The sequence below is a fragment of the Meriones unguiculatus genome, chromosome 3 (genome assembly GCF_030254825.1).
Source record: "Meriones unguiculatus strain TT.TT164.6M chromosome 3, Bangor_MerUng_6.1, whole genome shotgun sequence".
Classification (NCBI taxonomy): Eukaryota; Metazoa; Chordata; class Mammalia; order Rodentia; family Muridae; genus Meriones; species Meriones unguiculatus.
Window position 1 is genome coordinate 185123461 of NC_083351.1, and position 72089 is coordinate 185195549.

The 72089-nt window shown below is 39.8% G+C and overlaps 1 protein-coding gene across 1 annotated transcript; it reads left to right on the forward strand.

Moving 5' to 3' along the window:
• The first annotated feature begins 19215 nt into the window (after nucleotides 1-19215).
• On the forward strand, nucleotides 19216-38459 carry Tlr4 (toll like receptor 4). Its single transcript, XM_021662989.2, has 3 exons — nucleotides 19216-19596; nucleotides 23783-23949; nucleotides 35619-38459. The coding sequence occupies exons 1-3, from the start codon at nucleotides 19507-19509 to the stop codon at nucleotides 37876-37878; spliced, it is 2517 nt and encodes an 838-aa protein (XP_021518664.2). The 5' UTR covers nucleotides 19216-19506; the 3' UTR covers nucleotides 37879-38459.
• The last annotated feature ends 33630 nt before the right edge of the window (nucleotides 38460-72089 follow it).

Consider the following 72089-nt stretch of genomic DNA (forward strand, 5'->3'; position numbering starts at 1 on the left):
AACCTCCCTTCAGTAAAACAAAAAGCAACCAAGCACACAACCTGATGACCACAGCCAATATCAAAATCAAGGGATCTAACAGCCACTGGTCATTAATCTCTCTCAACACCAATGGACTCAACTCTCCAATAAAAAGACACAGATTAACAGAATGGATATGTAAACTAAACTCAGCAATCTGTTGCATACAAGAAACACACCTAAGACACAAAGATAGACATTACCTGAGGGTAAAGGGTTGGAAGATGACTTTCCAAGCAAACGGACCCAAGAAGCAAGCAGGAGTAGCCATTCTAATATCTGATGAAATAGACTTTCAACCAAAATTAATCAAAAGAGATGGGGAAGGACACTTCATACTCATCAAGGGAAAATTCCACCAGGAAGACATCACAATCCTGAACATGTATGCCCCAAATACAAGGGCACCCACATTTGTGAAAGAAACATTGATAAAATTTAAAGCACATATAGATCCCCACACATTAATAGTGGGAGACTTCAACACCCTACTCTCAACAAAGGACAGGTCAACAAAACAGAAATTAAACAAAGAAACAATGTCTCTGACAGAGGTCATGAATCAAATGGACCTAACAGACATTTACAGAACTTTACACCCAAACACAAAAGAATTTACCTTCTTCTCAGCACCTCATGGAACCTTCTCCAAAATAGAACATATAGTGGGTCACAAAGCAAGCCTCAACAGATACAAGAAGATTGAAATAATCCCTTGTATCCTGTCTGATCACCATGGAATAAAGCTGGACCTCAACAATAACAGAAATAGCAAAAAGCCTACACACACGGAAACTGAACAACTTCTTACTAAATGACAGCTGGGTCAGGGAAGAAATAAAGAAAGAAATTAAAGTCTTTCTAGAAATCAATGAAAATGAAGACACAACATACCCAAACTTGTGGGACACAATGAAAGCAGTGCTAAGAGGAAAGTTCATAGCACTAAATGCCTTCAAGAAGAAATTCGAGACAGTTCATTCAAGCACCTTAATGGCTCACTTAAAAACCCTAGAAAAACAAGAAGCAGACACACCAAGAAGGAGTAGACGGCTGGAAATAATCAAACTCAGGGCTGAAATCAATCAACTAGAAACAAATAAAACAATTCAAAGAATAAATGAAACCAAGAGCTGGTTCTTAGAGAAAATCAACAAGATTGACAAACCCTTAGCCAAGCTAACTAAAAGGCAGAGAGACACCACCCAAATCAACAAAATCAGAAATGAAAAGGGGGATATAACTACAGACACTGAGGAAATCCAAACAATCATTAGGACTTACTTCAAAAGTCCATATGCCACAAAATTTGAAAATCTAAATGAAATGGACAATTTTCTTGATAGATTTGACTTACCAAAGCTGAATCAGGACCAGGTAAATCAACTAAATAGTCCTATATACCCCAAAGAAATAGAAGTGGTCATCAAAAGTCTCCCATCCAAAAAAAGCCCAGGACCAGATGGCTTCAGCGCAGAATTCTACCAGACCTTCAAAGAAGAGCTAACACCAATTCTCTTCAAACTATTCCACAAAATAGAAACAGAAGGAACATTACCAAACTCATTCTATGAAGCCACAGTCACCTTGGTACCTAAACCTCACAAAGACTCAACAAAGAAAGAGAATTTCAGGCCAATCTCCCTTATGAACATTGATGCAAAAATACTTAATAAAATACTTGCAAACCGAATCCAAGAACACATCAAAGATATTATCCACTATGACCAAGTAGGCTTCATCCCAGGTATGCAGGGATAGTTCAATATACGGAAATCCATCAATGTGATCCACCATATTAACAAACTGAAAGAAAAAAAACCACATGATAATCTCCCTAGATGCTGAAAAAGCCTTTGACAAAATCCAACATCCATTCATGTTTAAAGTATTGGAGAGATCAGGGATACAAGGCACATATCTAAATATAGTAAAGGAGATATACAGCAAGCCTATAGCCAACATCAAACTGAAGGGAGAGAAACTTAAAGCAATCCCACTAAAATCAGGGACAAGACAAGGCTGCCCACTCTCTCCATATCTCTTCAACATAGTGCTGGAAGTCCTTGCTAGAGCAATAAGATAGTTGAAGGAGATCAAGGGGATACAAATTGGAAAGGAAGAAGTCAAATTATCACTATTTGCAGATGATATGATTGTATACGTGAGTGACCCCAAAAACTCTACCAGGGAACTCCTACAGCTGATAAACACCTTCAGCAAAGTTAACAAATTAACTCAAAATTAACTCAAAAAAATCAGTAGCCCTCCTGTATACAAAAGACAAAAGGGCTGAGAAAGAAATTAGGGAAACAACACCCTTCACAATAGCCACAAATGACATAAGGTACCTCCGAGTAACCCTAACCAAGGAAGTCAAAGACTTCTATGAAAAAAAATTCAAATCTCTGAAGAAAAAATTAGAAGAAGATATGAGAAGATGGAAAGATCTCTCATGCTCATGGCTTTTGCAAGATTAACATAGTAAAAATGGCCATCTTATCAAAAGCAATCTACAGATTCAATGCAATGCCCATCAAATTACCAACACAATTATTTACAGACCTGGAAAGAAAAATTCTCAACTTCATGTGGAATAACAAGAAACCCAGAATTGCTAAAACAATCCTCTACAATAAAAGATCTTCTGGAGGTATCTCCATCCTTGATCTTAAGCTGTACTATAGAGCAACAGTTTTAAAAACTACATGGTACTGGCATAGAAACAAAATGGTGGATCAATGGAACCGAACAGAGGACCCAGAAATAAACCCACACACTTACGGACACCTGATCTTTGACAAAGACGCCAAACCATTCAATGGAAAAAAGATAGCATCTTCAACAAATGGTGCTGGTCCAACTGGATGTCTACATGTAGAAAAATGAAAATAGATCCATACTTATCACCCTGCACAAAACTGAAGTCCAAGTGGATCAAAGACCTCAACATAAAACCAGACACATTAAATTGGCTTGAAAAAAAAGTGGGAAATACCCTAGAACTCATTGGTACAGGAGAAAACTTCCTGAACAGATCACCAACAGCACAAGCGCTAAGAGCAACAGTCAATAAATGGGAACTCATGAAACTGAAGAGCTTCTGCAAAGCAAAGGACACCGTTATCAAAACAAAGTGACCGCCTACAGAATGGGAAAGAATCTTCACCAACCCTTTATCTAACAGTGGACTCATATCCAGTATATATAAAGAACTAAAGAAGCTGAAAAGCAGCAAACCAAGTAATCCACTTAAAAAATGGGGAACAGAGCTAAACAGAGAATTCTCGATAGAGGAATATCGAATGGCAGAGAAGCACTTAAAGAAATGCTCATCCTCACTAGCCATTAGGGAAATACAAATCAAAACAACCCTGAGATTTCACCTTACACCCATGAGAATAGCCAAGATCAAAAACTCAAGTGACAACACATGCTGGACAGGTTGTGGAGAAAGGGGAACCCTTCTCCACTGCTGGTGGGAATGTAAACTTGTACAACCACTCTGGAAATCAATCTGGTGCTTTCTCAGACACCTAAGAATAGTGCTTCCTCAAGATCCAGCCATACCACTCCTGGACATATATCCAAAAGAGGCTCAAGTACACAAAAAAGACATTTGCTCAACCATGTTTGTAGCAGCTTTATTTGTAATAGCCAGAAGCTGGAAACAACCCAGATGCCCCTCAACTGAAGAATGGATGCAGAAATTGTGGTAAATCTACACAATGGAATATTACTCAGCAATGAAAAATAAGGAAATCATGAAATTTGCAGGTAAATGGTGGGATCTGGAAAGGATCATCCTGAGTGAGTTGTCCCAGAAGCAAAAAGACACACATGGTATATACTCACTCATATAGACATACAACATAGGACAAACCCACTAAAACCTGTGTATCTAAAGAAACTAAGCAAGAGAGAGGACCCTAAATAAATGTCCAATCCCCATCTGGAAGGCAAAGAGGAGGGACATCAGAAGAAGAAGAAAACAGGAAACAACCTAGGAACCTACCACAGAGGGCCTCTGAAAGCCTCTGCCCTACAGACTATCAAAGCAGATGCTGAGCCTGATGGGCAACTGTTGGGCAGAGTGAATGGAATTTTATGTAAGACCTGGGAAATAGTAAGAGCTGGAGAGGACAGGGTCTCCACAAGGAGAGCAAGAACAAGAAAATTTGAACACAGGGAACTTCCCAGAGACTCATACTCTAACCAAGGACTATTCATAGAGATAACCCAGAACCCCTGCACAGATGTAGCCCAGGGCAGTTCAGAGTCCAATTGGGTTACATAGTAATGGGAAGAGGGACTGCCTCTGACATAATCTGATTGGCCTGCTCTTTGATCACCTCCCCCTGAGGGGGGAGCAGCCTTACCAGGCCATAGTAGAGGACAATGCAGCCACTTTTGATGTGAACTGATAGACTAATATCAGAAAGGAGAGGAGAACCTCCCCTATCAGTGGACTTGGGGAGTGGCATGCATGCAGAGGGAGGAGGGAGGGTGGGATTGGGAGGGGAGGAGAGAGGGCTTATGGGGGGATGCAGAATGAATAAAGTGTAATTGATGAAAAATTAAAAAAAAGAAACTGAGGACAAAAACAAAAACAAACAAACAAACAAAAAAAGAAGTGGGAAACAGAAAAAAAAAAAAAAAACATCAGGGATGGAGATATCTCCAAATCAATCTGGTGCTTTCTCCGACAAATAGGAATAACGCTTCGTCAAGATCCAGCCATGCCACTCTTAGGCATATAGCCAAAAGAGGCTCAAGTACACAATAAGGACATTTTCTCAACCATGTTTGTAGCAGCTTTATTTGTAATAGCTAGAAGCTGGAAACAACCCAGATGCCCCTCAGAAATTGAAGAATGGATACAGAAATTGTAGTACATCTACACAATGGAATATTATTCAGCAATAAAAAAAACAAGGAAATCATGAAATTTGCAGGTAAATGGTGGGACCTGGAAAGGATCATCCTGAATGAGCTATCCCAGAAGCTGAAAGACACACACAGTATATATTCACTCATATAGACATATAATATAGGGTAAACCTACTAAAATCTGTACCTCTAAAGGAACTAATCAAGAAGGAGGACTCTTAATAAAATGCTCAATCTCCACCCTGAAAGGCAAAGAGGATGAACATCAGAAGAAGAAGAAAACAAGAAACAACCTAGGAACCTGTCACAGAGGGCCTCTGAAAGGCTCTGCCCTGCAGACTATCAAAGCAGATGCTGAGACTTATGGCCAACTGTTGGGCAAAGTGCATGAAATCTTATGTAAAAAGTGGGAAATAGTAAGATCTGGAGAGGACGGGAACCCCACAAGGAGAGCAACAGAACCAGGAAATTTGAACACAGGGGTCTTTCCAGAGACTCATACTCCAACCAAGTACCATGCATGGAGATAACCTAGAACCCCTGCACAGATGTAGTCCATGACAGCATAGTATCCAAGTGGGTTACATAGTAATGGGAAGAGGGACTGCCTGTGACATGAACTGATTGGCCTACTCTTTGATCACCTCCCCCTGAGGGGGGAGCAACCTTACCAGGCCACAGAAGATGACAGTGCAGCCACTCCTGATGAGATCTGATAGACTAAGATCAGAAGGAAGGAGAGGGGGACCTCCCCTTTCAGTGGACTTGGGGAGAGGCATGTGTGAAGAAGAGGGAGGGAAGGTGGGATTAGGAGGGGAAGAGGGAGGGGTTTATGGAGGGATAGAAAGTGAATAAAGTACAATTAATTAAAAAAAAAGAAAAAATCGAACTCTTAAGGAAAAAAATAAAATAAAATATTTTGTAGCATGTGAAAAAAAGAAAAAAAAACTGAAAAAAAAAGCCCAATATTGTTTCTTTGACATCCGACTGGTAGGAAACGCTAGAGATGTGTCGGAGGCAAAGGCTCTCCATTCCGTACCTAGCCTCCATTTCAGGTGTTGCCTCATGTAACATCACTGAGATCATTGCTTCACTCAGACCCTGCATGTAACATCACTGAGATCATTGCTTCACTCAGACCCTGCATGTAACATCACTGAGATCATTGCTTCACTCAGACCCTGGGGGACCGTCATTTCCTGCAACAAGTTCCTTGTGTGTTCTCTTCTGATTCCACCTGTGGTAGGTCTACCAAAGTTGCCTCTGTGTCGTTCTCCTTTTAAAAGTTGAGAATGTTCTCATTTCATGTCAGTCAACTCCAAACCACGCACAGGAAATTCTTTGATTAACTGAAATCCTGGGCTTTAATACAACAGCTAAGAAACCCGGAAGTTCTGGATGGAGAGTGAGAGCGAATGGGTGACCAAGTATGTCAGTTGCCACTGTTTGTACATGATTCAAACGTGCGCCTCTTTGAGGACCTGCATGCTGAAATTTCATATTCACTATGTGGTATTAGAAGGCTGTAATTGTCGCTGACTATCGTGTTTGTGAGTGTAAGGCTTGGAGAGACGGTTGTTTTGGGTGGCTCCTCCACTGTCGCCCTAACTGGCTCTATAGAGGAGGAAGGAGGTTTGCTACAGGAAGTGCTGTGTTGCTGCTTCTTGACTTGCGATCTCCCGAAGTGAGAACTGCCATTAGCTAGTTTCAAAACCTCCCTTGCCTGTGGTATTGTGATACGGTCTTGGAGAATAGAAAACATTCTTTGAAGAAGAAGACTAACATTGTATCACTATCTCTAAAACAAAATTGAATACCTGGGGTGAATGAAGTAATTTAATTCCATTTGAAGGGTTCTTCTTACTTCTACGTAACTTATGCACCTATGTAGGAATAATTTTCTAGACATTTTCCAGTATTCTGTATATAGTTCTGAAATTTTAATATTTGTTTATCATTTTTCAGTCTGTTCACTTACAGATGCCCATATTTTTACATGTGAAAGGTGAGAAAAGAGGAAACTTATTCATTGACTTAAGCAGCATTTTGATGATACAAAATTACTAATGCCTTTACCAATTTCCTAGCAAAATCCATGTCATAACATCCTGAGTTTCACAGTTCTGTGCTGCTCACGAAGATGTGCAATACTGTGACCTCCAGGTCTAGTCAATTGTTGCATCAGAGACCAATTCAAAGTATTTGTCATTAGTCACCTTCTTGAAAAGGGGGTGATCACTTTAAATACATTCTTTCATATTCGAAGGTGCTAGCAACAGAACTATAATGGGCAGTATTCACAGCAAGAAAAAATTATAAAGAATACACTTCTTAATTTAATTCAAAGCACATTGAGTGAGCATTGAGGCTGGAATTAAGGATGTAGCAGACCAAAACTGCACTTGCTTGTATCTCACTGGACAATGTATAAGATTAGATATCAATCAATTACTATTATTTTTCAAATGCATTATCATAATCATTGATTCACATGATGTGTGAATCAATTCCTCCAAGGTATCAAACACTGTGATGGGCATAGCATCTACAGAGAAAAAACAGATTCAGCTACTGTCTTGGAAGGACTGAAAGCAAACTGGGCAAAGAACACTTTCTCTAGAACATGACAGATTTGTGGTATGCATATATTTTCTCTTCCTTCCTTCCTTCCTTCCTTCCTTCCTTCCTTCCTTCCTTCCTTCCTTCCTTCCTTCCTTCCTTCCTTTCTTTCTTTCTTTCTTTCTTTCTTTCTTTCTTTCTTTCTTTCTTTCGTGTAGCCTTGGCTGTCCTGGGGTCTCTTTGTAGACCAGCCTGGTCTCAAAATCAGCGATCCAGCTGGCTTGCTTTCCTGAATGCTGGGATTAAAGTCGTGTGCCACCACATCTGGCTTGTGGCATGAATCTTAAGGTGAGGTTGATGATAACTAACTGGAGAGGCTGGAGGAGTATTAATAATAATAATAGAAATAATGTATCACAGAACATTAATTGATAGGAGATTAAAAATTAGTGTCTGAGGATAAAACAGAATTTTATGCCTCAAAATAGTGGAAGAAACATGGAAGATTCTATGTACTTCAGCAGACTGAAATAAATATTACTGAGTAAATATTCTCAGTGGTTCTTAAGAAACAAATTTTTCCTTCTGTTTAGCCAGTGTTTTAATTTAATTAAAAAGAGCTGATTTCTCCCTTGTAGACAAATAATTCTTTACTGAATATAGTGCATACAGATTGTAAGACATAGTTTTTTCTCATTTATTTTATTCACTTTACTTTCTTGTAGCCCCTTGCCTCCTCTCCCAGTCCAACTGGCTCTCCCTCCACCTCCCCCTTTTCTCAGAAAAGGGGAGCTCCCTTTCCCACCTACACCAGCTCATCAAGGTGCACCAGGACTGAGTGTGTCCTCTTCCCCTGTGGCCTGGCAAGGCAGTCCTGCCAGGGGAAAGTGAGCTAAAAGCTAGTGAGTGAGTCCCTGTTGAATGCAGTCCCGACTTCCCTTAGTAGAGGACCCACTTGAAGCCTAAGCTGTCCATCAGCTACATCTTTGTAAGGGGCCTAGGTCCAGTTCATGCATGGTCCTCAGTTGATGCTTCATTCTCAGCAAACCCCTCTGGGCCCTAGTTAGTTGGCTCTGTTGTTTCTCTTGTGAAGCTCCTGTCACCTCCGGGTCCTTTTCTCTTTTCTCCCAATATTCCCCAAGACTCTCTATGCATTGCCTAATATTTAGCTCTGAGTCTCAGCATCTGTTTTGAGCTGCTGCTGGGTAGAACCTCTCAGAAGACAATTCTAACAGGCTCCTGTCTGCAAGCTTAGCTGAGTGTCATTCATAATATCAGGAGTTGGCACTCTCTGATAGGGTAGGTCTTTGGTTGAGCTCGGCATTCAATCTGTGCTCTATCTGCCCTATCTTTATCTCTGTACATCTTGTAGACAGTGTAAATTTTGGGTCAAAGTTTTTGTGGGTGGGTTGGTGTTCCCTGCCCTTTAGTAGAAGACTAGTCTAGTTTACAAATTTCCTCTTCAGTTTCTATGGTCTCTGCTGCTAGGAGTATCACTGTGAATCCCCTTCATATCCTTCCAGGAGCCTGTTGTGACTTTGGTCTCCAGCTTGTCACAGAGATGCCCCACCCTCGGTTTCTCTTTTCTCTACAGGCCTCTGTCCTCATGCCCTTGTCCTCCTCAGGTCTGATGTCATCCTTCCTCTTTGTGATCTCTCTCCTACCTTATTCCTTCTCCTCAGCCATTGCCTCTGTCTATTCTATCTCCCCTTTTGTGTGAGATTTATGCATCCTCACTTAGGCCCTCTTTATGATCTTCTTTGGATCTGTGCCTCACAGTATGCTTATCCTGTACTATATGGCTAATATCCACTTATAAGTGAGTATATACCATGTGTGTCTTTCTATTTCTGAGTTATTTCATTCAGGGTAATCTTCTCCAGTTCAATCCATTTGTCTGCAAATTACATGATTTCTTTGTTTTTAATCTCTGAGTAGTATTCCGTTGTGTAAATGTGCCACAGTTTCTTTATCCATTCTTCAGTGGAGGCACATCTAGGTTCTTTCCAGATTCTGGCTATAAAGAACATAGTTGAGCAAGTGTTCTTGTATGGTGGAGCATCTTTTTGGTATATGCCCAGGAGAGGTATAGCTGGGTAAGACATACTTTTCTTTACCACTAAGAAAAGTTAAAGCCTCTGTCAATGAAAACTGTAATGCATCATCAATCAGGAAGCCCACTGAGAGCAGAGAGATGTTATTAGATGAAAAATGTGAAACTCAGACATTTTAGGTAGTTGGCAGGAATCAGTTAAAGTTCTAATATATGACAAGAAAAAGAAAATTTACTTCTCTGTACCATATTATATGGTGATTATTTACTCTTCCATCCTTTTAATCACCATGAAAACTACATGCTTTAAGATTGTGTTTCATATATTTTGATGATGAAAGTAATTTCATATTACTCATTGCATCACTGCCATGTTTTACCAGATCATGCAGTCCATGATAAACTTTCTCTCTCTCTCTCGTGTGTGTGTGTGTGTGTGTGCGTGTGTGTGGTGTATGATTGCCTGCGGTGCCCATGCATGCATGTGCTTGAAGTGGGACTAGTTAAAGAGTTAGGAGTTAAAGAGTTAGGAGATTGGCATTTATAACTGGTAAAGTCTTAGGACTGGTTTTAGCCATAGAGTGAGAGAGTTGGTGATGCACAAAAGAGGTGACAGAGAGTAAATGTAGTTATGAATGTAGTATATTAATATTTATTATTGATTTTTCTTTTTGTTAAATGGTGGTTATTCCTAAAGCAGCTATATACTGAAATCACCACACAGAGACTGGGATTTGTTTAATTAACCTAGAGCACAATGCTGGGCAATAGTGATTCCATCCTAAACCTTCACGCCCTTATAGTTTTCTACCACTCAGATTTCACCCATTATACTTGCTGTTAGGTATATCTTAGGTCCAGTCCCATCTCCCCTGTGGTTCAAGGTCCTCTCCTGTGGATTCTCTCTCCTCCTGGACCAGGATGTTCCACCCTATCATCTCCATTGCTCAGCACTGGGGCTGGTTGTTTAATTGACAATATAGGGAACGAATTTGAGACAGGTGATGCTTAGAATAAGCATCACAATGCAGTGTCCAGATTGAAACCAGATAGTAGGGTAGAGAAATCAGCATTTGAATGAACAAGGGTGAATTGTATATATTCCATAAGAACATAATACCAACACTTCCCCCTTACATCTAAAAAAGTGTCCTTTTCTTTCAATACAATAATAATTATAAAATTATGAAAACTATTAGGTAAAATCTACATGTGTAATATCTAGTCCATGTGTATTTAGCAGCTTGGGAGAAAGTATCTGATTATCCTATCTATCTTGACAAGTTTAGAGTTCTATATCTAAATTAACTTTTATCCTTATTGGTATTACCTATATGAAAGAATTTTCTTAAATTCTAAACAACTTAAACTTAATTGTGAAATTGTAACTATTTGGTCTTCAACCCCATCAAAGACTAGAGAAAGAATAAAATTAGTTATTAGTGTAAATAGGAAGTGCTTGTTAGCAGCTTCCAAAAAAAAGAATGACAGAGACAGTTTGCTGCCTAAACAGTCACCTATAACTCTCTATACTGTTGGAGCATCACCTTCAGCCTTCTGGCTCAGAATATTTGACAGACTTAAATGTGAAGCAGAAACTATTTAGGACTTACCTTGTCATGGCAGAGTTGGGCAGTCAACTTGTCCTTCATGAAAACCTGCCAATTTTTGGCAGAATTTATCTGTCGTGAAGCGAGGATATTTTCTTTACTCAAGTGGCTCGTTTGCCGCATTTGAAGCCATCTCCATAAGGAGGTTCTTCGAGATCATCATCTTCTTTGATGAGGTGGGGGCTGCCAGAAGATGACCTGTCTCATTGTCAAAGAATCTTTAGAATAATAAAGACATTTTCAATGCCATATTCTATAGGTCTCTGAAGTTTTTGAAGACTACCTATCTTTATTTAGTCAGTTTATCTACAAAATCATATCTATCTGTTAAACCTAGGATGTATACTCCTGTGATTAGTGTCTGACATGACAATGAGTTGATTAACTAATGATTAACTATTACCTAATACTCTAAGCAGTTTGTAATAGCAGTTTAAAAGTACTGGAAGTAACCTTGAATTTGTACCAATATACTAAAATTTACCAATGCATTAAAAATAGACTTATTTTTGCATCAATATACAAAATCCTACAGCAGAGTTAAAAAATAACCTTATTTGAGAATAGCAAATAAAGCTTTAAGTTGAGTAGATTCAATAATCTATCTTTGGTCTTATAATTCCTGTAAGATATCTCTGTATTTCCTTTTTTTCTTTCTAACCCCTTTTTCTCTTTATTTAAGAAAGAAATTTAGAGAAAAGAAAAAGGGAAAGGGAGAAATCACTGAGTTCAACCTTGTTTTCACTCTGAATAAGACAATTAATAATTTATATCCATCTCCCAATGACAATAAACATTCAAAGCCACAGAAAATAATCAAAAACCTACCCAGCCCCCCTTAAAGGAAACTCCACTTCATTCTCATGAATTGCTTATAGCTGACTTTTGAACATGCAGAAATCCTGTTATGAGGCCCAAAGGAAGTGGGGAAACATGGTTAATTTAGCAAGCATAAACATTTGTGGTCCAGTCTTTGAATGTTGGGAAATTTCAGGCTTAATAGAAGTCCTGTTTGAAACAGTCTAAAATGCTGGACCAATTAAGATTAGTAGCTTTTTTCAAAGCTCTCTTGGGAGCAGGCTTTGATGAGAAAGAGCAATTGAAGCAGTTGAGGCAGCAACAGCAGAATGCTGGAACATGCAAGAAGCTGGAACAGATGTGTCAATGTCTCAGCATGCTGGAAGGATGAATTCTGTCAGGTTTGATCCAGCGTCTCTGGTGTCCAGTCTTTTGTTCTGCATACATATAACTTCTCACAAGCATTATATAGTTCTAAAATTATAAATGTATGAGGTGTTTAGAATGAAACTAAACTGTAAAACAATTTTATTTATGCCAATTAAAAGAATGGCATAATAAATTTTGAGGATATTAGAGCCAAGGATTTATTCGCCATATATTGTTGGAGTTCTGGCTAGAGACATTTTTTTTTATGTCTCAGTCAGTTTTAGAGGTGTTCTCATGTAAAGAGATTAGCAATATAAGTTACCATTATTATTGAACATATAATCATTATCATGTTGAAATCAAAACAGGTTGTATAGATCAAAATATCTTTTGGGGCTCTTGGGTGCCTGTTGTATTAGGCCAAGTTGCTATCTGTCTCCTGAAAGAAAGCCTCCCATTAGCGAGACAAGTTGGTTGTCTTAAGCAAAAGAAAAGGTGTTATTTAAGTAATTATATAAACTTTTAAATTTAGAGTTTAAGCATATCCTAGGCATCTTGTACATGTTTAGAAGTTTAGGCCTAGGTTTTTATATATGTTGTACATATTTTTGTGTTTTCTCCTTTTTTATACAGAATGGGAGGTTATGCCTTTGTAGCCAAACTATATACATTCCCTTTTACTTTTAGTATTTAAGCATATCTTAGGCTTCTTGTACCTAGGATTTTACAATTGTTTTGACTAGCTTTGGCTTGCACCCTTTTTGACATGGGATGGGCAGTTTTGAATTATAATTTTTGAGTTTTTAGGACTTAAATAGGCTGACACTTCCTTTGCCATCTCTAAGCCTCCTATGTCTTTTTTGCATCCGGCATGACCAACATTGGTCTCCCATGAAAATGTCTCACATTTGAAAGAATAAGCCGGCTTCCAGAGCAGTGTGACACCTTAATTTAGTCAGCATTTGAAAGTTGTTTTTTTTTTTTTAATGTGGGAGGCATGCAGTTTGCATGTTTGTCTCTAAGCCTAATTTTAATTCCTTACATTGACCAATAGAACATATTTCTTAAGTCTAAATACCCTTTTGTATCAGTTCTGTGGAAGTACCAGTTTTGGGGATTGGCTGGCCATTTTAGAGCAGTGTGACATATTTTTACACAATGGAATACTACTCAGCAATCAAAAATGAGGAAATCATGAAATTTGCAGGCAAATGGTGGGATCTAGAAAAGATTATTCTGAGTGAAGTGTCCCAGAAGGAGAAAGACACACATGGTATATACTCACTTATATAGACCTATAAGATATGATAAACATAATGAAAGTTACACACCTAAAGAAGATAAAGAAGAAAGAGGACCGGGGGTAAGATGATCAATCCTCACTTAGAAAGACAAATGAGATGTGCATTGGACATAGGAGAAAACAAGTAACAGGACAGGAGCCTACCACAGAGGGCCCCTGAAAGACTCTACCTAGCAGTGTATCAAAGCCGATACTAAGATTCATAACCAAACCTTTGGCAGAGTGCAGGGAATCATATGAAAGAAGGGGGAGTTAGTATGACGTGGAGAGAATAGGAGCTCCACAAGGACCAAATATATCCGGGCACAGGGTCTTTTCTGAGACTGACACTCCACCAAGGACCATGTATGAATATAACCTAGAACCTCTGCTCGGATGTAGCCCGTGGTAGCTCAGTAACCAATTGCTTTCCCATAGTAAGGGGAACAGGGACTATTTCTGACAGGAACTCAATGGCAGGCTCTTTGACCTCCCTACCCACCAAGGGAGGAGCAGTCCTGCTAGGCCACAGAGGAGGGCTTTGCAGCCAGTCCTGAAGATACCTGATAAAACAGGATCAGATGAAAGGGGAGGAGGTCCTCCCCAAACAGTGGACTTGGAAAGGGACAGGGAGGAGATGAGAGAGGGAGGGTGGGATTGGGAGGGAATGAGGGAGCGGGATATAGCTGAGATACAGAGTTAATAAAATATAACTAATAATAGAAATAAAAATAAAACAAAAAGCAAAAACAAACAAACAAAAACCTAAAATTGATGTGAATCAAACCTTTAAATCAGTAATGACATAACATCTATTATTAAGAAAAAGAACTTACATGGTAACCTTAAGGAAAATTTTGTCATTTTGAATCTTGGACTATCTCTGCAAGTGGCTAAACAGCAGGAGTTGCCATCATGGCTTTTATTACTTAAATTAGGCTTATTAGGAACTCAGAGATTTACCTTTTTCTTTTTACTTTGTGTGTATGTTCCTTCACCAACTTCTTCAAATACTTTTTTTTTTATTTCAAATCCATGTTATTGTAACTCAGAGCCTTTAAATGAAAATCAAATAAAGAGACAAGAAAATTTTATGTTTGGGGTCAGTTTTGTCAATTTAGGTTGTAACAAGCAAAGCCCAGTTGGTTATATTTTGGAATTTGGTTGTTGTTAGAGTGAATTGGTGGACCCTTACCAGAAAAAGCTGACAAGTATCTTGCAGCCAGAGAGCTTTGAACTTTAGCCATTAATAATCTAATTTTTTTGTTAGGAAGAGTGAGTGCTCTTTCTATTGGCTGTAACTTAGTATTCCATTCCTTGCCTTTTTCTCCACTTTCTCCTTGACCTTTCTTGGAGAAGGCATGGAGAAGAGCCATCACCATCAAACATTGCAGAAAACTCCCAGGCTATGTATCAAATGTAGCATCTCAATTAAATAAAAAGATTCTGGTCCATGAATTTCCATGCATTAATATTCTCATTGATCACTTCATAGACAAGAATTATATATAAGAAGTATCTAAGGTTGAAGAGATGGCTCAGAGGTTAAGAGCACTGTCTGTTCTTCCAGAGATCCTGAGTTCAATTCCCAGCAACCACATGGTGGCTTACAACCATCTATAATGAGATCTGGTGCCCTCTTCTGGCCTTCAGTGTACATGCAGACAGAACATTGCAAACATAATAAGCAAACGAATAAGTAAATAAATCTTTTTTAAAAAAAGAAGTGTCTATTATGTTATATACATATATAGATGTTATGTCATCATAGAAATTACACTAATATACCACTGGTCATGTGTGCTGTACTTTATTATTGAGTATTCAGTATCTGCCAGGTTTGAACACTCACTTTTCTCTGGCTGAGATGAGATTCCTCCATTGGCATAGTGATATAGATTGAACCTGCTACACAATAATGATGTAAGAAACTAAGTGGCTTCCTATGGGTGTGTTCTCCATTGTGATATAAATACTGAGCTCATGATGGTAACTAACCACAGCATATTACTCATCGCAAAACTGCATTGTTATGTCTATTTCGGTTAAACAAATAAAACTTGATTGTTTAAGGTTTCTTTGTTCTATTTTGTGCTTGGCCTGTTTTGTAGAAGAGGCTCACCAAACTGAAATACGCTGGTTAAAGTCAATACATGCTTGTGCATTATTCTCATTAGGTTTTTGTAAGAAAGAAGTATCTCTGCAAAGCACTCTCCGAATATTCCTGCCACAGTTAGAACAGCTCTCAATGAAGATATACACAACACATGTGTATCAGTCCCTCCTGAGGCATAGACTAGTACGGAGTCTCTGACTCTCTCCCGTAGGCTTCATTCTAACCACTCAGGGGCTTCCTATGAATGGAAGCAAGAAAGGATATTCACATCCTAGCAAGTGGATACACTCATTACTATGCGCTACTTAATTAACACACATTTGTTTGTGCTTCTTCGGTGAAGTGTTTGTGGTTCTGGGGCGTCAGTGAAGGCTTAGTCCAAGCACTGTAACTAACACAGTCAAGATATAGTCTACTTGTTTTACAGAGAAAACCGATAGGAACAAAAGAGATGGTAGAAAAGTTGAGACTTCAGAAAATGTGAGTCTGGATTCTTTACGAGTGATTTTACTGATGGTCTTCTTTTGGAGCTCCTGTCCCCTCCAGGTCTTTCTATCTCCCTCTTCTTTCATAAAATCCCATGAGTTCTGTCCAGAGTTTGGCTATTAGTCTCAGCCTCTGATTCGAGACCCCAGTCAGCAGTCTTTCAGAGAACCTCTGTGATGGACTCCTGTCCTGTTCTCTCTCTTCTCCTGTTTCCGATGTCTGTTTGCCCTTCTGAACTCAGTGGCAGGGTCTCTGATCACATCCCCCTAGGGGGGTACAGCCTTGCCAGGCCATAGAGGAAGAAAATGCAACCAATCCTGGTAATACTCGATGGGCTAGGGTCAGATAGAAGGAGAGGAAGACCTCCCCTATCATTGGAATAGAGGAGGCGCATAGGAGGAAAAAAGGAAGGGAGGGAGGGATTAGGGATTAGGGGGCCACAGCCAGGATACAAAATGAATCAGCTGTAATAAATAATAAATGAAAAAAAATATAAAAAGTGACTTACAATATACTGCACTAGCCTAGGCCAAGGAGCATATTCAGTGATGGATAACAATGAGCAATTATAATTTAGAATTATTTTGTGTTTGCAGCTTCTACAATTTGACAAATTTCTTATGTGTGTGGTGAGATTAATAGATCAGGAGAGGATTAACTTTGAAAAGATAGGCTTCAATTTTGTCCTTTAAACTGATAGGCTATGTATAGTATATGCCCACAGTGTGTGTATGTACATGCCTTTGTCTGCATATGGAGGACAAGAGAAGACTTGGATGTTCTACTTTGTACTTTATACCCAAGGAACATGCTCTTCTACTGAACTTGTAGGTAGACTGGTGTCCAACAATTTCCAGAGAGCCTCTGGAAAGGAATGTCTGAATAAATCTGTACCTGTGATCTGCTCTTTTACAGCTTGGCTGTAAACCGACTAGCTTTAAGGTACTTAAAGCATATCTTGGGTGTCAAATGGTCCAGTATTATTTAACCTATGTTTTTATAGTGGCCTTGTCTTTCCCCAAACATCGCTCTAAAAGCTTTTCAGCAAATCTTTGAGGAATTATGATTATGCCTATTTTACCCACATTTTTTATACTTGCCATAGCTATCTTTTATGGGATGTAATGAGAATCTATGCTATTGTTAGTTTAATTCAATCATGCAGGATAAATGCAATTATCTTCTATTTATTTGAGGATTTATTTACTTTCATATATGTATACGTGTTGACTTATATATTTGCGGGTATATCATGTGCAATATCCATGTGGGCCTGAAGAGGACAACAGATTCCTTGGAACTGGCCTTGCAGACAGTTGTGAGTCACCATACAGACGCTGGGAAGCAAATCCCAGTCCTTCAGAAGAGCAACAATCACTCTTGATTGCAGAGCTCTCTATACGTTCATTTTAAAAGAAGCAAATGAAGAGTTGGTAGCTTGTATAACTTGACTGCCATCATGTGTCTTTTCTTTTCCTCTGAAGCTGACTGACTTTGAATCCGAACAAGGAACACAGTCTCTCTGGGGGAGTGGACAGTATACACCATTTTGTAGAGGCCTTCGGTTTTTGGGAAAAGGGAATTTGGGAGAAAAGGTCCTTCTTCGGGCCAGCTCCCTGAAGTCTCAATTGTGGTTGTCATATTTAGCTGCTTATCAGAAGCTTCCCTGACACAGATGATCCAGGATGAACTGCATAGCTTTCCAAAACCAAGTGTTCTAAATATGAGCATTTAGATATGCAAAATAATGTTAAAATGTCTTTGGATTTACAGGGCAGAAAGTAAGACTTGGAAGTAAAGTCATTTGAGCAGTGTGGCCTGGTCATGTCATCTGACCTGGACTTGACTTCAGTAAATATGATTCTGAATCCTTTCTGCCCTCCTCATGGGGTTTCACTGGAACCTGGACTTCACTGGACTGAAGTGAGCTTCATACATAGGCATTTCTTCACCAGCAGTGCCCCATGTAGAAGAATGTACTATTCTTCAAAATTCCTAGACTCTGCCTCCTCCTGTGATTGCAATGTGAAAATTCATTTCCCAGAGCCTCATCCTGTGACTGCAATTTAATGAGATAATGAAAATAAAAGTGTCATGAGTCTTCCTTGATACAATATAACATTATTTTTAAAAGAGGTCAAGGACCAGAAAGACCATGTCATATGGGTCTGCCATAATATAATATAATATAATATAATATAATATAATATAATATAATATAATATAATGTATTATTTTTCAAAGAGGTTAGGACCAGGGAGACAGCTCAGTTGGTAAAATGCTTCAAATGCATGAAAACCGGAAGATCCCCAGCACCCCCATTTAAAAGAGAAAAACAAAAAACTAGAAGATGTTTCATGTGCCTGGAATCTGGGTGCTGGGAAGAGGGGGTAGAGATGGGTAAATTCCACGGATTTCCTGGCCAGTCACGCTAGCCAATGAACAAGCACCGGGTTCAGTTGGAGATCCTGGCTCCAAAAGGCTAGCGGAGCTTTCTGAGTTTTCCCTCACCTCACTAACCCACCGTATTTTTGGAAATGTTTTCCCTTTTGTTTGTAAACTGTCTTCTGTTCCTGTTTCTAATAGTAATTAGTAATTAATTAATAATAATAAAGGAAGATTGAGAACAACTGAAGACACTCAGTATTGAGCTCTGATTTTACACACACACACACACACACACACACACACACACACACACACATCCATCACTCCGCGAACAGACATATACACATACACAGGTAACAGAAAGACAGAAATCAGGACATAGACACACCTACTGACATCTTGATTCTGCCTGTTAGCTTTTGGCACTGTGAGAAAATACATTCCTGTAGTTTGAAACATCCAGTCTGTCGTAGTGCACTGGGGAAGATTTACAAGTCTGCTGGAGCAGTAAGTCTCCACTACTGAAAACAAAACAGGAATGCAGATGTTCCTCCCGGCCTGAGCACCGGCAGAGTATCTGGTTACTTCTTTCCATTCTCCGAACACAGAGGTCAGATGACTTCCTGGGATGAAAGCCAGCTTCCTCTTGCTGTTTCTCCAGCCACTGGTCAGCAAACGCCTCCTCCTTCCTGTTCTACTCTTCATCTTTTTACTTCCCTCCTGAGACAGGGCAGATAAATTCTAGAACAAAACGAGAATGCTAAGGTTGCCACTCTCACTTCCTCTCACCCTTTAGCCAAACGTCTTTGAATACAGAGCTTGCAGAGGGGCACCCATAGAGAGAGAAGAGGCAGGCGCCCCAGGGACTCTGCCCTGCCCGGTTACAGTTCGTCATGCTTTCTCACGGCCTCCACTGGTTGCAGAAAATGCCAGGATGATGCCTCCCTTGCTCCTGGCTGGGACTCTGATCATGGCGTTGTTCCTCTCCTGCCTGAGACCTGAAAGCTTCGATCCCTGCATAGAGGTATGTGTTAATCAGCGGCTCCTGTTCTGCTAGCCTACCTTGTTTCTCAAAACTGGCCCCAGCGCCAAGCTTCTTGCTATGTTCTGTTAAGTTTGTTTTTCACAAGAGTTATACTAACCAAAACTTGAAAAACTGTGGAAAGAAAAAGACTCGGTGTGAACAGGGCAGGAACAGGCACCCAGTGGTGTCTTGTTCTATTTAGGACTTCTGAGTCATGACTTAGAGACTTGAAAGAAGTAAAACTGGTTTAAAGTCATTGTTCTGTGACCCGGCCGAGTGACATCAAAGAAGTTACTGAACCTCTCTGAGGCCATTTTTTTCACATTATAAAAAAATCACAGTGTTTGTTAAAGGGATTTAAGAAGGCTGTTATTATCAGGCCTTCATGTGGATACTCTGGACACTCCGCTTTTCGCAGTCATTCCTTCCCTTTCAAACTCAGGTGAGGGTGGCTGTCATTTCTCTCTTTGAAGAAGCGTCTCTGATGAATAGAGCAGTGGCCCAGGGGAACAATCAGTTGCCGCTAAGCCTGATGACCTGTGTTCAATCCCCAGGCCCCATAAGGGTGAAGCAGAGAATCCCTCCTTTAAGAGGTCCTCTGAGCTCCAAGTGTCTGTCTAGGCAGGTGTGTGCATGCATGAGCACACACACAAATGAATGAATGTAACACTTTAAAAAAATAAAAGAATTTCTAAAACAAGGAAATGATTTTCTAGCTGGGATTTTGGAAATTTGCAGCTAATTCTAGAAGATAAAGATATTGGAGGGAGGGAAGGAAACAAGAGAGAGAGAGACATACAAAGCAGTGTAGAACATCAGCTAAACAATGACTCCCTTCTTGGTAAAATACTGACTAGTGAGTAATCCGATTTATGACTAATTCGTGTTTTTACCGCACAGAGCAGGCACTTATCTTAGAAGCTCACAATATAACTGAGCAAACAAGCAAGGATTTCAGGGTGAGGTGGGCTCAGAAGCTCAAGAGAGGTATGCTGAGTTAAGACTCATGATGTTGACAAAGGAGAAAATACTGTTACTTATTAAAAAGAGTAACTTCTTGCCATCTCAGTATCTTTGCTTTCTGATTCTTTAGCTAGGCTGATGGAAATCACGTTTCCAATCAGTGTCAAAGTGAGATAAAATTCCTCTGCCCGTGGCTTGTGCACTATATTCTGGCAACCCTCAAAGTTTGCCTCTTCTTTCCATAGTCCTAGGGCCTTACCTCCAGAGGGGATGACTAGTTCCCTAATTTACACTCATTTCTATAACCACATTTGTGCTCTATTTTGTTTGTTTTATCATTGGTCTAGAGGCTGGGATCTATCCAATTACTCCTTTACAACTGTTTAATAACTCTTCAGTGTCATGATAGTTACTTCATCCCACACGTGCTTTGACTGTTTGCCCTACTCAAGCTATCCCTTCCTTGGATCAGTGCTCACTTATGGTAAAATTATGGAATCTCCTTAAGTAACTTACACATTTCCTAGTGCTCAGATTGAAAACTTAAAAGAAAGGGTAAAGTTAGCTTTAGTAATATTTTTATGCACCCAAATACAGTTCAACTATTTTTTCCTCTCTCTTTTTTTGTTTTGTTTTTGTTTTTTCGAGACAGGGTTTTTCAGTGTGGTCCTGGCTGTCCAAGACTCACTTTGAAGCCCAGGCTGGCTGAACTCACAGAGATCTGTCTGCCTCAGTGCTGGGATTACAGGAATCCTGTGCTACACTCCCGGCTATAGTTCAACTATTAAAAAGATACTTTATGTTCCAATTTGGTACACATACTAGATATTAAAGAGTATTCTTTGCTTATCATACACTTTTACTTATTTTATGTTTATTAATTTCATGTTTCATTGTTCTGTGTGGGTTATAGCTAAGCCTGGAATGTAGAGATTTGATTTCAGGATTTATTTTTCCTCTTTGTGACGATCTCTGTGTCTCATCTATGTGTCTCATCCTCAGAGTGGTTTTTCTTGATTGTCTCATGTAGATCTCTGCCTTTGATCTCTCAGTATGCTTTTTCATTGATCATATAATTTTGTACTTTCATCTTTTTTTCTTTCTTTATTTTTCCCTTTGTGTAGAATCCACAAGAAGGTTGGGTTACTGTTGGGTTTATCACTATGCCAGGAATAACTCTCAGTGGTTCTCAGCCTTCCTAATGCTGTGACCCACTCATACAGTTCGTTGGGTTGTACTGACCCTCAACCATAAAATTATTTTCATAGCTACTTCATAACTATAATTTTGCTACTGTTTTGAATCGTAACTATCGGATATGCAGGATAAATGATATGCGACTCCTGTGAAAAGATTGTTTGACCTCCAAATGGGTTCCAGTCCCCAGGCTGAGAACCAATGGCCTAAATCATAATAGCTCTTCATTTTGTAAGTGTGAAGCTAGTGGAAGAATGGCTGCTGGACTACTTCTGATGCCCTCATGTTCTGGCTGTGGCTTCGCCAGGAATTAATAATCTCAGCTCTTGCCTATTGCTAGCCAGTTTGTCTGAATTTCTTCCCACCCCTTATTTGCTTATGTACTTTTCTCATTATGATATAGCTTTTCTTTTTTATTTTTCCACACATGCATCTCTTGCTCAATTTTTACATTCTGGATTTAGAACTTAGATCAAGCTTTGCAGCTCTTGTAGGTATTATTTGTTTTGCTTTTCTGTTAGCTGAGTCTTTGAGTTCAAAGTCATCTGGAATCCTATAGCATGTATTTTTGTACTGCCCATAGTCCTTAGCAGAAAAAAGAAAAGCTACCATTTGGCTTCTGTGGACTTCTGTTCTATCAGTTACACACTGTTTATCGTTCACTCCTCTACCATATTTCTAGTGAACATAGGTAACCATGAACCCTTCTGAGCCTTGGAGACAAAATAGCAAACAAAATCATCAGAGCATCAAAACTCATGGTCCAAGTCATCAAGTGAACAACACTTGGGAAATAACTATGTAGGCAACACATAGCTCCTGATGATCAACTTGTGAAGGGTGTCTAAGAGGATGAGAGAAGACTTCCTGCCCCGCCCCTGACTCTGTTAAACACATGGTCCTCGAGGATTCTATACTTAGTCCCATTTAAGCAGGCACATGAAAGGGCCCATGCAAATCTTCTAACTATATGTGTATTACCCAATCTCTATTATTTCCTTCATCTTTAAAAGATTTTTTGAGGTTTAGTATAAACTATGTAAGATGTAAGTTTAGCAAGAAATCAATGATAGCCAATGATAATTAACATTAATATGTGTTGCTTTAATTCTAGCAAGCATTGAGATAAGCTCTGATCTCATCTAGTTTTTGGGGAATTCTATTGCTTTTTAATAAAAGAAAACAAAACTCACTGGGTTAAATAAAGCATTTTTATGAAAGAAATTATATAATTATGAAATTAGATGGAAGGTTATGGTGTAGGGTTTATAGTAAATTTGGGGAAATAAATAAAACTAAGTGGAGACTATCACAGCCCATAGCACTTGCCCTTGAGTCTGTTTTCCACCACTGGAATCCATGCACTCTAAGACTGTCTCTGATTCCTATTCCAAGTTAATAAAGTCAATGAGCCAAAAAAAGACAATGCCATTGTCAAAAATTGAGTGGCAACTAGGAAATGTCTGGACAGATTTATTGGTACTCTCTGTGTGTCTGTATATGAGGATAAGTAATTAGAAAAAGAATAATTTTACATAAAGCTATGCACAAAAAGCTGTATTTTAAATAAAACTTGTGATTTTTTTTTAATGAAGATGTAACAAATAAAAACAGCATGTGAACAAACAAAAGCTGTGTCCAACTTGAATGGAGGAAGAGGAAAAGGGAAATGCTGTAATCATAATCTCGAAATTTTTTCTTCTTAATGTATAGAACAAGACATATATTAACATGAAATGGTATATAAATGAATGGATTTGGATGGATGTGAGGTCACACATCTGTAATGCCAGCACTTGTGTGGTGGAGGCAGATCAGGAATTCAATGGCATCTTTGGCTGTATAGCAAATTTAAGCCAAACTTGACTAAATGAGACTGTGTTTCAAACAAAATAAAACTGAATGAATGGATGGTTAGAAGAATGGAATGTTGACTGGCATGCATGCATGCGAGATTCACACCCCATTATTTGTCATTGCGAACACGTGCAGCTGGGAACATACATTTGTTGTGTGATATTTACAGGTGGATCCTAATATTACATACCAATGTATGGAACAGAATCTCAACAAAATCCCTGAAAACATCCCCTCTTCAACCAAGAACTTAGATCTGAGCTTCAACCCCCTGAAGATCTTAGGAAGCCATAGCTTCTCTAATTTCTCTGAACTTCAATTGCTGGACTTAACCAGGTAATGAATGCGCTTTTACATGCTGCACACAGTGAGATATTTATTTTTATAACACTGTACTCTTGACTCAGCAGACCTAGCTGTCTCTAATGCAGCCGTCCACTCATCCGTTAGGCAGATGCACTGCTTGCCGTCCCCCTTGGAGAAGCTACTTGTATTCAACAGGTTTCAGTTTGGTGGACAGCTGGACAAGAACATCTAAGGACAGCTCTGGCTTTACATTAGTTTACACTGTTTCATTACATATTTATAGACGACACCCTATATGCTGTACCCAAGCTACAGAACAAGAATTTATAGATGCATAGCCCATACTTCCAATTATTAAGCAGGATAAATATCCTCTTTAATGAGTTAAAGTCTTCTTGTTATTGGGCACATAGCACTAATCCAACAAATGTTAACCAACTCTGATACTGTGGTTTAGAATAATAAGCAATAAAATATGTTCAAATAAAGGCAACAAATTCTGTTGTTGAGAAGAGGGGCTGTTTTGCTATGTGTGAGAAGGGATCAGGAAAGATTTTAGATATGAGTAGGTGCAGAGGATGCTTGAAATACTGAAATTAAAATAGAGGGTAGAAACCAAGAAAAACACTAACTCAGGAGAAGGATGCCAGGTCCAAGAAAAACATCTGCTGTAGACAACAGTTGCTGACATTTTCTTTTCTGATTCAGGGCAGCATACCATTTGTTGGAACACATAAACTTTAGCCAATATTTTATCTGGGAAGTTAAATCATTTTTATTGGTTATATTTGTTCAACATTTCATATATCTTAATTTCCTCTGACCAATGTAGCCCGGATTCACCCCAACCAGTCCCCATTCTATGTTTATCTTTTTTTTTTTTTTTTTTATTGTGTGACCCATGAATTTTTTCCAGATTCTCTGTGTGACTATAGGTTTATAACAAACTATTAGAGACTAGTGGGCTCAACCATTTCATAAACAACTAAAACAATGACTCTCCCCTAGAATCTAAAGTTCCCCATGGTCCCGTTCCTAATCCATGAATTCCTGTTGGCAGGTCTAGTGCAGGTAACCACAGCTTCTATGAGTTTGCAATGGCCTTGTCATGCCCTGCGTAACATCTCTTCTGTCTTCTGCCTCTTACATTTCTTTTCTGTCTTCACTTTGCTTGTTTATTCACTTTACATCCCGATTGCAGGACCCTCCCTCCTCTCCTTCCAGTCCTATCCTCCCACCCCCTTCTCCATGTCCACATCCCCTTCTTCTCAGAGATAAGGACCCCCATCGGGTACAATCCCAAATCAGGACTAAGCACCTTCTCTTCCACTGTGGCCAGATAAGGCTCCCCAGGTAGAGGAGCATGATACAACAGCAGTCAACAGAGTCCATTTCAAGGACAGCCTGCACTTCAGTTTTTAAAAGACCCACTGGAAGACGTCACGTCACTGTCCATCAGCTCTCATAAGTGTAGAGGGCCTAGCTCCAGTCCATGCATTCACTTAGATTGGTGACTCAGTCTCTGTCAGCCCCCATGGGCTAGGTTAGTTGACCCTGTTGGTCGTCTTGTGGAGTTCTTGTCCCCTTCGGGTCCCTCTATCTTTCTCTTCCACAAGATTCCTAGAGCTTCATCTAATGCTTGGCTGTGGGTCTCGGCATCTGTTTTGATCCACTGCTAGATGGAGCCTCTCATTGGACAGTTAGCTTGGTGTCTGACTGCAAGTATAACAGAGTATCATTAATAGTGACAGGGGTTGGCCCTCTTCCCATGGGGTCTCACCTTGGGCCAGTCATTAGTTTGCCATTTCCTCAAATTCTACTTTATCTTTACCCCTGCACATCTTGCAACCAGGGTAAATTGTGAGTCAAAAAGCTTTGTGGGTCGGTTAGTGCCTCTTTCCCTCCACTGAAAGTCCTGACAGGCTATAAGGGTCACTTCATTCTCCATATCCCCTGCTGCTAGGAGTTTCATCTAGAGTCACCCCATATCCTCCCAGGACCCTATCGTGTCACAAGTGGCCAGCTTTTCACAGAGATCCTCCTCTACCCACATTGGCTTCCCATATCTCTCCAGGGCCTACTGCCTTCCACACCCAATTTCCTGAACCTGAGGTCCTATCTCGTTTCCCTACTGATCTCCATCCCACCAGTCCCCTCTCTTCATCTACTTCTAATGTCTACTTTATTTCTCCTTCTGAGTGAGATTCAAGCTTCTTCTCTTGGGCCCTCCTTGTTACTTAGCTTCTTAGGGTCTGTGGATTGTAGAATGGTTATAATGTACTATATAATCAATACATACTTAGAGGTGAATAAATACCATGTGTGTCTGGATCTCGGTTACCCCACTCAGCATGATCCTTTCTAGTTCCATGCATTTGCCTACAAATTTCATTATTTCCTTGATTTTAATGGCTGAATAGTATTCCATTTAGTAAATGTACCATGTTTTCTTTTTCCATTCTCTGATTGAGGGACATCTAGATACTTTCGAGTTTCTGTCTATTACGAATAAGGCAGCTATGAACATAGTTGAGCAAATGTTCTTGTTGTATGATGGAGCATCTTTTAGGTATATACCCAGGCATATAAGTGGATCTTGATGTAGAACTATTATTGATTTGTAAGAAACCACCAAGGTGATTTCCAAAGTGGTCGCACAAGTTTGGGCTGCAACCAGCAATGGAGGAGTATGCGCCTTGCTCCACTCCTTGCCAGCGTGTGGTGCAACTTGAGTTTTTGATCTTAGCCATTCTGACAGGTGTAAGAGAATCTCACAGTCATTTTGATTTGCATTTCCCTGATGACTACGTATGTTGAACATTTCTTTAAGTGCTTCCTCGTCATTACAAAATCCTCTGTTGATAATTCTCTGTTTAGCTCTGTACCACATTATTAAATTTTATTATTTGTTTTGTTAGTATTTAATTACTTGGCTTCTTTATATAATTCCGATATCATCCCTCTATTGGATGTAAGGTTTTTCAGTTTCATGAGGTCCCATTTATTAATTTTTGATCTTAGAGCATAAGGTGTTGGTGTTTGGTTCAGAAAATTATCTTCTGTATCAATGTGTTTGAGGTTAGTCCCCACTTTCTCTTCTATTAGGTTAAGTGTATCTTGTTTTATATTTAGGTCTTTTATCTACTTGGACTTAAGTTTTGTGCAGAGTGGTGAATATGGATATATTTTCATTCTTCTACATGTAGACATCCAGATAGAACAGCACCATTTGTTGAAGATGCTTTCTTTTTTCCATTGTATGATTTTGAATTCTTTGTCAAAAATCAAGTGTCTGTATGTGTGTGGATTTATTTGTGGGCCTTGAATTAGATTCTATGGATCAACCTATCTTTTATTATGCCAGCACTTTGCTTCCTATTACTATTGTTTTGCAGTACAACTTCAAGTCAGGATGGTGATAACTTTAGATGTTTTTTTATTTTTCGAGATGAAGTGGAGATCTATTCTTTCAAGTTTCTGTAAAGAATTGTGTTGGAAATTTGATGGGAATTGCTTTGAATCTCTAGATTGCTTTTGGTAAGATATCCATTTTTGCTAATGTTAATCCTACTGATCCATGAGCATGGGAGATCTCTCCATCTTCTGATACCTTCTGCAGATTTTTTCTCTTGCTGAATAGAGTTACACCAAGATACTTTATATTATTTGTGGCTTCTGTTAAGGGTGTTGTTTCCCTAATATCTTTTTCAGCCTGTTTATAAAGGAGGGATACTGATTTTTTTTTAGCTAGTTTTGTAACATTGCTGAAGGTGTTTATCAGCTGTAGGAGTTCTCTGGTAGAATTTTGGAGGTCACTTATGTATGCTGTCATATCATCTGTGAATAGCAATACTTTGACTTCTTCCTTTTTAATTTTTCTACCCTTGGTCTCCTTTACTTGTTTTATTGCTCTTGCTAAAACTTTAAGTGCTATGTGGAATAAATATGGGGAGAGTAGACAAACTTGTCTTATTTCTGATTTTAGTTGAATTGCTTTCAATTTCTCTCCATATAATTTGATGTTGCTTGCTGTATACTGTTTTTATTATGTTTCGGTATGGACCTTGTATTCCAAATCTCTCCCAGACTTTTATCATGAAAGGATGTTGGATGTTCTCAAAGGCTTTTTCAGCATCTAATGAGATGATCATGTGATTTTTTCTTTCAGTTTGTTTATATGGTGGTTTACATTGATGGATTTTTATATGTTGCACAATCCCTATATTCTTGGAATGAAACCTACTTGATCATGGTGGATGATGTTTTTGATTTGTTCTTGGATTCGGCTTGCAAGTATCTTATTGATTATTTATGCATCAGTGTTCATGAGGGAGATTGGTCGGAAATTCTCTTTCTTGGTAGAATCTTTGTGTGGTGTTGGTCGGAAATTCTCTTTCTTGGTTGAATCTTTCTGTGGTGTGCGTATGAGGTTGACTATAGCTTCATTGAATGAGTTTGACAGTATTTCTTTATTTCTATTTTGTAGAATAGTTTAAAGAGTATTGGTATTAGCTCTTCCTTGAAGGTTTGGTAAAATTCTGTGCTAAAACCATCTACTCTTGCCCTTTATATTGGTTGGGATACTATTAATGACTGCTTCTGTTTTAGTAGTGGTTATAGGGCAATTTAGTTTGTTAACCTGATCTTGATTTAATTTTGGTGAGTGGACTTTATCAAGATCTATCATTGAGTTCTATAAAGACTCCAATTTCTTTATTTATTCCCTGACCCAGTGGTCACTGAGTAGGAGTTGTCCAGTTTCCATGAGTTTGTAGGCTTTCTGTTGTTTCTGTTATTCTTGAGGTTTAGCTTTAATCCATGGTGATCTGATAGAATACAGGGAGTTATTTCAGTTTTCTTCTATCTATTGAAACTTGTTTTGTGACCAACTATATGGTCCACTTTTGGAGAAGATTCCATGTGGTACTGAGAAGAAGGTATATTCTTTTGTGTCTGGGTGAAATGTTCTGTAGAGATTTGTTAGGTTCATCTGATTCATAGTATTTGTTGGTTTCATTATTTCTCTGTTTAGTTTGTCTCATTGTTCTGTTCTTTGTTGAAAGTGGAGTGTTGAAGTCTCCCACTATTAATGTGTGGAGTTTGGTGTGTGATTTAAGCTTTAGTAATGTTTCTTTTATATCTGTGGATGCCCTTGCATTTGAGGCATAAATGTCCAGAACTGAGACATCTTCTTGATGGACTTTCCTTTTGATGAGTATAAAGTGTCCTTCCCATCTCTTTTGACTACTTTTGGTTGAAAGTCTATCTTATTAAAATGGCTACACTTGCTTGTTTCTTGGTTTCATTTGCCCACAGGACCTTTGTCTTGCTGATTACTCTGAGGTAATTTCTATCTTGTTGTTAAGGTATTTTTCTTGTATTCAGCAGACTGTTTTCACTTCCACTCTGTTAGCCTGTGTTTTTTTTTTATTGAGGTATTGAGTCTCTTGATATTGAGAGATATTAATGACCAATGATGGTTTATTCCTGGTTTATTCCTATTTTGACGGTGGTTGTTTTGATGTTGGTGGTGGAAATGTGTGTGTGTGTGTGTGTGTGTGTGTGTGTAATTTTTTCTCTCTCTCTCTCTCTCTGTTTTGTTTTTTTGCTTGTGTGAAATAATTTGTTTCCTGTGTTCTCTTTGGTGTAACCTTTCTTGTGTTGAAGTTTTTCTTCTATTATCCTTTGTATGTCTGGAGTTAATGGAAAGATATTGTTTAAATTGTTTCCTGTGAAATATTTTGTTTTTCCCATTTATGGTGATTGAATGTTTTACCGGGTATTGTATTCTGGGCTGGCACCTGTGATGTCTTAGAGATGGCATGACATATGCTCAGGCCTTTCTGACTCTAATGTCTCTGTTGAGAAGTCTGGTGTAATTCTCATAGGTCTACCTTTATATGTGACTTGGTCCTTACACCTTATGGCTTATAATATTCTTCCTTTAATTTGTATGTTTAGTTTTTTGATTACTATGTGGTGGGATGATTTTCCTTTTTGGTGCAATCAACTTCATGTTCTGTAAGCTTCCTGTATGTTTATATGCATCCCTGTTTTTAGGTTAGGGAAGATTTTTTTTCTATGATTTTGTTGAAGATATTTTCTAGGCCTCAGAGCTGGGAATCTTCTCCTTTTCCCATTATTCTTAGGTTTGGTTTTTCCATAGGCTCCCAAGTATCATGGATATTTTGTGTTAGGAAATTTTAGATTTGGCATTTTCTTTGACTGATGTATCAGTTTCTTCTATTATATCTTCTGTTCTTGGGATTCTTTCTTCCACCTCTTGTACTTTGCTGGTAATGCTTATACCTGTAGTTCCTGTTCTCTTTCCTAGGTTATCCCTCTCCAGGAATGCCTAAGACTGCATTTTCCTTATTGCTTCTATTTCAATTTTCAGGTCTTGAACAGTTTTATTCATTTCCTTCTCCTGTTTGATTATATCTTCCTCTACACCTTTAAGGGTTTTATTAAATTCCTGCACCTGTTTGATTGTGTTTTCATCTATTTCTTTAAAGGATTTATTTTCCTCCTTTAAAGCCTTTATCAATTTTATAACATCAGATTTATTTTTTTATGATTTTTGAAAACTTTTTTCATCATCATCATTATTTTTTTATTTATTACAATTTATTCACATTGTATCCCAGCTATACCTCCCTCCCTTATCTCCTTCCAATTCCACTCTCCATCCCTCTACCCCGTCCTGTGTCCTTCCCCTAGTGCACTGGTAGGGGAAGTCTTCCTGCCCTACTGTCTGACCCTAGCCTATCAGGCCTCATCAGGACTCGCTGCACTGTCTTCCTCTATGATCTGGCAAGGCTGCACTCCCCAGGGGGAGCTGATCAGAGAGCCTGCCACTGAGTTTATACCAGAGACAGCTCCTGTTCTCCTTACAAGGGAACCCACATGGAGACTGAGCTGCCATGGGCTACATCTGAGCAGGGGTCTAGGTCCTCACCATGCTAGGACCTTGGTTGATTCATCAGTCCCTGCAGGACCCCCTGAGACCAGCTTTTTTGGCTCTGTTGATCTCCTTGTGGAGCTCCTGTCTCCTCCAGGTTTTTCTATCTTCCCTTTCTTCCAGAAGATTCCCTGTACTTTGCCCAAAGTTTGGCTATGAGTCTCAGCATCTTCTTCAATACCATGATGGATAGAGTCTTTCAGACACCCCATGTGGAAGGCTCCTCTCCTGTTCCCTGTCTTCTCCTACTTCCAATGTCTATGCTATTTGCCATTCTGAAGGAGGATTAAGTATCTTTTCTAGGGACCTCCTTGTTGTTTAGCTTCTTTAGGACTATAGTTTTTAGTGTGTTTATCCTATATTATATGGCTTATATCCACTTATGAGTGAGTATACACCATGTGTCTTTCTGCGTCTGGGTTACCTCACTCAGGTAGATCCAGCTATATCACTCCTGTGCATATATCTGAAAGATGCTCAATAATATAACAAGCTGTTTTGCTCAACTATGTCCATAGCAGCTTTACTCATAATCTGGAATCTGGAAACAACCTAGACATCCCGCAACTGAAGAATTGATACAGAAATTATAGTACATTTACACAATGGAATACTACTCAGCAATTAAAAACAAGGAAATTTGGAGGCAAATGGATGGAACTGGAAAAGGTCATTTTGAGGCAGGTAATCCAGAAGGATAAAGACACATAGGGTATATGCTCACTTCTAAGTAGATATTAGCCATATAATATAGGATAAACATACTAACATATATATATATATATATCATATATATACATGTATGTATACATATATATGATATATTAAATGTGAGATGTGAGATAATATATGTATATATATATATGTGTGTGTATATATATATATATGATTTAGGTGTTATAGGACATCCAGGGCTTACTGTAATAGGATAATTGGATTTCACTGGTGCTATTATGGCCCTGGGTTTTGCTGCTTATGTTCTTTTGCTGACCTCTAGCCATCTGTTTGTCACTGATGTTGCCAGGCTTGGTGGTCCGTGATGATAGTAGGCCCCTGGGATTGCAGGTATAGCTGGTGGTCCCACCTAGCAGCAGTCCTCTGTTTCTCCTAGGTGACAGCAGGCCTCCAGGGACAAAGAGAGAGCTGGTAGCTTCTAATGGCTATCTGTCTCTGAGATTGCAGTTAGAGATGTGGCCTGATGGTCCTTGATGGCTGTCTGTGTCTGAGATTTCAGGTAGAGATACAGCATGGAAAATGGAATGTGACTGGGAGACAGAGCACAGAATGCCAAGGCAGACCACGCCACTGCTGGGTCTGCCTGGGAGGTTCTATCAGGCAAGGAATTGGGGAAGGGCTCTTACCTGGTGATCCCTGATGCCTGCCTGACTGAGATTGCACGTAGAGATAGGGCCTGGGAAATGGAGCATGTGGAGAGCCCAGGGCAGATTGTATTGTTCCTGGGTTTTGCAGTCAGTTGTGTCAGACAAGAAACTGGTGGAGGATTCTCAATTGATGGTTCCTAATGGCTGCTAGTCTCCAGGATTGCAGGTAGGGATGAGGCCAGGGAAATGGAGCAGGCCCAGGAGAGTAGAGTGCATTGGGGAGATGGACCACGGAGACATCAGAGTACACCATGACTGCTGCTGGTGGTGGGCTCCAGCAGGCCAGGAATTGGTCCTTTTCTGTCTGCTCCCTTTTCATCAGTGTTCCATGATCCTTAGAGGGTGTGTTTCAAATGTCCATTTCAATGTTGTTCACAAAACCATCTTTTGCTTCTAGCAACTTGTACCTCTAAGAATATCATTCACTACTGTTTACTATAAAGAGAAGTGACATTTGTTAATGGGTATAAATATAAATCCTTAGACAGTAGTCTGGAGCCGTTGCTAATTTAACTAAACCACAATAATAATCCCCCTCCCTGCACCGCCAACATCAGGGTCATAGACCTCTCTAATTGGTGTCTTTGGCCACATTAGCGATACCAGCCTTGGACAGCCGCTTGTAAGATGGGGCAAAAATCTAATCCAAGAAACGGCTGCTACTCCTAGAGTAGTTATTCCAGCATTTCAGCCCTGGACATGTCTTGCCTGGCAGCTTAGTTCTGTTTTTCATAGCTGGATAAGCCCATTAATGACTTTTCCCTCCCTGTAGCCTCCATCGCACCTTCCTGCTGAAATCTAGCCAGCATAGAGGGAAACTTCCAGCTCAGCTTCAGCTTTATATCAGTGAGTTGCAATGACCAGGGGCATCTTTAAATTTTGAAATAGATAAAGAACCTTTATTCTGCAATGTGTGTAAAACTACAGAAATGTTTCGATGTTTTTATTCTGAACTTTCTTGATATAGATCAAGATTATCCTATTAAAAAACTTATTCAGAGCAATCATTACTGTCAAGAAGTTAGCAGCTAGCCAATGTATTATATTCTTTGCTTGGGTGTTGATAGAGTATTACAAAGGGTCGGGGGGCAATAACTCTGTAGGGAGAAGCAGAATGGAGCTCGTTCTTCCTCCAACATTTACGACCGTGTGACCTGTTGCACGTAATTTTTATGGAGTCTCACTTTTCACTGCTAATAAATCAAAATATTAATCCTCCCTGCATGGTTAAATGTTATTAAATGATGTATGCAATAAAATTATTTAGGGAGTTTTACAAGTTTAAAAATGCTATTAGGATCATTTTATTGGATTTTACATTTTAATTTTCCCAGGAATATATGAAAGGGAATAAACTGAAATAGGCAGGCAGGTAAATAACTAACTAACTAAATAAATAAATAAATAAATAAATAAAATATCCTTTTCTTAAAAAGATAACATAGTTTCTTTCTCTGTATAATTGAGCATTGATCTATCATACATTGTAAGAATATTCCTTAAAGACTTTGGATGTGAGCTCAGAAAGAAGTCAGGGTCCTTGTCCCTTAGCTCACAGGATATTGTGCGCTAGTGCAGAGCAAATAAAGTATTCCCTGTGCCTTTCACAGGGTAACTTATGTGTAGTAGTAGCCCAATCTCTTAAGAATAATTTGAGGTAGACTTTGTAGCCCTTACTTCTCTCTACAAATATACATATATATGTGGTTTTTTTTCTCCTTCTTCTTCTTCTTCTTCTTCTTCTTCTTCTTCTTCTTCTTCTTCTTCTTCTTCTTCTTCTTCTTCTTCTTCTTCTGTGACTAAGACAACTGGAGTTTGAAGAATTTGAGCGACTTATCTCGAGTAATATTGCTTACCTCAGCAGAAGAGAGTCAGGCTCACATCTCATGCTTCCAAGTTCAAAGTTTCTTCACTCTCTCAGTCCATTTCTCTAAAATTATGAGCTTGCTATTATGAGGTAGAAACAGAGAAAGACCCTTTGCCCTTGCCTGCTGTAGATGGCAATATATGTATATGACTGTGGGCAATGAAATCATAACTGAAAGGAGGAACGTGGGCAACACCATTCCCTCATTTAGAAGTACGATGAAGGAACCTCACAGAAAATAATGGGTTCCAAAGGTCATACAGGGAGAGAAGAGAGTAGGCACACCCAACCCTGGTTACATGGCCTCCTCTTACAATATTCTTTCTTTTTTTTATCACATTCTCACCTTTTCTCGGTTTACCAATAAATAATGAAAGCATTTACCTAAATGATTTTAGTACCTACGAGTATCCCAAAGAGAACAGAGAAAGTGAGGTTGCGGTGCAAGTTCATTGGGTTGGGTTTGGAAATGGCTCCTCTGCTACATGTGTCTGGCGTAATCTGCAATGAAGTCTAGCAGGCATCACCGTTTCCGGCTGCATATGAGCTCAGTTGCTAACTTGTCTGTGTGAGTGCTGTATACAGAACAGCTTACACTTTTCCTGGGACAAAATTGAGAACCTTTTACTGGCCTTGTGAGTCTTTGCAACCCACTCTCTCCACACTATGTTTGTCCGTCTCAGTTCTCTCCTTTCCCTAGAGCTATGGAGACTGTGTTTTTGCTCCTCCATGTGTCATGGCTGCCTCCTACTATGGTTTATGGATCTGCTGTTTACTGCACATATTGTTCACATTCACGCCTATTCATCATTCACATTTGTACAAAAAATTCTCAGTGCAGTCTGCTTTCATCTCCTGAGAGAGGGTCAATTTCTTTGTGGTGAACATTTGTAGCCCACTTTCCTCGCCTTCCACAAGACTTAGTCATGTCACCAGTTATTAACATTTACCTGTGATAATGACAGATTAAAAATACCTAGCTGTCATATGAGAAGCTTTTTGTAAACATTAATGCCATCTTTGACACTTGACACTTTTGTGTAATTATTTATATCTTTGAAATTGACTTTCACCCAGTCATTTATCATGACTAACAACCAACAACCACCCGTATCGATAAATACCCATTAGATGTACAATCACAGCTATGTGTGGGGAAAAAATGCCTAAACTTAATCTAAAGCTATTACATATTCTGTCCAACAGCCTTTATGTGCCCCAGCTATTGATCTTGAATTGATTTCCTTCTGATGGATTTGCTGCCCTATATAGTCTGATAGTTTATCACTGTAGCCAGTATGAAAATGCTGACTCTGCAGAGCTTGTTAACAATGTTCACACCATTGTCACTTGCTTTGTTTTGTGTATTTTTCTCTTCACAATGCCATGCACATTACATCTGTTTGTATTGTGTTGTGTCAGGGAGTGTTACGATTTTAAAAACTTTTATTAAGCAAAAATACATTACTGGTATCTCTTTTACTCATAGGTGTGAAATTGAGACAATTGAAGATAAGGCGTATCATGGCCTAAACCAGCTCTCAACCTTGATACTGACAGGAAACCCTATCCAGAGTTTATCCGTGAAAAGCTTTTCTGGATTAACAAGTTTAGAAAATCTGGTGGCTGTGGAGACACAACTGGCTTCTCTAGAAAGCTTCCCTATTGGACAACTTATTGCTTTAAAAAGACTCAATGTCGCTCACAATCTTATACATTCCTCCAAGTTACCAGAATATTTTTCTAACCTGACCAACCTACAACACTTGGACCTTTCTAATAACTATATTCAAACTATTTACCACAAAGACTTACAGGTTCTACGCGAAAATCCCCACTTCAATCTCTCTTTGGACCTGTCTTTGAACCCAATTGACTTCATTCAACCTCATTCCTTTCAAGGAATTAGGCTCCATGAACTGACTCTGCGAAGTAATTTTAATAGCACAAATGTAATGAAAACTTGCATTCAAAACCTGGCTGGATTACAAGTCCATCGGTTGATCTTGGGAGAATTTAAAAATGAAAAGAATGTAGAAAGATTTGACAATTCTGTCATGGAAGAACTGTGTAAATTGACTATTGATGAGTTCCATTTGACATATGCAGATTACTTTTCAGATGATATTACTGACTTCAATTGCTTGGCAAATGTTTCTGCAGTGTCTCTGGCAAGTGTATATTTAAGACACCTCGAAAATATTCCTAAACACTTCAAGTGGCGATCCTTAACAGTCACTAGATGTGAGCTTAAGCAGTTTCCACTTCTGGAACTACCCTTTCTTAAAAGATTGATTTTAACTACCAACAAAGGGGCTACCAGTTTTGAGGACGTGGATCTGCCAAGTCTCACATTTCTAGATCTCAGTAGAAATAGCCTGAGCTTTAGTGGTTGCTGTTCTGATTCTCATTTGGGGACAAACAGACTGAAGCACTTAGACCTCAGCTACAATGGTGTCATCCGTATGAGTTCAAACTTCATGGGTCTAGAAGAACTGGAATACCTGGATTTTCAGCATTCCACTTTAAAAGAGGTCTCGGAATTCTCAGTGTTCTTATCCCTTGAAAAACTCCTGTACCTTGATATCTCTTATACTAACACTAAAATTGGCTTTGAAGGCATATTTCTTGGCTTGATCAGTCTCAACACCTTAAAAATGGCTGGCAATTCTTTCAAAGACAACACACTTTCAAATGTCTTCACAATTACAACAAACTTGACATTCCTGGATCTTTCTAAATGCCAGTTGCAACGTGTGTCTTGGGGTGTGTTTGACAAACTCAGTAGACTTCAGTTACTGAATATGAGTCACAACAACCTACTGATTTTGGACCCATTCCATTATAAACAGCTGTACTCCCTGAAGACTCTGGATTGCAGTTTCAATCGCATAGAGACAGCCAAAGGAATTCTGCAACATTTTCCAAATAGCCTAACCTTCTTAAATCTTACTAATAATTCTCTGGCTTGTACATGTGAACATCAGAACTTCCTGCAGTGGGTCAAGGACCAGAGGATGCTCTTGGTGAATGCTGAACAAATGAAATGTGCAACACCTGTAGACCTGAAGGACTCCCTGGTGTTGGATTTTAGGAATGCTACATGTTATATGCACAAGACTATCATCACTGTGTCAGTGATGAGTGTGCTTGTGGTGACCACTATAGCATTTCTGATCTACAAATTCTATTTTCACCTGGTACTTATTGCTGGCTGTAAAAAGTACAACAGAGGTGAAAGCATCTATGATGCCTTTGTCATCTATTCAAGCCAGAATGAGGACTGGGTGAGAAATGAGTTGGTAAAGAATTTAGAAGAAGGAGTTCCCCCATTTCAGCTCTGTCTTCATTACAGAGACTTCATTCCTGGGGTAGCCATTGCTGCCAACATCATCCAGGAAGGCTTCCACAAGAGCCGGAAGGTTATTGTGGTGGTGTCTAGACATTTTATACAGAGCCGCTGGTGTGTCTTTGAATATGAGATTGCTCAGACATGGCAGTTTCTGAGCAGCCGCTCTGGCCTCATCTTCATTGTGCTGGAGAAGGTAGAGAAGTCCCTGCTTAGGCAGCAGGTAGAGTTGTATCGCCTTCTCAGCAAGAACACCTACTTAGAGTGGGAGGACAATGCTCTGGGGAGGCACATCTTCTGGAGAAGACTCAGAAAAGCCCTGTTAGATGGGAAAGCCTGTAATCCAGAGGGAACAGCAGAGGAAGTGTGCAATCACCAAGAAGCAGCAACTTGCACCTGAGGAGGACAGAACTCTTGGTGCAACTTTCATTCTGTTTTCAGATATTAAGAGTTACAGCTCACCTCAGGTTCTGCTGTGGACAGCATCCCATGATGCACAAGGTGAAACAAGGCCGGAAACGTCATGGACCTTACAAAGAAGAAGGAAGTAACACTGTGATGAAACACTGTACTTTCCAGGTGTGCTTTAACCAACTAAAGAACTGCAATTGAGAAAGTCAACCCCTATCTTACCAAACTGAAGGAAAAGATGGTAAAGGCCAGTGAGAGCAGAAAAGAGCATTATTCTTCCCATGCCCTTTTGAATATAAACTATATTATGTACCGTGTTTCAACTAATGTAGAAGAATTTTGGTAGTTTCTGAATTGAACACCTGCTTACTTTCCTTTTTTTTTTTCCTACTGGATGCAATGTAAATTCCACTGGCTCTTTTTGAGTGCTGGTGATTTGAACTTCATCTTCCATTTTACCTAATTCTTCCAGAAATATGATTAATACATGCTCACAGATACCCTGGCCAATTCGTAGCATGCTGTATTTTTATTAAATAAAAATTCCTGATATACTTTTATTTTTATAAATTTTGTTATCATATTTTATGACTGTCTATAAACTCATATCATAAATAATGTTGTTAGAGATATGCTATGAATGCCCATATTTAACTACAATTTTTCAAGAAAGTGTGTAAAACATACTCTGTCACTTTGTCACCAGGTGTCATTCTTAAATTATCGCCTACTAAGTTATGGATGTCACAGAGGCAGTGTTAAAAATAATTTTCTTGATAGGCGTATTTTTAATGTGAGGAGAAAAGTGGAGAGCAGTGCAGAGAAAAGAAATCATAAGTTGGTCATTTCTTCTTAATGATTACAGAACACACATGTTCACATACCTAAGTAGCAACACTAGATGTGTTGCAATTCTCCTTTTCAGCAAGCATGCTTTTTGATGGACTTGTAGATCCCTTCAGGGAGTCATGAAGATCTGAGAACCTTTCCCATTTCTGGACATGTTTGTGAGATGGGTGAATGTTGGGAGTACACATTGCTGCTTTCATGTTACTCCATTCAAACACTCTATATATAATGGCATGTGCACAGTGGTGTGTGTGTGTGTGTGTGTGTGTGTGTGTTTAAGGTTAAGGAGAAAATAGAGCTCAGATCACTTATTTGTTATTAATGGTAGTATAAAATAGTTGAGTCATTACACTAGTATGGAGGTTTCTTTGATGCAGAATATTTGTTCAAACTGTGAACTGCAAGATTGTGCTATTTACTGGAAAAAAAACATGTTTGTAGTTGCAGTGTTGCTCAACCCTAGTGCACACGTTTAATCCAAGAGCATTCTGCTTCAATTAAATGACCATTAAATGACCATCTATCAACCATAGATCAAGAGGTGGAGCAAAAAATCAGTTGATGGAGTGAACATGGGGAAAAAAGCATAGAGAGTAAGAGGAAGTCAGGAAGATGGATGGAAAAGTGCACAGAAAGTAGAAGGGAAGGACCTTAAGTTTGAGGGTTTGGGGAGTAAGAAGGCTCCTTCCTTTTGGGAAGGTCAGCTTTGTGACCTCTCTGAGGCAGCCTCTCTGAGCTAGCAGGTTTTTACCCCAACATTTGGCTCCCAAGTCTTTATTGGAAAAATTGAGCATTTGAGATTTCATTAAAAACATTTAAGGAAATCATAGCAGAACTATTATAAGATATAGCAATAAAGGTTTCCAAAAAATGAATTTCCTTGTTCATTATGATTAATAATAAATGTTCAAAATATTCAGATTATGGAGAGAACACAAATGTTCATCAGCTGGTTAATGAATAGATATAGTACGCTATATATTTTCAGTGAAATGTTATTTGACCTTAAGAAAGATGGAAATCTTGATGTTTGTGACAACAAAAATAAAGATAGAGTTTCCTTTTTCTAAGTGAAATAAGCTTAGCCATAGAAGAAACTGGAATTCTGAGAACTTCAGATGAAGTGAACAAGGATGGAAAGAAATGGTATACACAACAATAAAAGAAGAACAGAAAAGAAAGCCAGGCCTAGAATGTGTTTTTCACAATTATTTAAAACAATCCCCTTGAAAGAAAATGGAGTTATTAGTATTAATTAAGGTGCCTTAAATTTTTGTAATTACCTTCAACTTGGAATACAGTCATGCAATTATTACTCTCTTATTAGTGAAATGAGGTAGCAGATCAAGAATTAATCTCTCTTTTTTTCTGGATATAAAGCCCAAAGTTCAGTGCAGTAAATGTCTTGTCAATCAACCAGACAGCACACAAGAGGCAAGGAGACAGCCTGAGCTTCTTTCCCTCTCAGGGAAGCTTCTGTGCACTCTAGTCCATGCTTCAAGCTGGCAAAACAGGAAGTGAAACGCCCACAGTTCTCTATGTGGTTAATGCCAGTTAGGGTTTTTTCAAGTTAAACTATGAATCATTAAGCAAATACATATGCATGCATGCATTATGCACAGAGTGGTTCATTTATAACATCTTTCCATAAAGGGCTTGGGTGAGCATCCAACAAAGTATATGTGAACAACGAACAAGCTTAATCAGAAGTAGGAAATGTGGACAGAGGAAAGAAATGAGAGAAAAAACACAGTTTTGACTTTGTATTTCAGGTTTAATTCCAGAGAGACCTTCTGGAATTTTGGATAGTGTGACTGTTAGAGAATTACCAAACTCATTTTCAGAACTTATAAGCTGTATGACTCGGGGTTCACTTGTCTGAGAGTAATCATCGTAAGAATAAAACAAAGATCAGTATATTGATGTTTAGGCAATTACAAAGTAATAAATAAAAAGTGAAAGTGCAAATTTTAAAAGGTGGCTTTGTAGGTGAATACTTCTCTGGGACTTTCTCAGAAAAGCACTGAAGTCTTCTCAGTGACAACATTTCAATCACATTTGTCTTCCCACCTGGTAGGATCGTAGTAGGCCCTGTGACTGGATAGTTTCTTTTTGACTTGCTTTCTACTCAACATGTGTTATTCAGCCCTAGCTTCCTCTTGGACTCTACAGCCTTTTGATAAATCACTATTGGATTCCTAAAAAGTCATCTGTGGACTGACGAGAGTCCTCATACATGTACGTGGGAGGTTTAGGGAGCCTGAGGGCTGCATCTTAGCACACTTTTGCTTCCTTGCTGCTGAACACTATGCTTGACAAAGTAGACAGATAGTGCCTGTTCATGTGAAGAATGGGTAGATCATTACTGCGTATTTTTCTCTTTGGGAGGTTCCGGTGCCTCCCAGTTAAGACTCTCAAGTCCTACAGATCGTTGCCGTCAATTCAGCGTTCATAGCTTTGAAGTGCACCGTGTGCCACTTGCGTGGATGTCCTCACTTCCTCACTTGGTTGCTTGACTGTGTGTATTCCAAAATTCTGTGGAATGTGGAGGGAGGGAAGAGTTTTGAACAATAGTTTTCTCTAGTGGACAATTTAAGTTCCTGTTCTGATTTATGTATGATGTCTGATTAAACTTTTCATGCTATACCAATTTGTTGAACATTTGCAAATTCACATTAGGAAATGAAGGCTTCAAGATCTTTATTAACGTATCCAAGGCACACAAGGCTTTAAATAACAGAATTAAAAATCCAACTGACTATATCAATTTTTTTTTTTTTACTGTTTCTTTCTGTTTTATGTTAAGGTGGAAGTGACCACCTCCTATCCAGGCCTGACTGAGGGAGGTGAAAACCTTTGATCTAAAAATTACCCTGCTTACAAGAAGTGCAGAAATAGAAAGGAAACAGAGATTGAGGAAATTCCCAACCAATGATTGGCCCAACCTGAGACCCACTCCACTGCAGAGAGCCAGCCACTGACACTATTAATGATGCGCTGCTATACTTGTAGACAGGAGCTTAATATCACTGTTTTCTGGGAGACTTGACCCAGCAACAGAGTGAGACAGATGCTGGGACTTGCAACCAAGCAAGGGACGGAACTCTGGGGGTTTTTAGGAGGTGTTTGGGAAAATATGGAAGAACCTAAAGGGGATCCCCAAGAAGACTAACAGAGACAACTAACCCATACCATGGGGCCTTACAAAGATAGAGCTACTAACTAAGGAGCATGCATGGTCTGGATCTAAGCCTCCTATACATACGTGGCCATAGAGATGTCACATGAAGCTTGCTCTTCATGTGGGTCACCTGGCAAATGAAGGGGAGAAGGATGTTTCTAACATGGACTTTCTTGCCTGATTTAGGATCGCTTCCCCCTGGCAGGGTGGGCTGCTTTGCCTGGCATCAGTGGATGAGGGTATGCTCAGTCCTTAATGTGACTTAATGTGACTTAATGGGCAGCAGAGAGTTGATAGGGGGAGTACACCTTTTCTGGTGGGGGAGAGGGAGAGATGAAAGAGAGTGAGGATGAGGGTGGGCCTGGGAGGAGAAGAGGGAAGGGGCACCCTTGGGATGTAAAGTAAATAAACTTAACTAAAATTAAAAAAAAAGATTTGTGGTAGGTTCTAGTCCTGTTTCTTCTACTGCTTCCAGTGTCTGTTTTCCTTCTGAATGAGAATTAAACATCTTGCCTCGGATCCTCCTTATAATTTAGCTTCTTCAGGTAGATTTTGATATGTTTATTCTACATAATATGACTAATACCCACTTATAAGTGCATGTATTTGTGCATGTCTGCCTGCTTCTGGGATTCCTCACTAAGAGGATCAAAGCAGATGCAGAGACTCACAGCCAACCTTTGGAAAGAGCGCAGGGAGTCTTATGGAAGATGGAGGATATAAAAGTACTGGAGGGGACAGGATCTACACAAGGAGACCACAAAGTCAAACAAACAAACAAAAAACAAAAAACGGCCAAGGAGGAACTGCAGAGACTGATGCATTAACCAAAGACTGTGCATAGATAGAAACTAGAGCCCCTGCTCAGTTGTAGCCCATAGGCAGCTCAGTCTCCGTGTGCTTTCCTAGAAAGGGGAGAAGAAACAGTCTCCTAGATCACTTCTCCCTGGTGGGGCAACCTAGCCAGCCCACAGAGGAAGAGGATCCAGGCAGCCCTGAAGGGACCTGATAGGCTAGAGTCAGACAGTAAGGGAGGATGACTTCCCCTGTAAGTGAACTAGGGAAGAGGGATAGGGGAGGAAGAGGGAGAGAGGGCAGGACCAAGAGGAGATAAGGGAGGAAGCTACAACTTGGCTACAATGTGAATAAATTGTAAATAATAACAATAAAAATAAAATTAAAATAAATAATTAATGAAATAAATAAAATATTTGACTGCTACTGCTCTCTATTTTTAGTTCTTTATTGTGTATGATGATGAAAACTTGAAATCAGAACGAGGAGGTTGCGAAGTTTGTACCAGAGGTCAGGGCTGGAAGGAAAGAGGAGCTGACGGAGGAGGTGTGGAACATGAAGGTAGTACTTGGGTCTAACAGTTTCCTCTGGTATCTGTGGACTAAGTCTCCACACTTCAGCTATCCTCTCCATGATGCTTCCATTTATGTAATGCATCCTTCCCAACAGCCAGGCTACTCGGACCAGCTGTTTCTGTCTTTATAGCAATTTCCCAACATTCTTCACTGGGGGATTTCTTCTGTCACATGGTTTTTAATTGGGCATTCTTTCAAACCTTCTTTAAGTGGCCAAGACTTCTCACTGGAAACCATTTCAATGAAATCATTAAGCTGATAGAATCTGAGAACACTGACTTGTGCAATGCACCTTGATATGGAATTTAAGTTGGACTATCTGAATGAAGAGAGTATATCCTTCATGGAGTTTTCTAATGGTACCATTGTGCCTTCTTTTAGCTTTGTAAAATTAAAGGATTCCAAGCATTTCAGCTTAGCACCCATAATGCAAGCAATCTATTTTGCAGATGCACTGAAAATTAAGTGATTGGAGAACTTGTCTTGTATATTCTCACCCTCAGCTATTCTAGTTCTGACTAAAAAAGGAAGTTGCAAATTTTTGAATGATATGCTAAAGTGCCTTCTTTTGCTTAACATTTCTAACAAATACAAAGAGTTTGTCTAGGTTTGAATTATGGTTTTATTATATAGTCACATGGTAATTTAGAACAGGTTTCATATTATGATTTCAGTTTGCTTACCTTGTCCTTGAAAGCCATTCTTCATAACACCATATGCTACTATGAAGACAAAAGAAATTGTTTTGGGGAGACTTAGCACAGCTCTTAATTTCCTATTTTTAAGAGGCACATGCAAGAATTAGAAAGGACTCAAGCCTGGTGTGAAGCTATGTGACTAGGATCATGGAAAACTCCTAAAGGGGAGAGTTCATGCATAAGGCCTCAGCCAGTGAGTCTTCTCTCAGACAGAACGGAAAAACAGGCAAGGATGGTCAGTGCTCTGACGGACATGGAGTCAAAAGTTGGAGGAGGGGCATGGGAGGAGAAAAGGGAGGGAGGGCAGGATTGAGAGGGGAGACTGGAGGGGGCTACAGCTGGGATATAAAGTGAATAAATTGTAATAAAAAATAAATTTAAAAAAATGTGAAAAAGTTCTTGTTTCCAGAATTTATATTTGACAATGGCCAAACATTTCTCATTTCTAATGGAGTGGGAGCCTAATCTCTTGGGAATATTCTTAAGGGTAGAAAGTGATATCCAGTTCTGGTTCTCCACTTGTGTAGGTGATATCATCACAGTCCCTGAAGTGTTTAGAGGCCAGAACTTAGAAGTGACAGGTTCCAGCACATAAAATGAGCAATAACATCTTGATAGAGTTCACTTGGCCAAAATGCAGAAGTGGATGCCTAAAGAGAATGAATAAGGTATCCTGCATAACATAGCTTATAATATATTGATAATTATAATAATAAATTCTATCTGCCAAACATTTGATATGTACTTGGGACACTTTTAGCTTAATTACATAATTTGCCTTCTGATGGAGCTCTTAGCAACCTTATCATTTCACATACAATGAATTTGAGAGCAAGGAGAGAATTGTCCAATTGGAAGGGGCAGAATCCGATTTGGCTTGATTTCCAGGGATGCCAATTTCCTCCCACACAATAGCCTGCTGCAGTGTTCTCTTTTTTCTGGCTTTTTTTCCCCCAGCGTTTGTTAGCACACTAATGGGAGAATCATTTGGACAAGGTCAGAAACTCCCATACCATCTAGAAATTGAAGGTTTCAAAGGCAAAGCATGCAACTTCCTTTGATTTCTATGGAAATGAAGATGGTCCCTCTTGTGACAGTTCTAACTGATGAGTCTGAGTGTAATGTGCTTTTTGGCACAAATTGTCCTGTTCTAATAGTGTTGATTATAATTATAAAATAATGTGTTTATGAAAGGCTGCAAGCAATTCCTGGAATGGCAATAAGGGTTTAGAAACAACATGCTGTTTATGTGAGAAGTGTTTTGTTGAAAATTAAACCTGTGTTTAGGAGAAAGGATCGTGTTGTATGTGCCTAAGAAACTATCACACCATGTAATTAAATCAAAGCCAGTCTGTTGCCAATTTGAGTTCTTGTCTTAAATGAACAATATTGTATCACCTATGACAAATAAAATATAACTGACTAGAAGTAACCAAGCAAGACCTGATACCCAAATTTTGTTTCTCTATCTTCTCAGGGTCCAGAAACAAAATGAATGGTCAATTTTTCTGTAGGCTGGGAATGAGCTTTGCCTATACTGTAAGGCCTTTCTTCAAGGTCATCCCAGATCCTCAGTAAAGATTAAGTTTTCTGTTCAAGGGATTTTATAGGAGGCATTATCTGGAAATACGTAAGGAATTCAACATCAGAGAAGCTTTCTTGACCTGCTTTCTCAGGAGGGAAAGTCTTGATATTCTAAGGCTTCGATGGTAGAAAGTGGTGTGCAGTATAATTTTGTGTATGTATGTGTCCCTTAAAATAACATCTATCAAACATCTTCTCCAAAGCCTGCATTGTATTTTCATCAAGGGAATCACAAAATTTAAGGCAGATCTTGCAAAAGAAGTCATAAAAATCAGAATATATTAAGATGGTAAAGTTTACTACACTAAAGAATCACTTGATGATTTTGGCTCTATTTAATTATATATGTCAGCTTGTAACTTCATGCTTTTTTTATATTTCTTGCTAGAAATTTTGATTGAGAATCAGAGTTTAAGCATCAGTATTTTAAAAAAATGCTCTATTTAATTTTAAGTATAAACATCTGCTTATGACTATTTTAATAAGAAACAAAGGAAAATGTACCATCTTTAATATGGCCATTGGTTCTGTCCTTGAGATTTCCTGCTAAGATTCATGAGAGCCAATACAAGGTCAACAGAGTGGAACATCTGACTATCTTTGTTAAGAAAAAGAAGGTGTCTTACTTAACTCATGATTTCATTCTTTTACACTGTATAGTTAACTCTTCTCAGTCCTATCAGATCAGACTCATGTGCAATTCAATCCGAGCCTCCTCCATCCATTTTGCAGTTATAATCTCACAGTCATTTGTTTCTCCTTGTTTCTACGTAGTATGTGTTGCCTTCAGCATCCCTTCAGCAGGGGAGATGCAGCATAACCTTATATCAGAAGAACATCAGGGTCCGTCATTGAACTTGCTGACGCATCTGCTGACAGCTTTAATTGACTGGTTTATCAACTTCAAACTTATCAAGTCCAACTCATCTCTCATTTGCAAACTGAATATTCAATTTGTCACTTACAAATATGCAACAAATGATTTTCTCTATAAAACACCAGGATAGCGTGTAAGGACTTGCCATGCAATTGTCAGTCTTCCCAGGAACTCCGTTTCATTCCTGTTGAGGGGAGGTAAGTCGGTGATCACTAACAGCTAAAATTCAGTCATTTTGGCCTTTAAGCTAGCAACCCTGAGTCTTCTGAAGGAGTCTAGGGCTCCCCAGTGGGAATTCCATGCTGGAGAAACTTACTACTTACGAAAAGCACTTTTGAAATGAACTGTGGGGATGAATCTCTGGTTAATGCCGTGCTCAGCTCACTTCAGGATCCCGCTGAGCCTTTGCTCTTCATCACCTTCTGCAGCATTGGCTGCAGCCTAAGAGCCAGCACTGCTGAGTGCAGGGAACACCTTATCCTGCCATTCTCTGAATTTAGGGCTGTGAATTGTGGGGTTCAGGATGCAGATTAGCCACTGGCAGACTACCTCTGAGTATCATTACCTGCAGCTGGCCCACTGAGGTAAGACAGCTGCCGTGCAGTGCAATAAATGCTTGTAAATAAGACGCGTGGGTTTTTAATAAGCATGGTTATGTGCTTATTATTTCTCCTTATGATGATTTAAACAATGACCTCTATAAAGACACATGTGTGTTTATAATGTGAGTTTACTAGATGGCAAAAAAGAAAGTGCATCAGAGATATGAAGATGTTTTAAAAATCTGAAGGTGTTGCTAGTGAAATTGCCAAAGGGAAAGAAGCAATCATTGTAAGATAATGGGCTGAAGTTCAAGTTACTCTTCTAACATTCCCGCATGCTCACCTCTGCAAGACAATCTCCTCATCGGTAAAAGTCAGGGATAAAGTAAGTGTCCATTCCCACAATACTTTTCTGCAGTTAGAGTAGTGACTCTGTTATGGATCTGTTTTGCTATTCCTAAACAATGGTTCTAGCACTTAAAATCTCATGGAAGTATACAAGAAATAGAAGTGTCTTCATTAAGTAGCGAAGTAGTGAAGCCTTAATAATTTCAGTCTTTCCTCAGTGCCAGGAAAGGATATGGCTAAGGTCAGTTGAGTGAGAGACAAGATTCTGTGGAAGCAGAAGTCAAGGCGGTTGGCTGGCGAACTGGTGGAACCTGTGATAACTTTCTAACAAAAGAGAATTTCTGGATCTCCTCATCACATGTTGTGATTCTTTGTCTACAATGTGGCAGTATTTACACAGCCATATGTATGCCAGTTTTGAGAGTAAAATAAGACTGAGGATTCAAGAACATTCAGCAGAGTGCAATTGAAATGCTATAAATGAAATGTACCTCTTTTGCCAAATTGCATAATCCTGAGAACACCTTCCATCTTGCATATACATTTCAAAAGCTTGTAAATTAATCATCTGCACCACTTTTATAAGATTATCTTACATTTTAGCAGTATTATACTCTGCCACTTTGAATAATCTTAAGGAAAGAAACACAGTTTGCCTTAATCCAAGCACGTCTTGGACTAATGCTTGCAGTTTCCTTGTTTCCCACATTTGACATTTAAAGTGATATATCACAGGCTCCTACCCCGTCTGACCCCTTGTGCCTTTCACCATCTGTGCATTCTTGTCAGCTTAGAGTAAACTCTGAATAAATTTCACCATTGGAGAAGAGTATAGCAGAGAGCTCTGTTCCCTCTTTCTTCCTTCTTTATTTTTTTAATGCCATCTATGATTGCCCAGGCTATGGAGAGTGCATATAGCTCTAGGCCAGGCTTCCAGGCCTCACAGAGACTTCCCTTGCCATGCTGTTTCTGTGCCATGCCATGCGCCCTCAGTCGTTCTTCCTCTTCGCCTGATCTGTATTCCTGTTTCTGCCTTTCCCTCTCTGTGGCAGCTCCGTGTTGAGACCAGAGGAGAACAGTACAACTTACGGGAGTTGGTTTTCTCCTTCCACTCTATGGATTCCAGAGAACAAATTTTGTTTGTCCGGCCTTGTTGTATCTGACCCACTTTAAGAATGTTGTGGGCAGTAGGCTGGTTCTTGCTAGGTAATCATTCATTCATTCATTGTTTCTCTCTCTCTAACTTATCTGTTTATCTTTCTCTTTCTCTCTATTATCTTTACCTCCAAAGCATGAGAATTATAGCTTTCCTATGTGTTAGTGTTTGTTCTCTCTTTGTACTTTCCCTTCTCTTTCGGTGAACTCCAGTACCTTTTTTTTTTTTTTTTTTTTTTGCATGGGATAACTAACATGCATTTTATTTCAGTATGTTGGAAAGTGTAATTTCAACTCTGGAACTCAAACATGTCTGTACTGATTCAATATCTAACAGTATATACTTTCTTGCCTCTCCTTCAAATACAGGTAATATTTACCTTTCAGTATTGTTAGCAGAGGAATGCACTGATGAAAAAAGTTCTCACTTTCTTTTTCTCTTAGAAAGTTTTCTTCACTTTGCTCTTTTTGCTACCTAACATTTATAGAGAAGTTGCTATGCAGCTAGAACAATGCAAGATGCATTCAGAGGCAGAGGTAAATGTCAGAATCATGCTCCCAAAGTTTTATAATGTTTAGATCATTTTCACACACAGAGACAACACATCCACACACAGCACGCACAAAGAGCACACACACACAGAGCACACAGTCATGAACATATGTACTATGCTAACATGGAGGTTGTAGTGGAATTAAAGAAAAGTTATTGAGAATGTTGTGTTAGAGCTGAGGATACTGTAATAGTATCTCTCAGAACAAGAAAGGGAATCCTCCAGAATCACATGAGTAAAACGAATAAATCTGAGAAAAATCAAGCCAGAACATGTTCATAACCCAGAGCTAATAGAGAGTCCAGTATGTACAGTTGTATAAACTGTCAATACTTGCTTGACATTACCAGACTCTGACAATCATTTATCATTTGCTAACCCGTCATTCAAAGTTAATATATTGAACACTTTCTCAGGAATACAATAGATGGAGTAAGAAGTCACTCAGAAATACTAACATTTTTGATGTGCTAATTTTATGAAATGTGGAAAACATTACGTTAATAAAAGTAAATTTAACATTAAGTTCACTTTTGGGAGGCCCAAGATTGAGGAAAACTGAGTTTATATCTTGATGCTGGTATAAACTGGCTATGTGACAGGGAGGAAATTCTTAATAAGACTTGAAGTAATATGAGTCATTTGTTTTGTTTTAAAGACTTTCTGGGAATTGAGTAACTCCACCCTTTCTGGAAATAGGCAAACATTCAGGCCGCTTGCGACATCAGAGCTGGAGAGTCACTGCTGTAAAAAGTGTCTCCTTGCCTGTAATTTTGCTGGCAGTTGTGTAAGGAGTGGCACACTATCGCCTTTCCCCATATTTATGCCTCAAATTCAAAGATTCATTACACGGTAGTTGTAGTTGTGCCTTTCTAGAGTATAGAGTGCCGTTAAACAGAATACATAACTTGAAAATCATCTGCTCTCATTTCAGAAAACATTTCTTAAGTGTTACTCCAGATGGGAAAAGGCAGGGAGAGATGAAACAATTGTCCCCTGCCCTGGGGAGACTTGAGGTGGTCTACAGGGACAATGTGAAAACTTAATAAATTAAATGATATCTATCAACAGGTGCACTGGCACAACAGACTGCAGACCACTTACGTCCCCGCAGCTAGATCTTCTCTCTCTCTCACGTCATGAGGACAGTGAGAGGCATCGTCCAGATCCAAGTCAAACCTGTCTGTTCCTATGCCATGATGCTGACTTTAAGAGACACTGGAACAGTCATAATGCTGGTGATAGTAGCAGCAGTGAAATAGTATCAAAACCATAATAACCAATAATAATTATTATTATTACTATAATAAAAAGAAAAAATGTAGACGAGAGTATATAGTAATGAATCAACAGGAAAAGTTCTCCTTGATCTGTTTTATGTCATTCAAGTGTTATTAAGGACCCAGCATTTATGATCATCATTACTAAGTTACTTTAAGACAAAAATAATCCAAATTAATAGCACAAATTATTAAGGCAATTTATACTAAGTGATCCAGTCTCTGAGCAATTACCATGTGCCAAGCACAGTGTTAGATGTTTTAAACATAGTATCTTTTTTAAATTTTTTATTATTTTTTTTAATTTTTCATCAATTACACTTTAAGCAAAAAGACACACATGGTATATACTCACTCATATAGACATACAACATAGGACAAACCCACTAAAACCTGTGCATCTAAAGAAACTAAGCAAGAGAGAGGACCCTAACTAAAATGTCCAATCCCCACTCTGAAAGGCAAAGAGGATGGACATCAGAAGAAGAAAACAGGAAACAACCTAGGAACCTACCACAGAGGGCCTCTGAAAGCCTTTGCCCTACAGACTATCAAAGCAGATGCTGAGCCTGATGGGCAACTGTTGGGCAGGTGAACGGAATTTTAGGTAAGAACTGGGAAATAGTAACAGCTGGAGAGGCCAGGGCCTCCACAAGGAGAGCAACAGAACAAGAAAATCTGAACACAGGGAACTTCCCAGAGACTCATACTCCAACCAAGGACTATTCATGGAGATAACCCAGAACCCCTGCACAGATGTAGCCCAGGGCAGTTCAGAGTCCAATTGGGTTACATAGTAATGTGAAGAGGGACTGCCTCTGACATAATCTGATTGGCCTGCTCTTTGATCACCTCCCCCTGGGGAGGAGCAGCCTTACCAGGCCACAGAAGAGGACAATGCAGCCACTTTTGATGTGAACTGATAGACTAAGAACAGAAAGGAGAGGAGAACCTCCCCTATCAGTGGACTTGGGGAGTGGCATGCATGCAGAGGGAGGAGGGAGGAGGGAGGGTGGGATTGGGAGGGGAGGAGGGAGGGGCTTATGGGGGGATGGAGAACATAGTATCTTTTTAACCCACAAACTGAACCCTGGAGATAAGTGTTCTTAGTGTCATTTGACACAGAAGAAAAATCAAGGCTTAGGAAGGTTGAGCTAATTTGTCCGAATGACTTTGTCAAGGCAACATTAGCCAGTAAGATGTAATGTGGAAGCGTGTGTGTATCTGATCGTCGAGCCTGGGCTGGCACACTTTAACTAGCCTGAATGTTTCACCCTTGGCAACACACATCTCTTGGGAGGTGAGACATGCTATACAGATTTGCACAGATGTTTCTTTCACTGAACAGCATGGGGAACGGTTTTGATAGGACCCAGCAGCATCTTTGCATTCTATTGACTGCGCTAATATGAGGTGTTTCATTAAATAAGACATATGGAATACAATGAATACCATGTCTGTGCTCAGTGTTCTCGCATACAAACATCGAATAGTAGCCTAACAGTCACTGAAAATAGTGAGTCTGAGACTACCCCCAGCATGGCGCCAGGAGAGGGGGCTAGCTGAGAGGACCACCAGTAGGGTACTGTGAAGTCCTGAGGGGCGTGGGGGCATACCATTCCTGAGATGACTCCTGTCTGGAACCATATGCAGCAAGAGGGTCTGTTACCACCAAAGACCAGGTGGATGTCTCTGTTGTGGCCTGCCACCCAGGGACACGATGATGTCTAAGGGCTACTCAGAAATAGTCCCATCCTTCACCTGAGCATCATGGGAGACATGACACTGGGGGCATGAGAACAGGAGAGCTGATCCCACCCCTAGCCAGCTACAGTCTTAGGACGGCGAGCCCCACATATTGCAGAACTGTGGGTGAGCCGGCCCTGAGGATACAGGCGTGGGAGAGCTGGTCCTATCAAATGTCTGTCATGTGGGAACATGGGCGAGGGAGAGATGCTCTCCCCTTCACCCTTTCCACCTATGGGGACAGGAGAGCTAGCCCAGAGGTCATCAGAGCAGAAGAGCTGTCCCTGCCCCTCACCAGCTGCATCACTCTCAGAGCAGGACTTGTACCTCTTCGTGCAGCACAGCAGAGCTGACCCTGAATGTGGGGGCTGAAGGTGAGCCCACATCTGAGGGCATGAATTTGGGAAAGCTGGAGCTGGCTCTTGTCGGCTTCGGAAACTGCAGACCTACCTGCCCTCGTGGTCCACCAGGAAGGGAACAAGCTGTGGGCAGGAAAGTTGGTCCCATGGACAGTGAAAATTGTCCCTGACTCTCACATGCTACAAAACTCAGGAAAGTAGGCTCTGCACTTCACCTAGGCAGTGCAGCAGAGCTGGCCTTGGGTGTGGGTGTTGGGATCAGTAATCTATGGCCAGCCCCAAGGGACTTGATCAGTTACCAGGCAGTTCTGAAGACACCTAGACTGTCTGCACATGTCCCTCGGTCACCCTATAAGAGAACTGGGGCCCCTCCCCTTTCTTCCTTCTCTCTTCCTTCCTCTTCCTCTCTCTGGCTCAGTCTGTCTGTCTGTCTGTCTCTCTCTTCTCTCTATCTATCTCTATCTCTATCTCTATCTCCATCTATCTATCTATCTATCTATCTATCTATCTATCTATCTATCTATCTATCTCTATCTATCTCCCTCTCTGTAACCCCTTCCCCTAATAAACCTCCCGCGTGGAACCGATCTCATGCTGTGATCTGTGAACCTGCGTGTAACCTCTACATTTTGGACAATTCCTAACAGTGGGAGTGGCGGATGAGCCAGCCCTATGTGCATGAAAATGGGAGAGCCAGATCTGCAACTCTGAGGAGAACAGGTCCTGCACTTTACTTGGGCAGCAGGGTAGAAATGGGCCTGGTTGAGCTGGCCCTGAGGGCTGTTGAGCTGGCCCTGAGGACCAGACAGCCATGAAGTCAGCCATCTGAGGAACACAAATACCTCCCAGGTCCAGATCCAACCGGAGTATACGAAGGGGCCAGTCCTCCAGATCCAGAACTACAGGAACATTATGACACCACAGCGAGCAACAAAAGATACCTGAGAGGAGTCCCAGTGAGGTTCCAGTGTTGATAAAGCAGCAGAAGCCAAGAGGCCTCACACCAGACCGGCAAGTCATTGCAATGAGCACCGGCCAGCGACGAAGTGTGGACTGGAGGGTACGCTGTGGGAGACACTGAGAGGCCACAGCTTCCACAGCAAGATTTTTGTTTTCTCTACGGGGGGAAAGTTGCAAGTGTAGAGGGCACTTAGGAGAGGAGGAGAGAGGATCGGGATTGGTACGCGTGTGGGAAATTCACAAAGAACCAATAAAAAGTTTTTAAAAAGCACAGGAGAAATACTTTAAAATATCTGTGTTGGCAATGATTTTCTATATATGACACTATAAGCATACGAAATAAAATTAAAAATAACTTATATAACATCAAACTCAAAAGCTTCAGGAAAGCAAAAGCTCAGTAAAGTGAAGAGAAACTTCAGAAGTTGGAGAAAATATTTGCTAATTATTCATGTTTCAAAGTGCTAATACAATAATATATTCATGTCAATTAAAATTGATAATAATAAATCCAAGTCACCTAATTAAGAACAGGCAAAAAGTTTTGAAATAAATTTTTCAAAATAAGCACAGATGGTCATGAAAATGTGTTTAACGTCAGTAGGCATCAGAGAATGAAAAGTAGGATAACATATTTCATTCTTATTATCGTGGCTGGTATCAAAGACAAAACTAAAGTAAATTAACAATTAATAAAAAAAATTCAACAAAAAAAATACAGAGCAAATAAAGCAACATACAAATGAGGTAAGGAACTGAAGAAAACCATTTTAATCCTGTTTTTCTCACCAAAAGCAACACCTATAATCAGACTATTGACATATCTAAACAATTCTTGGTAATTACTTAAAAGACACCAGCATATCCATGAATTGGCAGTAACACAATGGCCCAATATGAAGCCACCCAGATGTTCATCGTGGATGGATGAATAAGTAAAACATGGCAGATAAACGGAACTCAGTACAGTGGAATGCATAAAACTGGAGAGAAAACCATGTTAAACAAAGTGAGCCAAACACAGAAAGGCAATGCATTTCATTTCCTTCTTATACAAAAAGTCAGTATTAAATTAAACATTTGACGTGTCAGTGGAACAAGAACTAGAAAGTGATTAAGGGCGTGGCGTGTGTAAGAAGGCGGAAGAGACACCGTTCGCCCAGTATATTGTGCATTGGAGATACCACAGTAAATCCCATTAATCTTTATAACAAAGACATTAACCAAAAGTTATTTTGCTTAATTTGTTTACCTCTAATTTCATCCACAGTCCGACAAATGATGGAGCTTGCGTCTTTGTGTTTGGGCAAAATATTCCTTGTGAACACACCTCATATTATTTTTCTCTGTTGTTCTAATACTGGACATTTTAGAAAGTGTATTATGTGTTTTTGTCACATGTAACTCTTACATTTTAGAGAGCTACAGAAATCATTTTTTTTTTCTATATAACATGATAGTAAAATCAGTCTAGAAAGGCAAAAATAAATCATCAGGAAGGAGAAAAATAGGGGAGGTTTAGAGCATATGCACGAGAAATGTTCAACATTTGTATATACATGCATTCATTACATGTATATGCATTTACACATGCAGCATGTAAATGTCTTCATGTAATACCGTAATATGGAGTATAAAAACATTGTGAATACATGCTGCTATGTTCACATAAACGAGAAATTGAGTTAAGTGAAAAGCAGTAGTTTTTATCTCCACCATTGATAAGGGTGAGGTGGACAGAATGAATTGGAGGAAGACTCAAGGGACCAGTCAGTAGAACAGGGAGACTACCTTCAACAGCTCTTTTGATTGTCACAGAGATTTCTGATCTTGTGACACTGAAATCTTAGCTCTGTCCTATAAAACATAAAGGAAGACCTTCAGGGCTAAAAATGCAATCTGTTCCCTTCTGGTGAGAAGGTAGCAACTGAGAGGTCTCCTGTGGCCTGACCCAACAACTTTGGCTCTACTCATTTATCTCGGTAGCTAGAGCCCTGGATATTTATAGAGAGAGCTGTGATGACAACAAACAGAAGGTAATTTAATTTGATCAAAGGCCCCCAGTGAAAAAGACAAGATGCCTTACCCCGTGGGTGGTCTAATGTATGCAAACCTGGTCTTTTTTTTTTTTTTTTTATTCTTTTACAAAGGCTCAGTCTTGTCATACCTCTGGTAGCATTTAGCTGAACACTGCTGGGACACACACACACACACAATCTAGGCCAGCCATGATGCGAGGAAAGAATCCCTTTCGAAAAGAAAGAAAGAAGGCAAAGCAAAGCAAAACAAAATAAAAACTTGCCTTTTATTTCCTTTGAGGATTCAAAGAGTGAAATTCTCATGTTTTCCACTTCCTGTGAGCTGACCAATCGTCCTCCCTGGAATCCACTGAAGTCCCTTTGGCATATATTAGCCAGTAAACAGTAGGACAGGCTCACTGAGACTGTCTTAAACTCTCGAGCACATCGTGGGCAAATATGCTTTTACTCTATCTTCTTTTCTACCAATGTACTTCCCTAGTTTCTTCTGCAGAGGGCCGTCATGTAAGCGTTCTTTTTTTTTAAACTTTTTTTTTTTACATTGTTTACCTAAGGCTTAACCCTGTATCTCTATGTTTTTGAGACATAAAGACAAGGTCACCTGATTTTTAATCATGATTATGACTATCTCTTGCAGTTAGCTCTGAGGAAGTAAAATAGTCTCTTAACCTTAGCAGAGTTGCACATTGTCATTTGAATATGAAATGTCCCACACTGATCCATGTGTTTTCATAGTTAGTCTCCTTGTGTTCCTGTTCCTTGGAACCTTTATCTGGGGACAAGCTGGAGGAAATGAGTCATGGTGCCAAGCTATGGTGTCCTCTCTCCATTTTCTGACTGTAGCTACCATGTGACCAGTTGACTAATGTTCTTGCTGCAATGCCTTACTCACCGTGATGGAATGTATCTCTTCTTAAATTGTAAGCCAAATAAATCCTTCCAGGATCTATTGTTTATTTGATTGTCATCATACTTCGGATCTTTTAACCACAATATTGTCTTCCTCTCCTGTTGAAGGTTCATGTGTGGGATTCAGTAAAGACACAATGGAGGTTATCAAAGCTTGGAAAGGTTAGACTTTGAAAAGGCTTCAGAGAGAAACTGCCCATTTTGACAATGATAATGTAGGCCCTGTATCATCCAAGTCATGTTTAAAATGTGAGATGATAGACGCTTAGTGAAGGAGATTGGACAGTCTGGAGTCCGTGATATATCTTCTGCTGTAGATCCCTTACTTTTTCTGTTGTTGGTATCTGAAGCTTACTCATTTCAGAACTAAAATATCTAAGATGCACATTCTCTTTTTTAATTTCTTATCCAAATGAAAGTCATGGACTCTTCCTCTGGTGGCCTGGAGACTAGGGTCCTCTTATCCCTTTAGGACGTCCCGGCACCAAGGTGCACACGTGGTAGACGGGAAGGAATGAAGATCAGCTGGGCAGGCAGGTCTGCAGTTTCCCAGTCCAGCTGTGTGGCAGGCAGTCTGCAGTTTCCCAGTCCAGCTGTGTGGCAGGCAGGTCTGCAGTTTCCCAGTCCAGCTGTGTGGCAGGCAGGTCTGCAGTTTCCCAGTCCAGCTGTGTGGCAGGCAGGTCAGCAGTCCAGCTGTGTGGCAGGCAGGTCTGCAGTTTCCCAGTCCAGCTGTGTGGCGAGCGCCTGGAGGGGAAATAGCCTTCTCCAGTACAGCTCTTCTAGTGTTGCAGCAGCATGTTATTGTGGAAAACAATTATATATAAACCTTGGGGAAGTGGGGAGAGGTTTTTGGTGACTGAACATCATCAGTTGGGGCTGAGGTTCTGGAAATGCTTCATTTGCATGGAAAAGAACTCCAGGTGCTCGGCTTCATGACTACCCCTATAAATGTGGGTGTGGGAGTTGTGGTTCCCACAGCCCCTTCTTCTTTCTGGTGTGCCCTGACACCACCGGACACGGAGCTGAGAAAGTTGAAGCAGAATCCAGAACCAGTGGGAAGGGTGTTTCTACAGGATTCCAGTCCAGCTGGAAGTACTAGGGGAGAAGACCTTCTCCAGGGATGAAACCTCAACTCTTAAACTCAATTTAGTGAAACAGCTTGTGCATGCCTTTATTGGAGAAACAGCTCAAGTTCCCGTGTGTGTGTGTGTGTGTGTGTGTGTGTGTGTGTGTGTGTGTGTGTGTGTTGCAAGTACTGTATAAACCTTGGGAAGTAAGGAGGGGTTTCTGGGATGAATACCTTCCACTGGTTGGCACTGGCATGCTGGTGATGCTCTCTTTCCATGCAGGTGCGTGCTATATGACTGACTTCCTGATCTCCTGGTTGGGGTCACCGGGCTTACCTGCTCTGAGTAAAACATGGAATCAAGGAGGGAGCTGTCCCACTCCCACCCGTCTCAGGACGTGATTTTAAATCTCGAGTTTGAGGTTTATGGAGTTTGAACTTGTTCCTCCTCGCCATTTCCATGCCAGGTTCTCTGGTGGCGTGGTTCACCTGTCCTCACAGAGGTCACAGACTATGTTTCAGGGTATGCAGGCACAAAACAGGGAGGAAGTGATCCTTCCTCCTGCCACTCTCAAGATTGAGAATTTTGGGGTATGGACACTTCTTTATCTCACTCTAGCTCCATGCTGATTTCCCTGGTTACCTGGTTACACAGTCCATGTTTCCCACATTCCTCCAACCCTCGGTAACCTCTTTCCTGACTGTGTTGAGCTATTTGTTATGCATTTACTTTTATTTAAGTAATTTATGGTCACTTCTTAACTTCTCCCCTAAGGAATCTTCTCAAGTACAGATTCCAGGCCATAGTTATGTTCTCCCTGACTAGCCTAGTTCTTGACAAATAGCAGATTCTCAGCTAATGTTTAATAAAACAATGGATGAGTAATCAGCCTGGCTGAACAATATGCCTTCCACTTTCTAAGCCTTGATCTCCTCACCTCTGAGACTCTGAGATTTTGAACCTTCTTTTTTTTTTTTTTCTGGAGAAATGTGGGTTTGTATCTCACATCTGGCACCAATTTGCTTAACTTTACAAATGATTTACATAATACATTTCCAATATCTAATGTACATATCATATTCTCATTCTTATAAGGAAGTTTGGAGAATTTTAGTTAATGTGTATAAAGTATTCAGTAGGCAACGCTGAACATAGTGAGTGCGTAAAATCTGTGTCACTATTTTGTAAAGGAAAAAACAATAAAACTTTAATTATTTGGTCTCTGCAATAAGAAATGTAATAAGTACAACATGCAAACCATGGATAAATTTGGTTACCTTCTTAGATGAAGGTAGAGTTAGGTTATGGAGGTGGAACACTGACATCTAAAAAGGCTTTAAGAAAGTTCTACTCAGACGGAACAAGATGGGAGCCTACCACAGACATTCCCTAAAAGACTTTACCCAGCAGGTTGTCGAAGCAGTTACAGAGACTCACAGCCAAACTTAGGACAAAACACAGGGAGTCTTATGGAAGAAGGGACATACAGAAGGACCTGGAGGGAATATGGGTTCCACAAGGAGACCAACAAAACAACAACAACAAAAAGCTGGGTCCATAGGGGAACTGCAGAGACTGATGCATCAACCTAAGACCAGCAAAGAAAGGACCTAGACCCCCTATTCAGATGTAACCCATCGACAGCTCTTTCTCCATGTGGGAGAAGAGAAGTCTCTGGCATGAACTCAGTTGTCTGTTCTTGATCACTTCTCCCTGGTGGTGCAATCTAGCCAGCCCACAGAGGAAGAGGATCTAGGCAGTCCTGATAGAACCAGATAGGCTAGGTCAGACAGTATTGGAGAAGGACTTCCCCTATCAGTGGATTAGAGAAGAAGAATAGGGGAGGAAGAAGGAGGGAGTGTGAGACAAGAAGGAGATGAGGGAGGAGGCTACAACCAGAATACAAATGAAAATATATATAATTTTTTTAAAAGAAAAAATAAAAAGAAAGTTCCACTCAATAACTGGCTAAGCTGGGATCATGGGTTCTATCACCTTGTTTTCTAGCAGCCTCTGGTTCCTTTAATGTATCAGCTACACCATCCTAGGAGAGACAGATAAACTAATTTTTCCCTTCAAAGAGTCAAGGGATCAATAATCTCATCCCTTCCCAGAGCAGAGGGCTTTATTATTTTCCTTCACTCAATTTCGGGCTTTTCAAGTCATTTCCATCTTTTAAGCTTTTAAGGTTTAGCTAATACTTGAACACTTCTCAGACCAAGGGAGCAGATATATTATGTTTCAGTTGGATTTGTGTTCTACTCCTTTCTGTTGCATGTGTGCTAAACATTTCCAAGATGGCATGTCATGTGCTGGCTTAGATCTTAAGAAGACAGTTCATGTTTCTGACTTAAAAGCAAGCAGTGCCCATGGCAGGTCAGTATCCAAGTGGGTGTCCTAGTAAGGGGAACAGGGACTGTCTCTGACATGAACTCAGTGGTTGGCTCTTTGATCACCTTTCCCTGAGGGGGGTGCAACCTTGCTAGGCCAGAGGAGGACAATGCAGCCAGTCCTGATGAGACCTGATAAGCTAGGGTCAGATGGAAGTGGAGGAGGACCTCCCCTGCTAGTGGACTTGAGAGGGGCATGGGAAAAGATGAGGGAGGGAGGGTGGGTTTGGGAGAGAATGAGGGAGGAGGCAACAGCTGGGACACAAAGAGAATAAACCGTAATTAATATAAAAAATAAAAAATTCTTGAAAAAACAAGAAAAGGGGGGGAAAGCAAACAGTGATGGATGAATATTACAGTAGGATGTCCAGGAATAGTTTCAGCAGAAATAAAGTTCTCAAGGGAGCTGTGTCTGACCAAAGTTGGAAAGAATCTCCATTGGAGCAATAACTCCAATCTGTGCCCAACCTTGATTACTAGTGAGCTCCCCCCCCCCCAGATATTACACAAGGGCCCATGTGGGGCTGGCCCAAACTTAGGTGCAAAATATTGCTAAATTTGGTTTATCAGTTCAGGCCTTGGGTTAATTCAGTCACCATCAAACCCAGGTGATTATCAAATTCTAGTAGATAAGAGTTCTAGAAAAGAAAGGTACTGTGGTTCCCAGTTCTTAAGGCTTTGAAGGTACCTTCTAAGTTAAAAATGGCAAGCATGTTTGCATTTAAAGCTCTTGGGTCGTTGTATGACTGTGCAAATCCAAGAAGCAAAAAGCCCATCTACCTTTTACTATGGGGGATAACAAATCTCCAAAACATATTTTCAGTCCTCTTCTATCCTAAGAGTAACTCAAGTACCTCTATATAGCAAACTTGAGGAATCTGATATTTGAAAGTTTTGTCTCAATTAATTCCCTGGGGTGATGGTATCTCTGTTCATGTTTCACATACACAGTATCAGTTCCCCAGGTCCAATTTCTAGCTAGTTGTATACCTAAAAGCCAGCGTGTAGACAATAATCTTCATGTCACAGAAACTGTGCCAATCATTTGACCTGCATTGATTTGCTGGGTCCTTCAGACTTCCTCTGAGAAGCATTGTTATTACCCTCATTTTACAGGTAAAATTGCAGCAGTGAAGTTAATTGATTGGCCTAAGATCCTGGTAAGTGGCAAAACCAGGATTAGCCACCGACTTGATTACTCTAGAAACTGTTCTCTACAATTGCAGCCGTTCTCTGAGTCAGGGATTTCATGTTAGTGTCTGAACGGTTGCTGTCCAACCTCAAGTTCAGACATGCAACTCCACGATAGTCACCTTCATTTTCCATAAAACAGCCTAGACCTTTCCCCAAATAAATCAATTTTACTTTTACAATAACATAATCTTATTCCTACAAGCATGACTCTTAATATATGTTTGGAAGTAGCAAAATTCTTTTAAAAACACACCATTTGCTCTTTTTGTAACATAACTAAAATCATATATTTTCCTAAACAGGTGTGGTAAAGTCACTGTTTTTATCCACCAGCTCTCTTGTCATGAAATATGGAGAATAGAAGGTCATGGTAAGGTTTACCAAATTCTTTCCTAAATTCCCATTATGACATTGCAAAATAGCCATATGATGCTAGTTAAGATTAGAATGGTAAAAACATATACAATTTTCATAGGTAATAAACTGTAAAATTTCTTTCACTATCTGTTGATATCTGTCTTGAAAATATTTGTTTTTTAAAATATTTAATTATGTGTATATGAGTATGTGGGGTTAGGTCCACATGACTCTAGCTCTCCACAGAGTTCAGACGAGAGCATCAGCTCCCCTGGAACTGGAGTTATGAGTTGCCCAACATGGGGGCTTGGAATCTAACTTGGATCCATTGAATGAGCAGTGCATTCTCTTAACTCCTAAGCCAGATCTACACCTCCAGAAATCTTATTTTTCTTGCTCACATAAGTTGAATTACTTTTCCACATCCAATTTCTAGTTAAATGCAATCATAAAATTGCAATATTTATGAAATTATATCTATATTCCAGAATAATGATACAGTCTTTATAATGATAACATGGTAAAAAATAATGATAAATCCTTTAACCATACTATTTTTATATTTAACATCAAAGAATCTGTGTGATCTTTCATCTTGACCATCAATTAGTTCAGTGGATTGAGAAGGATCTACAAGAGTATTTAACCTCTGTAAAGTCCTGTGGAAATGCCTCTAGAAAGGATTAACCAAGAAGGAAAATGAAATTGAATGAGCACAGCATGATCTCATAGGTTAAAAATGGAGTAAAAGGCGGGAAGAGAAAGACAGCACAGGGATTCTTTACCTTTGTTTCCTGCCAGCCTTGTTGTGTGTTGTTCTGCACCCCGGACCTGCTCCCACAATGAGGCAGTGAAACTTCTGAAGCCATGAACCAAAAGAACAACCCATCTTTTCCCATCAATTCCTTTCTTACTATTTTATCTGATGAGTATAAGCTGCTATTGGAATTTCTAACTCTAATTGCTTTACTGTAGTCACTGGCATATAACCCAACAGTTATGAAGATAAAAAGTGAAGATGAAAAGTGAAAAGGTGAGCTTGGCTTTCGGCACACTTAGTCATCATCAGTCTTTTTAGCACAATTAGATTTAGGAGTTTAATCTACATATTAGATTAATATGTACATACATCTCATGCATCTGTTATATATGTCTAAACAGTCTGGAGTATTAGAAGGATAGAATGAGAGATTCTATATAATATACAAGGCACATTTCAAATGATCAGTAAGCATTAGCCATCAGCTCCAAGTTCCCTCATGAATCATTTATATTTTCTCAGTTTACATTTTTTCATTCTGTTGGGCTCGTTGGCACTTGTTCCTTCTTTAGAGGCCACCTCTTTTGTTTCCTATTTGTATTTTATGCCCCCTACTGTGACTCACCATTTTTTTGTCTGTGAGATTCTGGTTTCCACCCTTCAAGGCTTTCTTGTTAACCCTCTCGGCTTTCCTATTTTTTTGTTTCTGATTTTTTCGTTTTTGTTTTGTTTGTTTTGTTTTGTTTTCCCTCCTCATGCTGTAACTTTCTCAGTCATGTACTGTTCTTTTTGGATGTATGCTCCATCACCAATGGGACTTACTGTCTCAACTCTTTCCTTTTTCTTGCATTAATTTCGTATAATAACCCTCTCCATTTCTCCCCCATGGGTTTCAGACAAAGCCATCTTTACTTGTGTGTGCTATACTTGCTTCTGTCTATAACAGAGGCCTTCGCTGTCCTCCTTATTTCCAGCATCACATGCCTCCCATGCTTCTGCCTACCCTCGCTTTCAACTCCCTAGTGATTCCTCTACATCAGCCTGAAATCCACTGCCTTTTTCTTCCCATTTTCTCCCTGAAGATTTGCCACTCTTATATCAGCTCACTATTTTTGTTTCTCTTTCATTTTTTCTGAAATTTCTCTGGCTGTGTGTATTTTCCCTTTCATGAAGCAAAAGACTGAGAGGCAATTTGTATTGATATATCTATTCACGCCAGAAGGGTAACATTCTTTTCTGAGGCTGTACTCAGTTCTTGTCACCAACTTGTGGGTAAACAAAACAAAACAAAGAAAAACACTTCTGTCTCCACACTGAAATCTCTTTAATGAATTTCTATGCAAAAGAACAGAGTGAGGGAGTGGAAAGAGACCAGAAGTGGTTCATGTTTGTGAGCCAATAGGCAAAGCTCAATGATTGTTCAGTAAAGGAACTCACTCAAGGTCAAGAAAATGAGTGGACAGCATAGTGGATCATCTGAGACCTGAGATTTAGTCATGGCAAGGTCAATGCTTGTTTAGTAGTTCATTTTACCACTTGTGAGATCTCATATTACCCTCATCAAGGACCAGAGGGATCTTTTGGAGGCAAAACTCAGAAGTGAAGGGAGGATTCAATAGAAGTGAATATGTAAAATATTTTATGCATTATCCAGCCCATAGTAAGTATTCAATATTGCTACTTATTGCTGTGATACTCTCAGCTTTCTGTGAGGTGACATGACTTCTTATTCGTGTCTGACTTTGCTAATGGTATTCTGTTCTGCCTGTAATGTTCTTTTACTTTCAGCACATATCTGAAGTCTTCTATGACTCCTTTTGTCACATACTTTATAGCCTATCTTCAGTCACCCCATTGTTGCAAACAGAACCACTCCTTCTCTTTGTATGTCTCAGAGGACTGTGTCAGACTGTCTCTAGGTCCAACAGCCTACTTTGCAGACATAAGTTAATTTTCAGGTACGAGTTTTGCACTTCAGTTTGTATTATGTGCTCACGGGAATGTAAACTTTGTTTTGTTTTCTCAGTTTTTAATTACCAGACAAAGTGTTCCATAAATGCCCTAAATAGTTACTAAATGAAGAAATAGGTGCGAATGACTTTAGGGTTGTAATGAATGACTAAGTGAAGACAAATGGCTCCTACAATGGAGCCATTAAAAAATAACACATTCTACTGGGCAGCAACCCAACAGGACCAGGTAAGACACATATTCCTCACTCCAGCCTCACTGACTTGCTTCTGAGGTCTTGAAATGCTAGTATGGTACTTACCACATTTTGATCAGACTCAAAACTCATCTACAGTTGTGGGATTGGTTGGAGTGACAGGCCAGAATATAAGAGGATGAGATAACAATCAGGATAATATTCTAGGTTATGTAATTCTCACCTGGCAGAAATTCCTGGAAAATTTGCAATCTTGAGAATTCTTGTTTTATTTCCTTTATCATTTACCTATTTTATCATATTTATGAAAGTAACACAGTGGGGAAATAAAGTATAATTTGATTTTCTTTAAGTAAATTGCAACTACCAACTCTGTTAATTGCCCACTCTTTTCTTATACTTTTGAGGATGAGATCGACTACTATCTAACATGTATCAGGCAGCTGTCACATGCTATTCTGTTTCTAGACAGGTGGTTTAATTAGAAAACAAATGGGTATCTAAAAATAATAAAAATAAAATAAGCTACAATAAAAACAAACAAGACAGTCAAAAACAAACAAACAAACAAACAAACAAGAAACACATGAATGGTGTAGATTCAGAGATACACATGTTCAAACACACAGAAATCCCACAAAAGCACAAAACTGGGAAACATGAAATATTTGAAAAAGATCTGTGAAGTAAGAAAAAAACAAACCATGACCAAGTTTTATATGACTTTGTTTTGTGTTGGCTATCTACTGCAGGACATAGGGCCTGCCCTTAAAAGTTGTTTGTATACCTAATGAGACTCTGTCAGAGAAAACTAATTTTTCATTTGCAAGATAGCTTCTGGGTTAGGAATGGGGGTGTGTGTCTACTTCCTCACTCAGCATTTGGACGCCATCTGTCTCATATAGACACTATGCATGCTGCCACAGTCTCTGTGAGTTCATATGTACATTAATCCTGCTATGTTTAGCAGTCTGTGCATCCTCCATCCTCTTTGTCCCTTAGAAACTTTCTGCCTCTTCTTCCTCAGGCTTCCCTGAGCCTTAAAGGGGGAATTTGATGTATACATCCCATTTAGGACTGAATGTTCCAAAGTTGCTCACTGCCTACACCTTGTCCAGTTGTGGGTCTCTGTATTTGTTCTCATCTATTACAGGAGGAAATTTCTCTGATGGTGGCTGAGCAAAATCATATCTATCATTTTACTACAATGTTCTCAGCAGTCACTTTATTGCTACCTCCCTTTAGCAGAACAGTAATATTATTTGGGTTTTCCTTCGGTTCCTGGCCTATCTTGTCTCAGGCTGTCAGCCACCCAACCAATGTGGGGCATAAGTTCCATTTTATGAATTGGGCCTTGAATCCAATCAAATGGGTTACTCTCACAAGCTTTGTGACACCATTACACTATTGCTTTTTGCAGGCAGGTCACCACTGTAGATCCAAAGGATTGTAGCTGGGTTTGCAATTACCTTTCTCCATCAGTAATGGGTAGAGTTCCTCCTTCCAGTACAAAGAACACTAGTCAGTAGGCATGAAGGCTCTTATTAGACACCAGCTCAACCTCTCTGTATTCACTGAGTTGTGTGGATGTCACCTTCAGGAATATGGTCTGACCATCAGCATGTGGAGAGCAACTGACAGACTTGGCAATAGCCTGGATTGTTTAAGAGTTTCCACGGGGTCCCTTCTGCAAAAATCTCCATTAGCTGTAACCCATTCCTGAAATTGGAGGTTTCATTTGATGATTTAATCTAGCTGGTGTTTTGTCTCTCCTGTTACCTGGTGATTCATTTCATATTTCTTTCATATACGTATAGATGTATAGATACATGTATTCATATTAGGAAGCTTCTACTGTGCTGTTTCCATATGCCCCACAAATGCCCTTAATTTTAGCTGTCCCTACCCATATTCCCTCTTTTACCTTTCCCTTCTCTCCCCATTTGACTTTCCTCTTCCAGCTTCATACCCTTATAAATCCATAACTGCCTATTTCTCCTCCCTAGGATAGTCAACACTGCGCACCCTGGTCCCATACTCTAACTAACCTGTGTGCTTCTGTGGATTATAGGCTGATGACTGAATGTCAACTTATAGGCAAATACATACCATGTTTATCTTTTTGTGTCTGGGTTATCTCACTCAGGATTATTATCCTAACTTTATCCATTACTTGTGAATTTTGTGATTTAATTTTTAATGAATATTAAAAGTATTAATTGCAATATGTCATTTTGTAAATGTAGAACATTTTCTTTATCCATATTCATACTTTGGTGGATATGTAGTCTGTATCCAATTTCTGGTTATTATAAAGAGAGCAGCAAGTAACATGGGTGAGCAAGTGTCTCCACAGAAGAATTTAGGGTCCTTTAGGTATATGCCCAAAAGTGGAATCATTGGAATTTGAGTTAAATCTGTTCCCAGCTTCCTGACAAACTGTAGCACTGAGCTCCATATGGACTGTGCAGGTTTGAACTTCCTTCAGCAGTGGATGAGTGTTCCCCTTACTCCACATCCTCATCAGCATTTACTTGTTCTATTGATCATAGTTATTCAGCCTAGTGTAAGATTAAATTTCAAAGTAGTTTTGATTTGCATTTTTCTGATGACTACGGATGTTTACCATTTCTTTTTTAAAATTAATTAATTAATTTATTATAATTTATTTATTTTGAATCCTGGTTGTAGACCTTTCCCTTATCTCCCCATAGTCCCAACAAACCTCCCTCTTCTCCCCCTATGCGCTTTCCCTAGTCTCCTGATAGGGGAGAGCTTCCTCCCCTTCTATCTGACCATAGCCTATCAGGCCTCAAAAAGGCTGGTTGCATCATCATCCTTTATTTTATTGTTTTTGTTTTCCTTTCATTTATTTATTATACTTTGTTCATTTTATATCCTGGCAGTAGCCCTCTCCATCCCAGTCCCATCTTCCCTTCCTCATCTCCTCCTATGCTCCTTCCCTAGTCCACTGATAGGGGAGAGTCTCCTCCTCTTCTATCTAACCCTAACCTATCAAGTCTCATCAAGGCTGGCAGCAACATCTTCCTTTGTGGCCTGGCAAGGCTGCACCCCAAACAGGAGGTGATCAAAGAGTCAGCCACTGAGTTCATGTCAGAGACAACCCCTGTTCCCCTTACTAGGGAGCACACTTGGAATCTGAGCCACCTATGGGTATCTTCTGAGAAGGGGATCTAGGTTTTCTCCATGCCTGGCCCTTGGTTGGAGAATTGGCCTCTACAGGACACTTTGGGCCTGGGTTTTTGACTCTGTTGGTCTTCTTGAGGAGCTCCTCTATTCTCCAGTTCTTTTTTCTCCCTTTTCTTCCATAAGGTTTCTGGCACTCTGCTCAAAGTTTGGCTATGAGTCTCAGTGGCTCCTTTGATACTCTGGTGGGTAGAGTCTTTCAAAAGTTTCCCATGGAAGGCTCCTGTCCTGTCCTGTTCTCTGTCTTTTTCTACTTCTGAAGCCTATTCTGTTTGCCCTTCTGAGTGAGGTTTCAGCCTCACTCGGGGCCTTCTTTGTTTCTTAGCTTCTTTAGGACTATAGATTTTAGTATGTTTATCCTATATTAGATGGCTAATATCTACTTGTAAGTGAGTATACACCAGGTGTGTCTTTCTGTTTGTGGATTACCTCACTCAGGATGATCTTTTCTAGTTCCCACTATTTGCCTGCAAATGTCATCATTTCATTGTTTTAAATTGCTGAGTAGTATTCCATTGTGTAAATTCACCACACTTTTGTATCCATTCCTCTGTTGAGGGACATATAGGTTGTTTCCAGATTCTGGCTATTACAAATAAAGCTTCTATGAACATAGTTGAGCAAATGCCCTTATTGAATGATGGGGCATCTTTCGGGTATATGCCTAGGAGAGATATAACTGGATCTTTAGGTAGCACTCTTCTTAATTTTCTGTGGAAGTGCCAGACTGATTTCCAAGGTGGATGTACAACGTTACAATCCCACCAGCAAAGGAGGAGGGTTCCCCATTCTCCACAGACTCTCCAGCATGTGTCATCCCTTGAATTTTTGATCTTAGCCATTCTGATAGGTGTGAGGTGAAATCTCAAGGTTGTTTTGATTTGCATTTCCCAAATGACTAAGGACTTTGAGCATTTCTTTAAGTGTTTCTCTGCCATTTGTTATTCCTCTGTTGGGAATTCTTTGTTTAGCTCTATGCCCCATTTTTTAATTGTATTACTTGATTTATTAGTGTTTAAATTCTTCATTTCTTTATATATCCTGGATATTAGCCCTCTGTCAGATGTAGGGTTGGTGAAGATCTTTTCCAGTCTGTAGGCTATCATTTTGTTATGATTACAGTGTCTTTTGTTTTACAGAAGCTTTTCAGTTTCATGAGGTCCCATTTATTGATTGTTGATCTTAGAGCCTGTGCTGTTGGTGTTCTGTTCAGGAAGTTGTCTCCTGTGCCAATGAGGTCAAAGCTCTTCCCAGTCCACAGTCACCTTGATACCTAAACTGCACAAAGACCCAACAAAGAAAGATAACTTCAGACCAATCTCGCTGTGAACATTGATGCAAAAATAAAATACTTACAAACCGAATATGAGAACAGATTAAAGATATCATTCACCATGACCAAGTAGGAATGCATGGGTGGTTCAACATATGAAAATCCATCAATGTAATTTAATTCACCATGTAAACAAACTAAAAGAAAAAAACCACATGATCATCTCCTTAGATGCTAAAAAAAGCATTTGACAGAATTCAACACCCATTCATATTTAAAGTTTTCAAGAGATCAGGGATACAAGGCACATATGTAAACATAGTAAAAGCAATATAGAACTCCCTTGTCTGAGACTCTCAACAGTATTAGAAAGAGTTAGAATATCTTTGCTAAAGAGCACCAAGGCTGAGAAGTGTAACAAAACCATGAAAACAGGCATGAGGAGTTTTGGCTTCTTTTCTCATCCAATTTCATTCCCTCCATCTTGAGGAAACATGTATAACTTAAATGTGAAACGCAATAATGAAATCAGCACAGTGAGCCCTAAGAATCTCCCCAAATTTCCAGCTCCAGTATCAATCCAACAGTGCATGCTTCTAGCTGGAGGTAGACAAGAGATAAGAGGACAATGAGTTCAATGCTAGTCCAGGCTACACAGTGAATTTGATACTAGTCTGGGCTAAACAGTAGGGCCCTGTTAAAAAAAAAAAAAAAAACACATCAAAATAAGAAATTAAAGTATCATATTTTTAGTATAAAGTCTATGAGAGTATGATGCACCATCAATTATGAATTATTCTTTTAACATAAAAACAAATACACGTTATGGTTCTCTGAAGGTGCTGTAAAGTGTGCCTGCCATATTGGATACACAGCTTTACCTGATCGTTTCCTAAAATGGCTGTGATTTTACTCAGAGAACATGTAGACTGACAGTCAAGGCAGGTTTGAGTTTCTGTATGACCTGGATTTACACAAGTTCATCACAGCTGACATTTACACTGGTGTAGCTCTGTGTTGGGAAGGGCTGTTGGCTCACTGTAGGGTCAAGAGAGTTTCTGCACTTGACTCACTAAAGGCTGGCAGCAATCCGCCCCGTATTTAATAGTCAAAATACACTCAGGCATTTTCACAGCCACTGGGGAGAAAAAAATAATATGCCAGATTGAGAACCACGATTCTAGAGTGTTCTTTCTAGATAAAAATCTCATCATCTCCTGAGAGCTCATGAAAGGCTCCATATGCTTCTTGCTGATGTTATCATATGAAACTACAGGGCTCTTTATGTTCACATCTTAATTTCATTCCCTCCTGTTATTCCTATCCCTATATGTTCCTTTGTGACTGTCCTACTTGCTAAATGTGGTACTGCTGTGCCTTTGGAATTCTTCCTATTTTGTGGAGTACACTCTCTCAGATTATCCATTTCTTTAACTTTTTTATCTGCTTTCCTTTTCTATTTGGTTATCATCTATATAATTCAGTCTAGCCTCATAAGCCTTTAAAAACAATTACAATCCAGACCCTTTGCATTTTTCCAATGTTTGATTCTGTATTTTCTCTCCTCCTCTCTCTCTCTTTCTCACTCCATCTCTGTTGTTGTTCTGTAGATTTTAAACTGTGGAAATTTCCCACAAAATATAGTGAATGTTTTTATAGTGTATTACCTTCTAGAGCACTGTGTGATTTATACTATTTAAGTGTTCACTATATTTGATTTATGGCCTACTTCTGTTAGAACATAAACTTCAAAAGACAAGGCTCTTTGTCCTGCTGGGTTTTTTTGTTTTGTTGAATACATTTCCTAGCTTTTGCAAAGCAGATGCTGTATTAACATGTGTTAGATGGGTTAAGCCAATGTTAACTTCTTCCCTCTTCTGTCTCTTAAATTGCGGCCTTCAATATCCTTTGCCTTGTAAAAATTCCTAGTACTGAGAAAGTTTCTGTGCTTTTTGGTTATGCACTCCCACTCTGACCATGATTTTCTTTGTATCTGCCTCTGCCTCTTTGCCCCTAGGCTGCCTGGAGCAGCATAAGGGAAACTCTGAGATCTGAAACAGCTGATTCCTCAATTCCTAGAGTCACTCTATCCGTGAAGGGGAAAGATTCAAGAGGCTTGAAAAACTCTGACCTTGCATTTCTGGGAGCTAAATGAGTGTCAGGGAGGACAAAAGAAATCCTTTCAAATCTTCATGTAGGAAATTATTTACCACCAGAGTTGCTAATAGAAAGGCCAGGCTGTGGGTTGCGATGTCATCCTCCCTATACTGTCTGGGGAGAGCCACAGAAGGTATCTTTGGAACCAGAACCGGTGTGTGAGGACACAAGGAACCCGTGTCTTGCCTGAGAGACAGCTCTTGCTGACCCAGTTTCAGCACTACAACGCCTGACACAGCACTGCAATCCGCAACTTTAATAACTTGGTGACATACAAAGCAGTCTTGATGCAAAGTGGAGCTGACAGAGCAGCAGAGGAAAGGCTCTGCCTCTTGCTGAGCTGCGTGGGGAATCTACTCAAGGTGACTGCAACCTTCGCAGCCCAGCGACAGTGGGAGTTTGTGCTGTGAATAAAGAGGCTGGCCTGTTTTCCAGGAGGGCATACACAGGGGTGGCACATAGCCACAGCAAGAAGAGTATGCGTGGAACGTCAGGCTGACACAGTCTGTCTCTTCTGCTTTGATGTCATGCCCCTGATATCACCACTCTACCCCTGTCCATTCCTCTGCTCCTAACATCATTCAAACCTCTACTGATGGTTACTTTGACAGCTGCATAGTGTCTTCCAGGCCTGAACTACTTTCTTATTCATAACCAAAAAAAGTCATCTTCAAAGAGGGTATCAAAGCTCACCTCACTTTCTACCTTGAGTCTTTTTCCAGCTACCCATTCCTGGAGAGAAACTACTAATGCAAAACCCGGTTATTTGCTGTGAGTTCTTTAATCTACGTCTTAGCTCTTCCCATTTACACCCAGTTTTTCCTGGTCACCACCAGCTTCTGCTACCTCCATCACATCAAAGCACAGTTTTCTGGTGGCAATTCTTTCTTCCTCTGAGACGAGGTTTCTCTGTGTAGCCTTGGATGTCCTGAACTTGCTTTGTAGACCAGGCTGGCCTCGTACTCACAAAGATTTACGTGCCTCTGCCTCTTGACTGCTGGGATTGCAGGCATGCGCCATTACGCCCTGCCTGATGGCAATTTGTTAAACAAACAGCATGGATTTCATTCCCCAGTGTCCTTAGGTCATAGCCATGTCATGACCATTTAAATGTTATCTGTGCAGGACAATTTAGTCTTTCACACACAGTGTTTTCTAGTATTGAGGATCTCTCAAT

Bases quoted from the DNA above. Each gene is read 5' to 3' on its own strand.
- Tlr4 (XM_021662989.2), top strand. From the start codon at position 19,507: ATGATGCCTCCCTTGCTCCTGGCTGGGACTCTGATCATGGCGTTGTTC. The intron at 19,597-23,782 runs GTATGTGTTAAT...TGATATTTACAG, and splicing joins GCTTCGATCCCTGCATAGAG to GTGGATCCTAATATTACATA. The intron at 23,950-35,618 runs GTAATGAATGCG...TTTTACTCATAG, and splicing joins CAATTGCTGGACTTAACCAG to GTGTGAAATTGAGACAATTG.